The 72,089-nt window shown below is 41.9% G+C and overlaps 1 protein-coding gene across 1 annotated transcript; it reads right to left on the reverse strand.

Annotated features, from left to right (window-relative positions):
* Positions 1-22,393: 22,393 nt before the first annotated feature.
* TNFSF8 (TNF superfamily member 8) lies at positions 22,394-49,698 on the reverse strand. Its single transcript, XM_037492287.2, has 4 exons — positions 49,212-49,698; positions 39,389-39,431; positions 27,590-27,661; positions 22,394-26,210 (listed from the first exon to the last, which is right to left on the reverse strand). The coding sequence occupies exons 1-4, from the start codon at positions 49,404-49,406 to the stop codon at positions 25,816-25,818; spliced, it is 705 nt and encodes a 234-aa protein (XP_037348184.1). The 5' UTR covers positions 49,407-49,698; the 3' UTR covers positions 22,394-25,815.
* Between the last annotated feature and the right edge of the window lie 22,391 nt (positions 49,699-72,089).

Raw genomic sequence — 72,089 nt, forward strand, 5'->3', positions numbered from 1 at the left:
TAGAAGAACCACACGCAACCTAACAACGCCTCAGGAAAGAAGCACACCACAAAAAGAAAACCACCCTCCAGATTGCAACGACAGTAACATGGAAGAACTTCTGAGCCTTCCAGAAAGAGAATTTAAAATTGCCCTGATTAAAAAAGTGGCAGAAGTCATAAAGGAAAACAATGATCAGAAGAAGGAAATTGAGTCCCTAAAGAGGGAAAACAATGGTCAGAAGAATGAAATTGAGTCCCTAAAAAGGGAAAACAATGGTCAGAAGAATGAAATTGAGTCCCTAAAGAGGGAAGTAAAAGAAATGCAAGAGATCAAAGAATTAATGGAGGAACTAAAGAACTCTGGGAAAAGCAACGAAAGCAGAATAGATGAAATGGAAGAACGAATAAGTACTCTTGAAGACACAGAAATAAAAAGAACCAAAACAGAAAAGGAAAGAGAAGTACGAAGGAAAAAGAACGAAGAAAGACTTCGGGAACTATCTGACTCCATGAGGAAAGGAAATATAAGAGTTATAGGAATTCCAGAAGGAGAGGAGAGAGATGTAGGAACAGAGAAAATATTCCAGGAGATAATTGAAGAGAACTTCCCAAATGCGAAGAAGGAGCTGAAAATTGATATACAAGAAGCAAGAAGAACACCAAACTTCCACGACGAAAGGAAAAACACAGCAAGACACATAATAGTAAAGCTCCCAAGAATCCAGGACAAGGAAAAAATAATGAAGCTGACAAGAGGGAAGAGACAGATGACATTCAAAGGAAAACCAATCAGGCTGACATCAGACTTCTCTGAAGAAACACTACGGGCAAGGAGAGAGTGGAGGGACATAGTCAACAGACTCCAAGAAAACAGATGCCAACCAAGAATACTCTATCCCGCAAAGCTCTCCTTCCTCTTTGAAGAAAGAATATGGACCTTCCCAGACAAAGAGAAACTCCGGAATTTCATTACGAATAAACCCCCACTCCAAAAAATACTACAAGGAATCCTAAAGCCAGAACCTCAGAGGGATGAATAACAACGAAAGAAGACCAAAAAAAAAAAAGTTATTAAAAGAATAAATAAATAAAATCAAAGGAAAGACAAACACAATGGCAAATACAGATGCTAACATATCAATATTAACTCTAAATGTAAATGGACTAAACTCTTCAATAAAAAGACACAGAGTTGCAGCCTGGATTAAGAAACAAAACCCAACCTTTTGCTGTCTCCAGGAAACACATTTAGCTACAAAAGATAAAAATAGGCTTAAAGTTAAAGGATGGAAAACAATCCTACAAGCAAATGGACCAAAAAAGAAAGCAGGAACAGCTATACTTATATCAGATAAAACAGACTTCAAACTCAAAAAAATAAAAACAGACCCCAGTGGTCACTACATTATGATCAAGGGGACAATACTTCAAGAAGAAATAACACTCATTAACATATACTCACCAAACGAAGGAGCACCAAAATATATCAGACAACTGTTGTCCTCTCTGAAAACAGACATCAAAGAAAACACATACGTAGTGGGAGACTTCAACACACCACTATCAACAATGGATAGATCAACCAGACAAAAAATAAGTAAAGAAACTAAAGCTCTAAATAAGGACCTAGAGCATTTGGGCTTAACAGACATCTATAGAACACTAAATCCAAAAAAAACGGAGTACACATTTTTCTTAAGCGCACATGGATCATTCTCCAAGATCGATCACATACTGGGGCACAAGACAAACATCAACAGATACACCAAGATTGAAATCATACCAACCATTTTTTCTGACCATGAAGGCATCAAACTAGAAATAAACCATAAAAAGAAGGCAAGGAACTATCCTACCTCATGGAGATAAAAAACCACACTACTGGAAGACCACTGGACTAACGAGGAGATCAAAGAAGAAATTAAAAAATTCTTTGAATTGAATGACAAGGAGGACACTAATATCCTAAATGTATGGGATGCAGCAAAAGCAGTAATAAGAGGAAAATATATAGCAATAGAAGCTCACATCAAAAAACAAGAAAGAACTCAAAGAAACAACCTAATCTCGAAGCTCAGAGATCTAGAAAAAGAACAACAAAAAAACCCCAAAACCAGTAGAAGAAAAGAAATAATAAAAACCAAAGCAGAAATAAATGAAATTGAAACTAAAAAAACAATCCAAAAGATCAATGAAACCAAGAGCTTGTTCTTTGAAAAAATCAATAAAATAGACAAACCCCTAGCCAGGCTCACAAAGGAAAAAAGGGAGAAAGCACAAATAAACAGGATCATAAATGAAAGAGGAGAAATCACAACGGACACAGCAGAAATCAAAAGAATAATCAGTAACTACTATGAACAGTTATACGGAAACAAGTTCAACAATCTAGAGGAGATGGACAAATTACTACAACTCTACAATCACCCAAAGCTAGATAAAGAAGAAATAGAACACCTAAACAGACCAATTACAAGCAGCGAAATTGAAATGGTAATCAAAATCCTCCCCAAAAACAAAAGCCCAGGACCTGATGGATTTACAAATGAATTCTACCAAAGATTCAGAGACAAATTAGTGCCTATCCTTCACAAACTCTTCCAAAAAATTGAGAAGGAAGGGACAATACCAAACACGTTCTATGAAGCCAACATTACACTAATACCAAAACCGAACAAGGACAACACAAAAAAGGAAAACTACAGGCCAATCTCCCTGATGAACACTGATGCAAAAATCCTCAATAAAATTTTAGCTATCAGAATCCAACAATGTATCCATAAGATAATTCACCATGACCAAGTAGGATTCATTCCAGGGACACAAGGATGGTTTAACATCCGAAAATCAATCAACATTATCCAACACATCAACAAAAAGAAATATAAAAACCATATGATAATATCAATAGATGCTGAAAAAGCTTTTGACAAAGTGCAACACCCATTCATGATAAAAGCCCTTGAAATTCTTGGGATACAAGGAACATACCTCAACATCATAAAGGCCATCTATGACAAGCCAACAGCCAGTATCATCCTCAATGGTAAAAAGCTGAAAGCAATTCCATTAAGATCTGGAACAAGACAAGGATGTCCACTCTTACCACTGCTTTTCAATATAATACTGGAAGTCCTAGCCAGAGCAATAAGACAAGAGAAAGACATACAAGGAATCCAAATAGGAAAAGAAGAAGTCAAACTATCACTATTTGCAGATGATATGATAATATACATAGAGAACCCCAAAAACTCCACAGAAAAACTAATTCAACTTATCAATCAATTCAGTAAAGTGGCAGGATACAAAATCAACACGCAAAAGTCAGTAGCCTTCCTATACATAAACAATAAATCTGAAGAAGAAGAAATCAAAAAAACCATCCCTTTTATTATCGAAACAAAAAAAATCAAATATTTGGGAATAAATCTGACAAAAGAGGTAAAGGACCTATACAAAGAAAATTATAAAACACTGTTAAAAGAAATAGAAGAAGACACAAAGAAATGGAAAGACATCCCCTGCTCATGGATTGGAAGAATAAACATTATTAAAATGGCCATCCTACCAAAAGCAATATACCGATTCAATGCTATTCCAATCAAAATTTCAATGTCATTCTTCAAAGAAATAGAACAATTATTGATGAAATTCATATGGAATCACAAAAAACCCCGAATAGCCAAAGCTCTCCTGAAAAAAAAAGAAGGGAATGGAGGCATCACACTCCCAGACTTCAAACTATACTACAAAGCCATAATCATCAAAACTGCATGGTATTGGAACAAGAACAGACATACAGACCAATGGAATCGAATAGAAAATCCAGAAATAAACCCACAGATTTATGGTCAACTAATCTTTGACAAAGGAGCAAAGACTATGCATTGGAGCAAAGAAAGTTTGTTCAATAAATGGTGCTGGGAAAACTGGGTTGCTACATGCAAAAGAATGAAGCTTGACCACTACCTCACACCATACACAAAAATCAACTCAAAATGGATTAAAGAACTAGACATAAGACCTGAAACCATAAAATACATAGAAGGAAATATAGGTGAAACACTACGTGATTTGCATATCAAAGACATCTTTACAGACACATCACCCAAAGCAGTGATAGTGAAGGCAAAGATAAACAGATGGGACTACATCAAATTAAAGAGCTTCTGCACAGCAAAAGAGACAATAACAAAAACAAAGAGAAACCCCACCAACTGGGAGAACATTTTTGCACCCAACACTAATGATAAAGGACTGATCACAAAAATCTGCAAAGAGCTGATGAAACTCAACAACAACAAAGAAAATACTCCAGTCAAAAAATGGGCAGAAGAGCTGAAAAGAAACTTCTCTGAAGAGGAAATGCAAATGGCCAACAGACATATGAAAAAATGTTCAACATCACTTGTCATCAGGGAAATGCAAATCAAAACTACCATGAGATACCATCTTACACCAGTGAGAATGGCACATATTAAAAAAAACTAGCAACAACAAATGTTGGCGAGGTTGTGGAGAAAAAGGAACTCTTGTGCACTGTTGGTGGGAATGCAAACTGGTCCAACCACTATGGAGAGCTGTGTGGAGATTTCTTGACCTACTAAACATAGAGCTTCCATATGATCCAGCAATTCCACTCCTAGGTATTTACCCAAAGGACACAGAAACATCCATTCCAAAGAACACCTGCACCCCTATGTTTATAGCAGCACTGTTTACAATAGCTAAGCTTTGGAAACAGCCCAAATGCCCAAAAATAGATGACTGGATCAAGAAGATGTGGTACATATATACCATGGAATATTACTCAGCATTCAAAAAAGATAAACACATGCAATTTGCAGCAACATGGATGGCGCTGGAAGGGATCATGCTCAGCGAAATAAGTCAAAAAGAAAAAGAAAAATACCGGATGGTCTCACTCATAGCAGGAATCTAGAAAATTTAAATAAGGGATCAGGAAAAAGAATAACTATAAGAAAGTGAAAATCAAAATCAACAAAAAACTATGAACCAGAGACACTTTTTGGGGGGTGGGGGCCGGGAGGGGAGGGATTGGGGTCAGAATGGGGCATGTGCAGTTGTATGGGGGAATATAAAAATAAAATTTATTATTTAATAAAAAAAAAAGAAAAAAAAAAAGAAAAAAAAAAACAACTGGGAGACGGTAGTAGTAATCCAGTTGAGGGATAAAAGTAGCAGGAGGGAGGGAAGTGAAGAAAAAAAAAAAAAAAAGAAACAAGGACATTATTGATTGATGAGCTTAACAGGAGCCCTTGCTGTGGAATGGTGGCGTTGAAAGCCAGGAGAGAGTGTAGAGCATAAAAGGGTGAATCTAAAGTCTGCTTGGTCCCCTGCTTCTGGTTTGAGTCCACTATACCCACCATGATGGTAACTTCTATCTTGGATTTTTAATATACAAATGGACAAATATCAAATTTTTTCTTTTAAAATTTCCAGAAAAATAGAGCATAAAGAAGAAATAAGGGAAGTAAGAGCTTGCAAATACTGTGTTTGTGTATAACTTTTGGGAAGTTTGGCTATGAAAGGGGGATAAAAAAATGGTGCAGGCACTGGAGAGGTCAGGACTTGCCTTTTTTAAGGGCCAGTTCAGGAACATGTTTGTTGCACAGTGGGGATGATTTAGTGAAGAAGGAGGGAGACTGATTGAGTTCCAGGGAAGGAAACAATCAAGCAGGGAGTCTTCAGAAGGCAAGGATGGGTTCATGGGATAGGATTAGAACCCAAAAGGAGGGCTGTCCTTTATTAGGTCTGAGCCTCCTTCCTCCATTAGAACAGGTTAAAAGGAGAAAATGAGTATATATATATCAAGGGCTTGAGCCTGGGTGGTGAGAAGTTGAAGGCATTTGGTTCCAGTGACTTGTATTTTTCTCAGTTAGGTATGAGGCAAGGTCATCAGCTGAAACTGCATGGGGGAGGAGGTAGGGGTGATGTGGGGAGAAGGCTTATTCCTCCTGGTGAGTGGCGAAGGCAGCCTGCGAGAGGAAGCTGTCATTGCTGTGGACAGCAGTGAGAGCCCACCCTACTTGGGACTGTGCCATTAGTGTGAGCCTCCTCAGCTCAGTTATGTGATTCTTTTCTCTGGCAACATATAGGTGCTTGGGAACAGCCTCAGAGAGTAGAGATGGCTAGTGTATGCAGATGGTTCAATGGAGGGTACTATGGGTAAGTAATTGGGAGGATTTGCCAGAAAATCACTAAAATAAATGCTTAAGAAATCTAGGATGAGCAGGAAGGGATGTGGGGTTAGGAGAGACCAAGGGATGGAGAGGAAATGGTGGGGGGAGCTGTTGGGATAGTTCTGGAGCATATGACTTGGAAGGAGGGAGCAGTGGTCACAGTGTGTTGATGGAGGTTCTGTTGGTGTGAGATTCAGATGGAGTGGAGGAAAAGGCACAGGAGCTGAGAGACAGGGGTGATGGCTAGTTCATTGTGTTGACTTTGAGATCCATGAGAATGACAGAGGAATTAGGGTGAAAATGGAGCCAGGAGCTCAAGTCTTAAAGGATCAGGGAGTTGGCAGGAGAATAGATGCTAACAGCAACAAGCAAAGGTGTGAGTTCACAGGAGCCTGGATGTGTTTTATAAGAGTCAGAGGGAAAAAGAGAGAGGAAGCAGAAATGAGGACCCCCATCTCAAGACTGATAATGTGGGGTGTGAGCGAACAAAGAACTTGAGAGGGCTGTGGATGAAGTAAGTGGCCTCTAGGGAACAACCAGATTTCCACTTAGGCATGAAGGTCAAAGGGAGTTTCCAACAAAAGTAAATGACTTTTGTTGACCCCAGAGTAGGCAAAGTGGGATTCCTAGGGGGTGACATTGGAAACATTTGTTGGGGAGGGATGGGGTTTGACTGAGTGTACACAAAGCAGCGTGAGCTGTAGGCTCTCTTGCCCCTGCTGGTCCCTGTAGAGTTGAGTTTGCAAACAGGTAAATTCACAGGTAACTGACCTTTCTCTTGTTTTGCTCAGGGGTAACTTATCCCTTGTCAAATCTCCTAAAGGCACATAGTGTTGACTTGGTACAGAATGTGGCTTCCTTTGCTTAGCAGGCTACATAGAACCATTTTTTAGCGGAAACTGGGGACAGGGCACAGGTACTCTTAGGTCAATGGCTTCTTGTGCAGAACTGTGATCAAACCCAACCTCTCTTCAAAACAGAAGTCTCTTTGTAGTGTGGTGAGTAACTATGTTTAAACATGGTTAATTAAAGCTACCTTATATCTAGAGTTTACTTCATATCAGTGTTGGCAGTTTCTGGCCAAATAAAATGTTTTTAAAGGCCAAATAAAATGTTTGCACAGTGACATCTAATCACCCTTAGATTAGCAAAAGTAGTAAAGATTGGTAGTGCCCCTGGCTGGGGAAAGTATGGGGGAGGAGCTCCACTGTACACTACTGGATGGATAGTAAGTGGAGTCAGAATTTGTGGAGGTTAGTTTACGATATCTGTTGAAATCTTAATGTCCATATTCATAATATAGCCAATTCCACTTTCAGAAATCTAATCTATAAAAAATTCTTACTGTATTTTAGGTGCATAAAGACGTATTTTCAGGGATGTTGATTGCAGTAATTTTGAAATAGTGAAAAACTGCAATCTGTTCATCAATGGAGAAATGGTTTGAAAATTACCCCTTTGCAAAGAAACCCTAGACTGTCATTTTAGAGAAGGAAAACAACAGCAAAGATAGATTCTGAAGCGAAAAAAGTAAACTGTAGACTAATACATTTAGTGTGATTGCACTGCATTATTAGTAAAAGAAAGTATGTATGTATGTGCGATACCTCATTGCCGCTAGGACATACATCTTCAGTTCTGAAGTTAGGGTGCATATGTAACATGAGATTATGTATGTTACAGTTTAATTTAAAAGTTTTTTCCTTAATTTCTTGGTCCAGAAATAAATGGTGCATTTTATAATCAACAGAGCCTTAGATATGATAAAATATGATAGACAAGTAGGGTTGTGGAGGGAATGGTAAAAACGTAGGTGCATAGGAAAAAAGGTTCCCATCAAATAGTTACTAGGGGTTGTCTTTGGGGAGGGCTTGAAATGAATGGATTTTTTTTTTAATCTTTAAAGTATTTCTTAATTCTTTTATTAAGGTAAAAAATTTCAGATCTTAAGTGAACAATTCAGTGAGTTTTCATGGATGTCTACCACCTATGTAACTATCACTCAACACAGATTTAGGTGATTTCCATCACCCTGGTATCCATCATCCTCAGTCAATATTTCCCTTGCCCCAACTCTATTCTGACATCTATCATCACAGATTGTTTCCTACATCCTGAACATTGTATAAATGCAGTCACACTCGAGTGCACTCCATTCATCTAGTGAAACCAAGTGACAGAGACTCTGGTTTCTGCTGGTTAACAAAATGTCTTGGCGATTCATTCACATCAATGTGGCTGTGGCCTACTATTACAGTAGGGCATGAATGGACCATTATTTATCTACCCTGTTGATGGATATTTGAATTGTTTTGACTAGTTGGGACTATTGTGAATGAAGTTGCTATATTCTTTGCTTGTCTTTTGTCAACATATGACCCTGATTTTTTTAGGACTGTGCCCAGAAGTAGAGTGATTGCTTCATAAGTCAAGAGTATGTTTAGCTTGAGTAGATATTGTCAAGCAGTTTTCCAAAGTGATTGTGCTATTTTCACCTCCCCCAGCATTTTTTGAGATTTCTGGTTGTTTTGCACCTTCACTGACACTTGATATTGTCACTCATCTTAATTTTAGCCATCCTGGTGTATGTGTAGTGCTATCTGATTATGGTTTTAATTTTCATTTCCCTCACTACCAGTAATTCCAAACATCTTTTACTATCCTTGTTGATGATAGAGATAATCTCTTGCTCTCTCTTTTTTGAAGTCCTATTTAATTCATTTCCCCATATAAAATTAGATTGACTTGTCTTTTCTAGTGATTTATTGGTGTTTTTATATATTGCAGATATGAATTCTTTATATATTAGAGCAAATATCTCCCCATATAGCTGTGGCTTTTCTATTGACTTTCTTAATGGTGTATTTTGATGAACAGAGGTTCTTGATTTAAATGAATACAATGTATCATCCTTCATGTGTATGTCTTTCATTTCCTATAGATGATATTTTTGCCTACCTCAAGATCAGGAAGATAATCTCCTATATTTTATTGCAGGAGCTTTATTGCTTTATTATTTACATTTAGGTGGATGGCCCATCTCAAATGAATTTTTATGTATGGTGCAAGATAGGGAGTAAAAGTTCATTTTTCATACAGTTGTTTCATACAGAGCATCATTTTTGAAAAATAACATTGCTTTTCCACTGAGAGTTTTGTTGCTATTCAAATGCTCATGTATGTGTGGCTCTATTGTTGGATCACACTGCTTTGATGATCTTAACTTTATAGCAATTTGGAGTCTGATAGGGTAAGGCTTACAGCTTGTTCATTTTCTTCAAGGCTAGATTGTCTATTCTAGGTTATTTGCATTTCCAAATAACTGTCACAATCAGTTTGCCAATTTCCACACACAAAATACCTACAGGGATTTTAATTAGAACAGCATTTGTTTTATAGGTCGATTTGGGGGGAACTTACATCGTAATAGATTGAGTCTTCCAAGTTATGTACCTAAAACCTCTCTCTGTTTAGGTCTTTAACTTTAATAGCAATATTTTATAATTTTCAGTCTAGAAGTCCTTTATATGTTTTATTAGATTTATTCCCATGTACATAATATTTTGGGGGTACTACTTTACATAGTATAATTTTTTGAATTTTATTTTCTGTTTGGTGATAATATGTAGAAATATAATTGATTTCTATATAATGATTTTGTAGCCAGTAATCTTGAGAAATTTCATTTGTCTGTAGACTGTTTGCAATTTTTAAATTACATGTATTATCTATTAATAGGGTGTTTCCCTTCTTTTTTGATCTTTGTACCTTGTTGTTTTGGTGGGGGGCTCTTTCCCCACCACTGCCTTGGACTGGTTTCAGGAAAGTAGGAGTGGGGCTGAGTGGCAGGTAAAGCTAGCTGATATAGAAAAGGGAGCCCTGACTTCTGCAGTCCGACCTGCACCTGGCACTCTGGGGAAGGGGACGTGGAAGGAGACTTGTGGAGGAGAGATGTGTAGAGACACATGGGTGCGTGAGACCTGGAGAGGCTGACAATGGCAGCTATTTTCTTGATGTGGTATCTCCTTTTGTCCCAGTGCCTTAGAACTTGCTTCAGAATCTGTTTCCTATGGTTCCCTGCTGGAAGGTGCCTTAGACTGTGACAAACTTTCAGGCCTCACTGGCCCTAGTTGGGCTGACCTTGTTTGGCCGGGCATTTGCCCTTGAGAGAGGATGGGTAACTTTGGTGTTTTATTGGGATACTGTTATTCTTCCATCTCTTCTTTCTCTATGCACACTAATTCCGTTCCAGTTCTTTCACATTAAGAGTCTGCTTTGCCTTTGCATGCACAGATGGCCGGACCCCTTTAGAGCACACAAATCTGGGAGCCTTTGGGTATCCCTCGGATGCTTGCTAACATGTGTTTGCTCTGGCTGTCATTTGATGTGGTGATAATCCTTGACTTGTGACCAACAAACAAATGTTCAGTATTTCACCACTGAAGAGGATTTAAGTTATAAGCTTTTAGAAATATAATTCTTTTGCTTATTGGTATGAAATATTTAAAAAAATGATGGCTGTTAGTGAGGATGACTTCTTTTTTCCACATGTTTTCTTTCATATGATGGAAATTCCAAATACCTCCCTGCCTTTCTGCTCTCTCGTTCATAAGGATGGCAAAGTGAATGGTATATCTGGAAAGAATACAATGAGCATGTTCTTCTCAACTCCCCCTTTTGTCTCCCTCTTTGGGGGGGGGGAGCCCTGTTCTTGTCCAGGAAGCAGTGATGTTATGACAGCAACTGTCTCGATCTAGGATTTGGCTAGCAGGGTGGCCCATTTGGCTCTCAACCCATGCTCAATCTTCCAACTTGGCTTTTCACCATCACAAAGATGATATTTTAATTCTCCATCTGACTCTGTTTTTGTTTTAATTTTCAATTTTTCCAGAGAAAAATTGAATGCAGAAAGGAAGAGATTACTATTTACTGTCTCCTACCCCAAAACTACAATTATGGTATCAGTTTTGCTTTTACTGTTTTGTAACAGTATTTATAGTTTTTAGTTTATTTTTAATTGAGGTAATATTAGGAATTCCCCATCAGTGCCACCATACTGCACCCACCACCAGTTCACCCATAGTCCATCACCATTGTCCATTGTGCGTCCTTCTCTCTTTGTCCTTACTCTCCCCCACCCCCTCTGGATGCTTTAGTTCTGTAGTCATCTTTCAAGAGTGAGTTTGTAAGCTTGTCTTTGTCTAACTCTTAGTTTAATCACTCTATATTCAACATATATATTTTTAAATGTCCTTATTCCTTTTTTTTAAGGATTTATTTAGTTATGCATAAAAGAGCTGGGGTGTAGGCCATATGTATAGGAGGGTGAGAGGATTCACCAGAGACAGAGTGGGGAACAGAACAGGCAGACTGACTGAAATACATGGCTGAGGGGAGCAGCAGGTGAGACAGGAGATGTCTGCTATGCCATGTGGGTAGCTCTCTGGCCAGGGATCAGATTGCTTCATAGTGCTGGGACTTAACCCCTTGTGCCACCAAGGAGGCCCTATATTCCACATATTAATGATTTATTCATTCAGCATTTTCCCTACCAGCTCCATCCATGTTACCACAAATGGTGTGAGTTTATCTTTTTTGATTGCTGAGTGAAACAAACATGTCAGAAATAATTAAAAAAAAAATCTGTCAAGGCAAACATAATTTCAAAGAATGATCTTGAGGAGCCATTCAAGCATTCTTCCTTAGTCTGTTTGCGCTGGCCCTCTTTCCATTACCCTTTCTTCTGTGTTCTTCCTGCTGACTCTTAATCAGGCTTCAACACCCCAGTGGAAACTTCCCAATGCCCTTTTCTCCTTGAGCACCTGGATGCTGTCACCCTGTGTCTGCACAGCAAATTTCCTCTAGGGATCTCCCTCTTTCCCTGGTGGGTCCTCCAAAGCCAATCCTGTAGTTCTCACAAGAACTCATGTAGACATTTCCTGACAGACCCTAAGTAAGTTAACCTCTCTGGCTCTCCTTTCCATATCTTTAAGCTGCACAAAATAGTAGGACCAGCCTCATGGGAGACCTGGAATGTAAAAAAAAAAAATCATTTGAATAAAATCACTTAGACTAATGTCTGACTCATAGTCAGACAATAATAGATATTATTATTAGCTGATATTATTGCATGGTTCGGCTTTTAAACATATCACTAATCTTTTTGTTAGGATGCTTTGGGTCTGTATAATTTAGTTTACAAAATAGTTTTTAAGCTCTATAAAAACGTATCTGAATCTTATAATTTTCTTGCATTTCCTTTTGCATTGGTTTAAATTTACTACTTATAATAGCAAAATGATCACATTGGAATTGCAGTAGTTTTTTAAACCTGTATTTCTGAAATACCACCAATCAGATTCTTTTTAATGTGGTGATATTTTGAGGATACCAGATGTGTCTTTATTATGTGGGCATTTTACTTTAAGGATTCAAAGAGAGAGATAAGGAAAACTTCTCTTAAATAGAATAGAAACTAATTTGGTCCCTGAAAATTTGGGTTGGAGTCCTGATTATTTCATTTATTTATTAGCTGGTGATTTTCATTTCTAATTCTCAGTTTCTCTAAATCACTAAAATGAGGATAAAATGTCTCCTTTTTAATTTATCATTTAGTCTTCTCCTATATTTAAATATATTCATATTAAAAATACCAAATGACCATGTTTCATCAACAAAAACACTATTTACAAATAGCCAGGCCAACAGAATACTATAAATCTGTATGGTAGTCAAGTGTGTGTGTGTGTGTGTGTGTGTGTGTGTGTGTGTGTATGTGTGTGTGTGTGTGTGAGATAATGCCAGAATATTATAGTTATAGAGATATATATGTATATATGTGCTATAATAATATATGATATACAAATATATGGCATCATCGAGTTAATAGTTGCAGAGAAGAGTGTACAGCAGTGTTAACCAAGGAAGTTTTTTTGAAGATGCTAATATCATATGCTGGGTTGGGGGCGGGAGCTACAGTTAGATGAAAAACTTGCAGATAGAATTAAATCAATTGTATTGCATGGAGCACAGTTTGCATTTTCATGGATAAAAATTATTTGCATTATTATCAATTTTCTACAATTTCAGTAGTAAAAATCCTGAAGACAACAAAAAAGTGAAATAACTGAATTCATGAGGTAGACAGTGTTCTCACAGAATTTCAGTTTTACTGCTTTCCCCTAAAAATCATGTTTTCTCAAGTAAAATGCTATTTTAGCTCATACTTTACTTGAAAGGAACTTTAATTTTTATAAAGTATATGCCTCTATAACTTTATTTAGTGAGCATTTGAATAGAACATTTTTAATTAGAAAGACGATTGAATTAGGAGGAAAATATTCAGCAGGAAGTTTTTTTTTTTTTTTTTTAAAGGTGATTTCAGCCTCTATTCAAGCCAATAAATATATCAGAAGTACCTACCATGTAATTCAAATGAACTCTTTTCTTTATTGGACACCTACAATATTCTACCACCCAGTACTGGGTTTCACCCCCTGTTTGAGTAGGACTCCCATGTCTGATAATATATTTCTGGAAGTGTGGATAATTCAGTCTAGAAAATGGTTATATGTATAGTTTCACGATTCACATAGAGTTCATAAAGTTCACTAGTGTAAATGGAAAACACGTCTCGTATCCCTCCAGTCACTATCTGCGCTCTGCTTCTAACTCCCCTGATTGTTTAATGGATTGACAAAAGCCACACATATCTAAAGAGAAAATAATAATTTTCCTGGAGCAGTACATTGTGAAACCAGATTCTGAAAGAGACATTCCACTACACCCTTTTCATTATTATCAAAAAGTTCAGATTCTCACATCTCAAACTTATTTAGACTATCTTTGCTTTGATTTTGCATTATGAAAAGGCCTATTAATGTGGTTTTCCAAATACAAAAAAATCCTTTTTGTCCTTAAAAGTTAATTTAGACTTCTGATATTAGAAAGCTCCTGGCAACTTTTGCTCTTAACTCAAGTCATGAAAAGCAATTGATTAATTGTCGTTGATGATGATGATGATTATGATGATGCAAGAAATGTGTTTCTGTGTCAGCCACCATATTATGACTGAATTGAACTGTGTCATTTATAAGAGTATAGAGCGCTTTTCCCCATGAGTTCAAGGGGTCCAAGTGTTGATTTTATAATTAACCTATTTTTCATGGTCTTGTATCCTTGTATTGGAAGTTATCCCTTTTACTACTTTTGATGAACTTGCCTTTGAAGAATTTTCTTCTTTCAGTTTTTTAGGATAGATACTACCATGGTCAAAGCTCATGCATTTCTCCTTAGGCCTTCTTACTCAGCACTCATAGACATAGTCTGTACATGAATCCACATATAATACTCACCTCTCACAGCTGACAATATTGAGACTTTCAGATAGAAGCACTGTCTAAGGATTCTCTTTGTGGATGAATCTAAGGGGTGTGCGTGTGTGTGATATAATCATGTATATTTCAACATAGTTGGGGTCGCCAGTAAAATATAGCAGAGTTGGCAAGCATTTTCTATAAAGGACTATAGAGCAGCAATTTTAGACTTTGCATTCAGCTACATTTGTAGTCATTGGACCATAAAAATGATCATGGACTAATTGTAAGTGAATGAATGCAGCTGTGTTCTAATTAAACTTTAATCATAAAAATATGGCGATAGTTTGCTGCTCCCAGAATCTGGTATAGTCTGGACATGAAGTCAGTGTAGTAGCTCTCAATTCAGCTCCTTGCCAACAGAGTGCACAGTTTAGTTCATCTGCAACCTGAAAGAATGATTTGTAAAATCTGTAATGTACTATGCAAAAAACTCAGATGATATTATATGTTTTATATATTCAACAAATACATACTTCATGCCCATGAAGTGTCAAGAACTGTCGTAGATCAGCAAGGTTGGGGTGGTGAATGAATCACAGAAACTTTGAGAAGGGTACAGTAGCAGGCTGTCGGGTGATTGTCAGGTTGAGGTCATAGGGTAAGATGACAGTCTCACAGGTGGGGGTGGGGTTTTCCCCTGAAAAGAACTGATGTTCTCATAGTCACTCAATTTGGGAAGTGGTTAATTCTCAACAGGAAATGAGTGGGCAATTCAGGTTGGGGATGGTCACACTTTTTTCACTCCCTGGGACCAGGAAGAGTTGGACAAAAATCCTAAGTCATGGGAAGACCTAGTGAATTCTAGTTGTGGGACACGAGATGTCTCCTGGGTATGTGGAGTTAGGTCTTATGTGAACGGTATCATCAAATTCACGATTCCCACTTAGCAGTGACAGTGACCAAGAGGAGAAGCAGCCAGCTTGAAGTGTAGGGTGGTGGGGCCACTGCCCTAAGGTAGCAGTGTCCTCCCAGAGCCCAGAATAGGATGTGAATGTTGGGGGGGTCATGGCAACACAACGAGAAGCAGGAATCACTTAGTCACTGGTGGCATAGTACTGGAAGGAGAAGTGACTACATGTAAACATTGCTCATCCCAGAAAGTCCACAGTCCAGCAAGGGAAGCAAACATACCCTTTCAGTTGTGGCACAGAGCACGGGGTAACAAGTGTCTAGACAGAGGTAAGGATATAAAGGCACAGGTTGGATGCGTCATTTAGCCTGGAAATGATTCTTGAGAAGTAATGTCTGGGTTGGAATTTTATGAATTTCATCAACTGAACAATGACTTTGTAGACAAAGGAATCAGCATGTGTGAAGACAGAAGGTTTCTAGGAGAGCAGCGTAGTATCCGTGGGGTTGTGGCTCTGAAACCAAATTTTGAACATTTACATCCTGGTTCCTAAGCTGCTTGATCTTGGATGTGTATATGCCTTTCTTCAAGCCTCATCTGTTACACAGGTGTGGCAATATCTGACTCATAAGGTGTTATGGGAATGACGTAGAAAATCGTGTTCGAAGGCTTCTAGATGGTGCCTGGAACCTGGTGAACAAGCATCCAATAAGCATTAGCAGTGACATGTACTTTCATAAAGTAAAACTATTTGAATAAACAGCGTTGCTAATGAAAGAGGAACATGAAAAGATCAGGTCCAGTTGAGGACTGTGTATTTGAGTGAGGGGTAACTTGGGCAGTAGGAGTTAGTTAAGCCTCCTTAAGTGAGTCTTTGCTTTTCCTTGTCTTGATGTGTCAATTCCTTGATGGTTTGTGGCCTTTCTTCCCTTGACCCCTTCTGCACCCGATGCTGAGAGCATTGTGCAGCTGGTAAAATGAAACTGGTAGTGAGAGTAGAAGGCAACGCCGGAAGGTCATGGCAATTATGTCATCCATGCCTTGCCAGTGGAAATGAAGTAAGGCAACCCTCAGTGGTTTTCACTTGGAACCATACGGGGGTGAACGTGGATCAGACTGCAATTCAGCACATTCTTAGCCAGCGGTGTTTGCCGCCTCGTGGGGCATCAGTGTTGGAGGCTGCATGGGGAGAGGGAAAATTGACTCAAAGTCCATGTGGAACAGTGAGAAGCCTTGAGCGGCTCCACTGGAAGTCATGTGCAGCCCCATCCAAAGGCAGGATCGTATTTATTAGCACTGAGTACAAAGGTGGGGCAAGTAGATAGGGAGTGTCCATGCCAGTTAATGGGATGTAAGCCAGGGTGGAGTGAGCAGGGGCTGTTGCCTGGGGGGCTCCATTATCCCTGCCAGTCTAAGCATGTTATCTCTATTCTAATACCTGCTTGCTATTGTCAGAAGGCACTGATTTCCCAGTATGTTCCTCATGCCAGGACCTTTGCCCTCTGTGAGAGGCCGCGTGACCCTACACATAGCTGACAAGCAGGAACTCTAGGCACCAAGGCACTATTCCTGAGAATAAGAAGGGTTGAGGATTCTACATGTGCTGATATCCTCAGCTGGTCTTTCTCCATCTCCCTGCCAATGAAATCTACGCTTTTGCCCGGTGCTAACTTTGTGCAGATACTGACACAGGTGCTGGACTCAGAGGAGGCTCCATTCTAAGTGGTAAAAGTGGTAAAAATGATGCAGATGCCAAGACTTCCATGCGGTGGAGGGGAGCCCAGATACTCCAGCTCCCAAATACTCTGTTGGCTCATCCAAGGCAGCTATCCCCTAGGTTACAAAAGCATCCCCTGGAATCTGCCTCACAGACACATTTGCTGGTCTAGTGGCTGACTTTTCTGATGCAGATGGGCACTGGGTTCAGTGAATTTGAGGAATTCTATTCCTCTCAAACTTGCCGTGGATGTTCCCCACCTGCTTCTGTGTCCACAAATCCCTTCATGGCTACTGAATACAGCAAAAATAGCTCACATTTGTACACTTTTCAAGCTTACTCTGTTTGTCCTTTCCCGCAGCTTTTGGAAGGATTATGCATCTCATTTTATAGCTGAGGACATTTCAGTTTAGAGAGTAGCTGAGACTCATCAAGAGCCTGAAGTTAGTTGCCTGAGCTCTAGGATTCAAACAGGAATTTCCAAACTATCCTTTCCCAGACTTGCTTTTGCTCTCTGCTTGGCCATCGGGAAGCCACCCCTGCCCTCTGCCCCTCTCTGCACTCTATCCCAAACCTTCAACATATTGGCTAGACCTTTGTCCCAGTGCCTGCCCAGGGTACCAGAAGCAACATTTAAAAACTTAGCAATGCTAATTACAAATGATTAATATAATGGTGGTTTTAAAGATTCTTTTTCCTAATGTCTAGACCCTCACATTTCCGTAAGCAGTGCAAGGGGAGGGAGAATCCATTTCCAAAGTCAGCTTGTGGGAGGGGGGAAAAGAAGCAAATAGTTTCGGAGCAATCTCTTCCCCACTGCTAGGGAGTCCTGGAAACCAGAATCCCTCAATTTGTTAGTTGCCCATGAATTTCTTACAGATCTTACCAAAAAATAGATTCTGTTTCTGGGTGGGGGTGAACTTCGGTACCTAGTTCTGTACCTAAGTACAGTATAGAAAGGAGGGGCTTACACTATTGACTCTCAAACTTACCTGAAAGTGTGGGAGTTTAAAATAACCCTGGTGCCTGGGATCTAACCCTGGAGATTCTAATTTAATTAGTCTGGGATGTGAGCTGAGTATCAGGCCATGAAAAACTCTTTCTTGATTCTAAAGTTCTCTAAAATTTTACTTTATCTCCCTAGGGTGAGTCTAGTCTGCCCACCAAGAGTTGAATCGACTGAAATAGCACATAGGTCACTCACAGGGGCAGGAAGAGAGAGGATTATAGAGTGAGTATACTACTTCTAGCACACAGAATAAACTCAATAAATGAAGAGAAAGTTTGTCAGATTCTCAGCTGGCATAGGTACATTCTGTTTTCTGAACATTTCACTTTTCTTTAATCAGCGTTTTTACTTTCCTGAGTACTGAAAAACATTTCTAAGAAATAAGTCGCTTTCACTTTTCCATATTTTGTAAAGAGTTTTTATTCCTTTTTTTTTATTGCTTAATCAAATCTTTTCCATGGAGTGGGGCCCATGTTTAAAGAGTATTCTTTTGAATATTCATTGCAGAAGTAGTTATTAAATGACTGCCTATTATGTGCCAGGAACTGTGCTGCACTGTGGGAATTCAGGACTGAATAAGATTGATAGAGCTCGGGCGTGCAAGGAGTTTGGATGTTGGGTGATTTAAAGAGTCCAAGGGTGGCCAGTGAAGCGCCATCCTACCAAGAATGGGGCAAGTGTGCAAGAAGAGAGCAGGGCACTGGGTGCAGTCAGAAGATCCAGACTTCTTTGAGACAAGAACAGTGATAGGAAAAAGAGAGTGAAAGGAAACTTGCAGGCAGAAAGAGGAACATGTGCAAACATCTGGTGACGATGGTGAGGAATTGGGAGAAGTTCTGTGTAATTTGAGCACAGAGCACAGGCAGGTCAGAAGTGGACTGAATCAGAGGAAAAGTCAGGATTGGGATGGAGAGGGAGCTGGTTTAGAGAGCTTAGAATTTTTTTTTTAAAGATTTATTTTATTCATGCATACAGTAACTGGGGTGTAGGCCAGAGCTGCAGGGAGTGAGAGGATTCACTAGAGACAGAGTGGGGAGCAGAACAGGCAGATTGACTGAAATACACTACTGAAGGGAGCAGCACGCGAGTAAGGAGAGATCTGCTGTGCCATGTGGGTTGCTCCCTGGCTGGGGATCGAACTTGTGCTGCAGTGGCTGCTGACAGCTTCATAGCTTGCGTCTTAACCCCTTGCACCACCAGGGAGGCCTGAGAGCTTAGATTTTTGGAAGACTGTATTCAAGTGCTTGGAGCGTGACATTTTGGAAAGTGGATGCTCACAAACCAGGGCTGGCCCCCCAGTTTTGGGCTCCCAGGCTGCGTGCAAATGATCCTTCACTTAGTGTCTCAGTGCCTCACTGTCTTAGTCTGCAGTGTGAGCTGCTCCTCACAGGGTCGTTTTGAGTATTAAATGAGTGAATACATGAAACGCACGTAACAGTTAACACCTTGACCGATGACCATTATTACCCTTGACCCCAAGAACAATGAGAGCTGTTATTGCTGTGTGGAGATGGGATTCATAATGAGCAAGGCAGAAGCAAGGATGTGAATTAAACAGTAATGAGAGTCATGGCAGTGACAGAGTGGCTGGGCCTAGCGAATTAGAGGAACTGGACAGATGTTGGCTGGGTGGGAGATAGGAAAGAAAGTTCCTAAGGGATTTAGATAGTCCTTGAGATGTGGAATACAGGTCTAGTGACAGGTTTGGGGTATCAGTGTTACAGGGCAGGGAGAGGGGCACCCCAGAACCCCTAAACCTGCCTGTTCTAAATAGGTTCTGCCATCTGCTGCATCAAGACAAAACATATAAGACCTTTAATAGAAAGGAACATTAATACAATTAGTATGAAATACAGAAAAGACAATATAACTTCTGAATCAAGCACCTAAAGTCAACTACCCATCTCCTCGGTGGCAAATGTCCAGTCAAACAGGATTGGTCTAAAGCAAGGCCCAAGAGCCTGCCACAAGTCTATGGCACCTTTTGGCACGGACCCAAAGAAAAGGGTCAGAAACAGCCAGACAAGTCTGGGAGGAAAAGAGCAAAATCAAGATAAAAGCTGCCACTGTGAACCTCCCCATGGGTCTCTCACCTGCATCTTTTTCAACCAGTTCAGGACCAAGAAGCAAGTGCAGCTTCTTCACATATCTCTCTGCTCCATGTGCCTCCTCCAGGTCTCCTTTTGGCTCTCCATCTTGCTTCCTTCCTTCTCCAGTCTCCTCTCCAGCTGCTTCTCCTCCCTGCTCAGCTCTACCCTCCCTTGGTGGGAAGGAAACCTGGAACCTCTCTTTTTTCTAGGGACCACCCTGTTACATCAGGAAGCCCATTTTTTTGCATGTTGAGATGGTATTGTTCAAGGAGTAATTGCAGAGAACAGTCTTCACTCTACTTTGCTTGGCAGAAGACCATTTATCATAGGATATTAAATGGCTCCTATTGTCAAGAGGATGGAGGACACAGAATCTAGGTGGCATTCAGGAGCTTTCAGGAGCAACCTCCCAGGGCCACAATCAGGAGCTGGGTTGCACGGGAGCGGCTATCTCCACTGTCTCTGGCCATGAGGAAGCTGCCTTCTCCAGGGCCACAATACCTGTTTCGAGCAGGAAACCACTAATCAGGAAACCTCTACTGCTGCTGCTTCTTAGAACCTGGATGAATCTTTGACAGACCAACCCTGTCTGCAGAACGTGCCCTTTCTCCTATACTCACGTTATCCGCAACTTCTGAGCCAGCATCTGGACACAGGGACTTGGCACAAGCCCCTCCACAGCTGGACCTGCTGCAGAGTGGACAGATACACCAAGATTGTGTTAATCTCAGCCTAAACTCTTCTAGAGTTCATACTGCAAGGGAATAACCGGTCTATTTTTAGCTTTCTATCTTCCAGAGCGGGGGAAGGCTGTGACTCACAAGAACATCATAAAATCAATTTAGGAGGTCACAGCAAGATTTTCTTTTTTAGTCACAGTTAGTAAATGTACAGATGACATAATGAAACTTTTGGCTTAGGGTTGTGTGTATATGAGTGTGTACACATCCTTGTTTGTAAAATTAAAACATTTTTCTTCTGGGTCATGGTTAAAAAAAATAAAAAACCTCTGAAGTCAGTGTAGTATGGTTTGAGTGCCTGTTTTCCATGGTGAGATCTCAGAGGAGCCCGTGGGCAGTGTCCAGTGGCTACTGAATGTATGGGATAGGATTTGAGGAGAAATCACAACTGGGGACAGAGACTGTGCAGTCGTTGACAGCAGTGCCATTTGAAGCCATGGAGAATTGATCAAGCCCCTTCAGTGTGGGGTGCAAAGAAGAAGGGGTCTGGCATAGACCCCAGGGAATGCAGATTTTTGATCTGGCCGGAGAAATTGTCTTTTGTTGTTTTGCTTGTCCTCGCACCAGGGCACTGTCATTTACTTTCCCAGAGGGGTGCTTGGATCCATTGAAGCCTCAGAGTGCCCTGCAGAGATGTGTTGCCAGCCACACCCCTAGACCTGCTTGTGCAGCACCTGCAGCCACAGCTCACGTGCCACATCACTAACTGGCACCTGGCCTGGGATGGGCACCACCATGGCATTCAGGGCACGGGTGCAGAAGGGGTGTATGGAGCACAGATGTTCTCAGAAATGATGGAAAGTGTTCAGATTCCAGACCTCCAGCTGGAGACGTGACTGCTGTGGAGTCCCTCACTAGTGACTCAGGGGCTCTCAGACATCATTTATGATTTTTTATGGTTTTTGTGCTGGATAGACAAATGGCAACAAGGGGTATGGAGTGGGCAGGAAGGGGTGCAGCAAAATTGGGCGGTAAATGAAAATGTCCACCCATGGGAGAATGGACACATGGTGAAATGTTCAGTGAATTATTTTATCAGTGAAATGAATGAGCTATGATCTACACGTATCCTTCTGGAAACATTTCCAAACCTTAGTGTTAGGTGAAAAAAATTTCAAATCACAAAATGATATATAAAGTACAGTATCATTGGGCCTTCCCTGGTGGCACAGCAGTTGAGCACTGGGCTGCGAAGCTTCCCGCAGCCTCTGCAGTGCTGGTTCGATCCCCAGCTCCTGGCGAGGGTCCCACATGGCACGCAGACCTCTCCTGCCACCGCTGCTCCCTTCAGTAGTGCATTTCGTCGGTCTGCCTGTTCTGTTCCCTGCTCTGGTTCTGGTGAATTCTCTCACCCTCCCGCACTTCTGACTGTACCCAGTGCTTGTATAAATAAATAAATAAATCTTAAAAAAAATAAAGTACAGTATCATTTATTGAAAATTTTAAAACCACACAAAGTACACTACATATTCTTATTGGAAAACAAGTACAAAATCATGCAAGTGAAGGGGACACAGGTATCCAGGCATCGGTTCTCTCTGGGAGGTTGTAGGAAAATGCACTGAGGAGTGAGGCTGGAGTTTGACTTGCATACTTAATTTTTAAAAAGAAGCAGAAGCCAATATTGCAAAATATTAGTAATTATTAAATTAGCTAGTAAGGCATGAGAGAAATATTATCTGTTCTTTTCATAATTAAAAATAAATACAAGTGTATATTCATGTTGTAGTTTCCAGAGCAAGAATCAAGCTTCATCAGGATATAACTGAAATGCAATTACTAGGGGAAAGCATATATACACACACATGTACACACAGATGGACATATCTGTATACACATACACATTGGCACACACATACTTATACACATATCCACTCAGTCTACATATATACATACATTTATGTGTAACTTTAGATGAAAACAGCAAGCTTTTAATTTTTTCTATGGGAAAAAATATTGACCTTACCAAATATTCCTTCAGTTTTTAGAGAGAGAGCTTTGATATTGTGGTACCCTAGCCCTTTTCTGTCATTTGACCATGTACTACAACTACAAAAGGGGAGGGGCCATCTATATCTCATTTTAGAATGATGATCCTGGGGTGACTAGAGTGTGGCCAGGAAGAACAGATGCTATTCCTCAATGCTGGGGACTGCTCCAGTCCCCAGAAAGATGGGACCCTGGGAATGGTAAGGCTACAGGAATGGTAAGGCTAGTAAAGTCTGGCGGGAAATGATGGTGCTAGGAGCCAGGAGGCTGGGCTCTAACCACATGTGACAAGTCCTTGCCTTACATTGGGCTTCTGCTCCAACACTGGCTTAGCTATTGCTCAGCATCTTTCTGGAGGTAACACTGACTGACTTCTCTATCCACGTAAGGGTTTTGTCCTTTCATGTCAGAATAATCAATGTGGTATTCCAGGGATTCTGGAAGCTTCCCTTGCTTGGTAAATTCTGCCCAGCTTCTGTTAACACAGTATGTCTTCTCTTCATAGCCTGCTGTTATCAACCCTCCTGGGTGAGCTGGTCCCTTCTCTGAGTCAACCTTTGTCTAACTGGTGATTCCAAGAAGGAATTGCATAAGGGGGTTACAGGAGGCATCAGTCCCAAATGTGGTAAAAGAAGTCATATGAATTTTCCCAAGGACAGGAATATATTGAGTCTACATTTGCTTATTTTCCAACTCACCCATCATCCTCCTGTATGTTTTACAAGTTCTCTTTGTGTGAGTGTTTTAACGAAGGGGTGTGTGTGTGTGAGTGTGTGTGTGTGTGTGTATTGGAGGTGGCATAGGGAGGGCAGAGTGTGTGAGTTCCACTTGAATTATTAACAGAGGTATGTGTTTCAGGCATATAAATTTTATATTTTCAGCCTACAGTTTGCAGGTACAATATTTATTTATTTGCTTGCCTTGCGCAGATGGTGTTATATACTTGTAACATTCCCAGGGGGAGGTTAACACTCAGGGAGTAACAGAATTTAACTTCAAACTTCCCAAGTTGTTCACTCCCTGTGTGTTATCAGTTGAGCTATTAAATGATTATCCTCTTGTCCTTTCTTTGTCTCACTACCAGATTCCTTTGAAAGCTATGCTGCCTTGTGTCTTCTACCTTGACTTTGAGAGCACTGCTGAATAGAGACAGATTAGGAGCAATGTGAGGCAGGCACCTCACTCACAGAGGGTAGGGGAAAGTGAAAATAGCATCCTTCTCAAGTTAGAATATGAGATGGTAGACATTTGTTTAGTTTATCCATACTTAGATTCAGCTCTCTTCTCAAACAAATATTGAGCTGTTTCAAACATGGTTCATTTGTCCGAGGTTGGGTTATAACTAATGCCAGATGGCTCTGTTCACTCACTTTGGGTCCTCAAACCTGCTTTTAGCACATACCCCTTGGGTTGCTGAATTCAACACTTCTTCCAATGTCCCCATCCCCCTGCAAAGAATCTACTCACAGAAAGTATTAAACAGAAATGTAGAAAATGTAGACTTTACTGAGTACTCCAAAGAGGAGACCTAGCAGGAGGCTGGCACTGCACATTGCTCACCTAGTGACTTAATCTTTTCCCTTAACCGTTTTTACTCTCCCAAGTTCCTCTCATACACACCAGGGATTTTTCCCTTTAAAATTGTTTCTTGTCTTTCTCTAACAAACATTCCTGAATTCTTTCTCCTTTTTTTACTCTCCCTTTTCTTGAGAAAAAATGAAATTCTGCTCCAATTCTTTATTTGTTGGCATAGCAGTGAAGGGCCCTTTCTCGCCAAAGCATAATCTCAGGGGTTTACTCTTCAAGATAGAGCATCCTTTTTCCAAGGAAATGAGTTGCTCTTTTGGAGGTGATGGACAGAAGTAGAGGCTTCTGTGACTGGAGAATTCTCCTGGTGCCCGGATCAGGAGAGTAGGCGGCCATTGCTCAGAAGTCCTTCTTTGCATTGTCAGGGTAAGCATGTGGGTCAACAACTCTGTAGGGCCTTAAAAATGCTCCACAAAAATGGTTTCCTGAGAGTGTTTGAAGCAGGGAACAGGGATCATATGGGTGATGGCAGCAGCTGTTTCCTGGCCAAATGGCTGCACCACCTTCACCAGGGCATGCTGGTTGAATGTTTGCTGAATGTGCAGTCTTTTCCTGATAAAAAAACCAAAAGTCGTCGGTTGTTGATGTATTGTCACTCTTAACCGCACTGGACTCAGGCCTAGTCAGGTGGTTTTCCAAATACCCAGAAAGCCTCTAAGATTTGGGACGGTCAGCTTGGCAGTCCCATCTTTTACACATTTTTCGATCCTACAATTCACACTATTGCAAGGTACCTTGTCCCCAAATTCGGACTCTGCTGTGGTGACAGGCAGCCAGATGCCATCCTATCGTCTGTTTTATACTATCATGAGGGTTTCCAGAACACTACTTGGGATTGTGGCTCCCAGTTTTGTGAAGATAGCCTGGTTTTCTGAGATGGAAGAGACTTCGAAAAGATTCAAATCCAGTTTCTTTATTTTTTAGGTGTATGTCCAGAGTTCCAGGAAAAGCAAAGAAATAAGTCTAAGTCATTCAGTGACTTACTAGTTGGGCTGGGATCTAAACCCATCCCTTCTTATTCCCATGTGGAGCTCTGTGCACCACACCTTGATACTCCCTGCCTTTTATCTGAAAGATACTTCACTCAAAACGCTTTTAACCCTGGAACTGTATCTTCCTAAGAGACAGAGGAGACAGAGACATGCACTACTTAATACCCTTTGTGGTTTCAGTCTCTTTGTGGTCTAATGTGTTTTTTTACCCAAGCATTGGGATGGATGGAGTCCTATACAGTAGAGAGTGCTTTCTTCCTGAAGAGCAGGAGAAGTGATTCAGTCTGAGCTACTGTATAAGAAGATGGACAGCACATTCTCAAGAGGAAAGGTGTCTGTGTCCACATACTGGAATTTATCCACCCTGACTGATACAGTGGCATTGACCTGGAGCTGGACCAGCAGGAATTGAGAGAGATTCTTGTATATGGCTTTCGTTTGCATTCCAGACTCACACACAGTCACCAGTGTCTGCTTTTTGACCTCTGCGTTGATGAGAAGCTCCAGCTTCAGGTCAACAGAATGTTCTGGGCATTTCACAAGAAATTGCAGTTGGCAGATGATGAAGTACAATCCGGGGACCTGGATCACTAGATCCTCATCCTGATACCTGACTCCATGGATGATGCCATCTTTGTTCCAGGACAACTTGGTTTGGTTTATATACTTTGATACTGAGAATAGAAGGAGAAAAAAAATTGTGAGTAAGTTTCTGATGAAAATTAGAAAATTTAAAATCGTTATTCAAGGTTCTCCATTCAAGATCCTTGTTTTCTATAATATTATCTGCTCTTCCAACCATGTGGAACAGCTTCCATTTCCCTCCTTCTAGAGACAACTTATTATTCACAGCACAGGTAAAAGCTACCGCCTTTCCTTTTCTTTATTACTCCAAGCTGGAGGGTCAACACACACCAAAGCATTGTACCTCCACCTCCTATAGAATTGTTTTTCACTTAATTATTATATTATTCTGCTATTATTATAGCATTATCTGCCCCTTTGCAGACTGTAAGCTCCTGTGCCATATTGCCCACAAATTCATTTATTCAATCAGTGAGCATTTGGTCAATGAAGGAATACTTTTTGGTATGTCTTGTGCAAAATATCAGAGATGTGATATTTAATTTTGTTCAATTAGCAACCTATTGGGTATCAGGATTTTCACATTAAGGTGCATCCCTTTAACCAGTCATTGTCTGAAGTTTTGAATGTCTTCCTTTCTTAAAGAGCATGGTCACACAATCGTGCAGGGTCCTCACATACACTTTAAGGGCCTCTTCCCACCTGGGATTCATGGAAAAGCAGAGAATTAGCAGGACCTCTAAGCGCATATGCTCATGTCAGAAGCCAAGTCCCAACAAGTAGAAATCAATGCGACTGGTCAGAACTGGAAAGCTGGTACTTTAGTTTTAATTGTCCCTGTGCTTTCCCTTTTAGCCTCTTTGCAATTCAGTGTAGGAGTGAGAACTAATCTAATTGCAAAACTGAATTTTTAAAAGAAACAGAATGGCTATTCAAAGAATGTCGACCATGTCCCCAGTATCTTATTCTTTGTCAGTGTCAGCATTGCTTATTTCATTTATAAGGGACCTCTTACCTGAGGTTTGCTGCAATATGCAAATAGGCCCTGTGCCCACATGTTCATTAAGCTGTCAGTCTGGGGTCAAGGCAATTTTGTGGTTCCCTGGTGAATAAATAACTTGGTAGAGGCGAGATGAAGAGTTTCCCCTGTGTCAGGGTAAAGTACTGTGGACTTGGTTGCAACTGGTAGGTGGTTGAATGGGGAAGGCGGTTGGAATGGGAGACCAGTACATTCACAGGCCAGGCAGGCAATATAAAAGCATCTCCGGTGCTGAGACAGTGTAGCTGGAGAGTGACACTTTGCCCTGTTCCCCTTGAGGCACATAAACTCCAGTTATGAAGAGTAGCACGTGGGCCACGGAGAAGATATTCACAGGTTCTATTTGACCACGGACCTCTTCTGCCACCTCTGAGTCAGAGGTTTCAGAAGGACCACAGGAGGTTAGGATCCCAGGATTTGGTTACTGACCTTGGAGGTAGGCCCATGACTTATTCAGCGGAGCCCTTTTCAGGATACATAAGATGTCCTCTGAACAATTTCCTAAAAATAAGGAGATCATCATTAAATAACTTTATCTGCTCTGGAACCTGGAAAACACCAGCTCTTTTTTCCATGACCTTGTGTTGTGGATAGTGATTATTCTGTTTCCATTTGGGAGGCAAAAAGAAAATGTGTTTATTTCTCATTTGCCATCAAGTCCTTTCAGGATTTTTGGAAATTGGTTGCTTCCACTTGGACTTTTACAGAAGCCTGTGGAATTTGGGGGATGGAAAACATGATTGATTCCTATATGTGTGAGGAGCTAGTCTGTGCCTTTACATATTTCACCCCACTTCATCTTCACAGCAAGTCTGTGACAGCAGTGTTATTAAGTCCCCTTATGGATGGAAAAATCTTGGGAACCAGATAGATTAAGTGTGTGGCTCCATGACACTCAGCCAAGCAGCCATAGTCAGAAGGACAACATTAGTATATTGCGTTCTTTCTCGTCTAGGTATTTTGACAAATGTTTAGCTGATTAATTCTCAGAGTAACTCTGCAAGGATAGACCTTATGCTTGGAAATGGCCGATGATACAAGCTAGGGACTGGCTGGGAACACTCAGATTCACTCCCATGACTGTCTGATTCCAGAGACCAGGGTTCCTCCTTGAGTCCATTTTGCTAATCGATAGAAATGAACACATGTGTGTACTCAATTTTAAGAGGATAGAAGGTTAAAAAGATCTAAGCAGGGAGCCTGGTACCTGGACCTTCCTTAGCAGAGGAAACATAATATTTAGGAACAAAAATATTTTCAATATTATTTTCTAATGATGGTGGCTTAACTTTTTCTTAGAATGATAGATAGTTTAGATGCAAATAATCAGGTTATACATTTCTTGCGTGGCAATGCATCGTGAATTCCGAGTCTGCAGGGCAAATCCCTTCTCTTTGGACCTTGGTATCCCTATCTGTAAAACTGAGAAATCTATGACCTGACACATCTTTTTGATGATGTCACCTGGGATGATCATTCAGCCAGAAACTAGAAAGCTACAGACTCCTTCAGGTGAAGCAGCTACACCCTTGGTGTAGTGATCCAGTGATCCACCCTCACTGGATCTCTTAGTAGCATCTGTGAAGCTCTCAACCCTCTTTTCCCAGGTTGGAGAAAGTCAGGCCTCCTGGCCTTCCTGACTACTCCATGAGGCTGTGTAGTGCTTGAAAATTAAATGAAGAGTCCCCTCTACTGTCTGAACAAGTCCACTACTGGAGGTACCCCAAGCAGACACAGGGGGCAGTTTTCACTTGTATCTGCTTCCAGCCCATAAAGAAATTCCAGTGCAAAGATCTCTGGTGATGAAAGCTGATGAATTTAGGAACTGAAAGCTGTGGAACATGGGCTCAGAAGGAGTCACAATGGAAGCACATCTGGGTTCCCTTATCTCTGGGGATCCCTTTCTGACTTGACTGTACTTGCAGACCAGGGCCAAGCTCCTTTACCTGGAATTCATATTCCCTTGTGTTCTGGTCTTCACTGAACTCTCCAGTCTTACCCTCCACCTTCCTCTAGTCCTAGGAGTGGCAGTATTACTGGAGGTAATAATAGTGATAATAACTAATATTGAGGGATAGCTCCTTTCTAGGAACTCTGCTAACCATGTTACCTGCACTCTTTCACTTATCACAGCCACCCCAGGAGAAGGCTGCTATAACAATTTCCATCTGGTATGGAAGGAAACCAAGGCTTTAAACAGCTAGTCAGGGGAAGAGTGGAGATTCAAACTGAGGCTGCTTGACTCTGTTGCCCTAGTAGACTGCCGACCCCTCTACTGGAGTTTGTGACCCTGTGGTACCCTCAAACACACCAGGTTGATTTGCCATTTCACTTGGTGCCTGCTCTTCTCTCTGCTTGCAGTTGCCCCTTTCACCGAGCTGCTTATTCTTTGTTCAAAGCACAATTGGGCAATCATGTCTGCGAAACATCCTCTGACCTTTGCTTCTGTTTGCCTGTTTGTGAACCCTCAGGGCAGAGACACTGTTTATCCTTCTTCACTGCCCAGCCCAGAAGATGCCCTGTGAATGTTTGTTGAATTGAATCACCCCGTCCATCTCTCTTATTTCCCTCTGGATGTTGAGTAAGTTCTTAAGACTTGAGTGAGGTGAACGGGGATGCTGGGCGGGCCTTTCCACTTGGGGCTGGAATAACACCTGGCCTCCCTTTCCCATGCTTCTGTTGGTTAGGTTAGATTCGATGGGAGATAAGACTGATGCCTAGGCTGAGGCCAGTACATCATGCCAAGACAGGCACTGCTCATTGGCTGGGGACCCCTCATACGATCGATACAACTTGGGGTGGCATCTATCAGGTGAGCTTCTTTAAACAGGTAGCTGTACAAGGACAAGCCAGGGCTTGCCTCTCACACATGCACCTTCTTTTTCTCCTTTCCCTTTGGTCTTTGCATGTTTGGTGGGTTGACCTCAGTTGTAATTCTGAGAAACCCAAGGATGGAAAAAAAAAAAAAAAAAAACCAGCCTTGTTTTGAAGCATTTGCATTTCCTGAAGTCAAATGGCATGGTGTATTGTAGTTTTTCTTAAAGAATCTTTCAGATATTTCAAGTGAAAGGAGAAACACAGGTAATCAATCCCCTTTAGGAAGAGCTGGCTAAGAGAAAGGACCTGGGAGTCAGGACAGGGGAAGAGTTGATGGAACGGGGCTGTTGAACTTGAAGATGAAGCCAGAGGAGGGCACATTTCATTGGCTTTTAACATTGGACAAGGTCGAGAGCAGGAAGACAGAGCGGCCTGCTCTGTGAGGCCCAAACAATAAGGCTGTTCTGCTAAGTCTGTGTGAAGGCAGAGAAGCACTCAGCTATTGCCTAACACTGCTCGCATCCACAGTTGTCAGATGAGGCCATGGCAAGGCCTCCACTAAGGACACACAATTCACACAAAGTCAGTGCTGGCCACTCAAAATGTTGACCAGTCATTACTGTTCAGAGATGGGTTGGGTTGCTTTCAGGGGCAGGAAATGCTTGCCAAAAGCTAGATAAACATTCCATGGGACATGAGACCAATGACCTGAATCTCCCTATTACCCTATAAATCCATGGTAGGATTTTCTTGTTCAGTTGTGAAGACAGGAAGGAGTGAGTTATAAAAAAACATTGTTACGTGCAATCCATAATGTCCCTGGGCTCTTGAAGGCTGGGAACATAGGGCCAAAGCACACTCCTGTTTGATTCATTTCCCAACGGATTGTGATGCCTGGAGGGGTTTAGTTAGGTAAGCTGAACAGTTGGGGGGAGTAAGTAAGAACTATCTGCAAGTCATGGCTGAGTTGACAGCCTGGATTAGAATGTAGGAATTCCCCCTCTTTGAGCCCTGCTTGTCTAAAGAAGTGTGTGGATCTGATGATCTAGAAGTGGCCTTCTGGTTTATTTTAGCAGGCTGTCTAGACAGCTACATACATTGCTAGATCTGTTACAGTGGGGGAAAGTCAGCCCCAGCCCCAGTTGTCTTTTCCTGTGGACATGTTACTCTACCTCAGGTAGGAGACTGTCTCCACACATTCAGATTTTCAGATACCCAAAGTGGTCAAATAGAACATTTTAACTCCAGAGATCATCTAAGTTATGAACAGCTTATTTCCATAAGCATTTGCATGGTTTGCAGAAATAGAACTTTCCCGAGAGCTAACCTGATTTAGGCTTGTCAGCCACATAACACATGTATTCCCTGACATTATGCCCATGACAGACTTATCCTAAGTCAACCAGTGAGTTCCTGGCAGAGGCAGGACCAGATCATTGGATGCCTTACTCCTCATTGGGACACTCCGTCCTTCACACATCTCAAGTGTTTCATGAATTCTTCTGAGAACTAAGGCCTCCAGATGGGCAAGATTTTCAGCTATTTTCCCAAACTTCAGCCACCTCTACAAGGATTGTGGAGCATTTGTGGACTTTATTTTTGAAACTTGGGGAGAAATACGTGCTAATGAAACCCTCCTAGCTAGTTGGACAAGAGACAGGGGGAGTAGGGGAAGAGGTTGCTGAAGGTGACTAAAATAATGGCAACCTGAGACAAGACTCCACCTTGAGATCTTACAATGTTAGACCTGAAAAGGCTATTAGATGCTAAGTTAAACTAGCATCTTTACGGGTAGGGTCTTTGAGGGAGGGAGAGCTAACCCAGAGAGACTAAGTCTGGCCCAAGACCCCATAGTAGGTTAGTGGCAGATGGATTCAGACACAGGGCTCCTGACTCCTCATGCAGGACTCTCACCCCTGTCTTCTAGACTTTCCATGGAGTAGGGAAGATAAAGTTCAGGAAAATGTGGGTTTGTAACCTCCATAGATAGTGGGCTGAAAATGGATGAGAAAGCTGGAGGGGCTGGGAAATAGAGCACTAATGAGCTTCCTGGATGCCCTCTTGTTGGGGAGACTACTAGCAGGCCACTTCAGGCCTGTGTGCTGAGCCCTGCCAAGTCACCAGTCAGGGCAAGTGAGCTTCTGGAAAGATGCAGCACCACCCAAGGTGGCTCTATGGTGGTGATAGAAGCCACATCAGGCATTCTGGCCAGATGGTATGTGGTCTGAGTGCCAAGCACCTCCCAGCTCCAGAGCAACATTGATAACAGGACAAGACAGAGTGCACATCAATAACTGCACCTGGGCTTTAGTCAAGTCTTTTGGCTTTAAACCTGTCACTGCCCCTAACTGATGCTCAGTTCCCACATCTCTAAATGCATGGATATTGTGAGGTTGCAATGAGATTGCAGATGCCAAAGGGCCAGTGTACATGGGGCTTAGAGGGAGCCCCCTGCCTCTCTTTTCCTAGTTGTTCCAGCTTGGTAATGCCCATTAGCAGAGTGGTCTGACTGATGAAATGCTCATTAAAACAAGGCTCATGGCATTATCTGACAGATGGGAGTTTCTCAATCATGCACTTAAACATTTGAGGCCATCCAATGCTTCCAGGAAAGTGTGCAGGGTACTCTTTCCATCTGTTGAAGATATTTTAATTCTTCCTGTAAGGGAGGAATTTCCTAATCACTAATTTACCATGTGCTGGCTGCTTTGCTCCATCCTTCTGGCAGAATGTCCAGGAGATCCCAACAGTGACATCTAGGGGAGAGTCTTTCCACCAACCAGTAGCATTGGAATCAAAGTGAATCCTTAACCAAAGGGTCATTTCAGGTGACTTCAACTTGACTCTTTCCTTGCTGCCACTAGGCCAACTGGCGATGGAGAAATGAACTCCAGTGTGGGCCATTTGTTAGACAAGAGCAGCTAACAAGCACCATTTGGGAGCACCCATCCCAGTATGTTCAGTGTTAAGCACATAGAGAGGATCAATAAATAGAAATTGAGGTCAAGCTGGACTTCCTTTGACTCTCTGGAAGGCTCCTTGGGATTTGGGAGTCTTTTTAATCCTGACCTGTTGAGTATGCAAGTTATCCTATCTTGAGTATATAAGTTAACTCTATAGATATTTCCTTGGAATTCATTTACTAATGCAGGTTGAATTGTTATTATTGGGGAGTATTTAAGAAGCACCTTTAAGGTATACACTTTAAAAGGTAAAGCAAGTCTGGAGTTGTCTGGTCAAATTTACTAACATTTTTTATAACTTAAAAAAAAAACAAAAAAACAACCCAACACTTCCTAGCAATTTAGAGAGGCAAAAGTATGACAGCACACTTAGAAAGTTTGGCTTGAGATCTAACAGACATGGGTTCAAATTCCACCTCTGCTACTCATGAAGTGACTTTACAAAAGTCACTCAGCCTCTTTGAATTCTCGCCAAAGTGCAAATAATAGCCTCCCTTGTAGAGTGGCTGGGAGAATTAAATGAGCTAATGCACAAGAATGAGCTTGGTGCCCACCACCCAAAGGACACTAAACAAAGATGCACTTCCATTCCCTGGGCTGCGCTTCCACTGCTTGACTTCTAGAATTGATGCCAACACATGTGGCATCAGAGACCTCAGATGAAATGGAGAATGATGCCAGATGAAGACTAGACCTGCTTTCCCTCCCCTCCCCCTGTCCTTCCTTTACTTCCTCCCTCTCTTTCCTTCTTCCTTCCCCAAGTGAAAGACCGCATTGCTCCAGGGCAACAGGGATTTCCTCTGGATTCAGAGACTTGTGGTATTTATGTACAAATTTCCATCTGTATCTCAGTGACCTGGATTTTTTCCCTTTGCAGACTTTCCTCCTTGGCTGCCCTCTCTCCATCCAGCCCTCCCTCCTTCACATACCCTTTCTTCCCCCTCCCTCTCTCCTCCTGGTGACAGTTGGGGATGGGGTGGGTTAGATCTACATTGCTTTAGTACTCTGGTCCCCAGGACCTAGTCCACTTGATTCTGAACGGGCCATTTTCTAGTTCATATCTTGTGGAGCGAGTCCTGACTCCTATTAGGTCTGCCTTAAGTAAAGACAGCTTAAGAGGGGGTTTGAGTGAGTGTTTAAAGTAAATGGAGAAGCAAATAGACTCTTCGAGGTCTGTGAATACTTGAAAAGCAATTTATCTTCTGAGCAGAAGTACCCCTGGCTGTGAAAAAAATAAAAGGCTTTTGGTGGATTGGGCAATCAAGAGTCAGATCAGTTCCTCTGATAGAAGTGAGGTCTTGGTTTTTTCAGCCTACGGGAGGCTGTTCTGCTGCCAACTTGGCATCCGCGTGGTGCTGCACCATCTGGATCGCTGTCCTGGGACATCAGGGCTTAGTGAGTTGCCAGCCTCTTTGGCTTAATTTTAATTTGCCTTCAAATGGGTAGTTTTTATTGTTTCTTTGGGGTTCACTTTGCACAGGGAGATAGCTCTGCTTGATCTCTTTTAATGTAGGTGGCAGTGGGCGAGGGCAGGGAAGTGGAGAGGAAAGCAATCTTCTAAGTCATGCAAGAATTGTAAAATGCTAGATTGGTAAAATCATCAAAGACTCCGAAGATATCTGATTCCTGAAATGTCATACTAAGAGCAAGTGCCATCCCGAGGTTAGCTTCGGCTTGCCTCCACCCCTCCTGATGTGTTAGAAAGCAGGAGACTCAAGTCCCTTGAAGCAAGGTGAGTTGCTTCAAGTCCCAGGACTGGAATGTAGGTATTCCAAAGCTCCATCCAGTTCTCTGCCTTCTGTGCCTCATTTCTAGTTGGAGACTGACTTCAGGCAGGGGTGGGGGCAAGGGGCTGTGCTCAATGGGCTTCAGGACCCATACACGGTAGACCCACTGTTTGCACTTCCCCAGGGCTCCTGGAACCTCTGGATTTTAAGGACCACATGACATTCACAGGGAAGACAGGTGTGTTCTACCTGGCAGGCTAGGGGAGGGAAGGAATCATCTCAGGTCTCATGACCCTATAGCTGCAAAACTAGGGCTTAAATGTAGCCTCCAGTTCAGTGCTACAGGCTGCTGATGCTTCCTACCCTCCGCCACCAATGCAAACCCACATGTGTAGTCGCTCAATGGGCCTCTCTGTCCAGAACTTGACAGCAGGGAACATGCTGCAGAAATGAGAAAACAAGCAGCTGTGGGAGCAGGTACCAAAGGAGTGATAAAAAGCTTTGGAAGGATTCCCAGCCTTGGAGAACAGGTAGGGCTGGGAAAGACGTATGGTCCCGAGTTTCACTGCACATCTGACAGTGTAATACTGGTTAAGCAAAAGGGTCAGCCTGGATTTTGAGATCTTGCCCCACTCTTTACTGTTCAAACTTAGGCAAGTCCATAAACTTCTGTGTGTTCCAGTTTTTTGCCTCTAAGTAGGAATAGCTTATTGTGAGGATGGCATGAGTGCATCACAAAGCTCCATGCTCAGCACGGAGGGAACGGCCTGTTATGTTCCTTATTTCACTCTGCCGGATCTTTGTGCCTATGTAGTGAGAGAATAAATGAAGCATGGATGTAAACATTGTCTAGAGAATTCCTCCAATGCTGGTAAGAACTGTCATTTGGTTGTTGGGATGTTGGGAAGGCCTAAGGGTGAGACCAAGGCAAAAAATATCATTCTGCAAAGTAAAGTCAGTAGAATTTTAATTTCTGCAGGATTTGTGAGGGACTGTATGTATGGTGGGGGAAAGGACGCAGCCTTAGGTCAGTACGTATGGCTGAGGACTGAACCCTGCAGTAGAGAGCCATCCCTTGAGAAATCCCCAGAACTGGAGTGACAGAGAGGTCAGATTCTCAGTTCTGCATCACCTGCTGAGCTCACTCTGGAATGCTGCCTTACCAGCTTCTTTGTATACCCCACATCCCTCTGTCACTGTGCTACACATAGGTGGAGTGCTGTTGGCACTCGGGGAAATCAAGGCAAAGATGTCTATGATTTGGACAAATAAACCACAGAACATGAGCATATGTGAAATTCAGAAAGTGATAGAAGCAGAAGACTGGAACAAGCAAAGACAAGAAGAAATGTAGCCTCCTTTTCCATGCAACCATCCTTGGTTTCTCCAAGTATGTAGATGGAGCCCTTTTATTTGGATGGGAAAGAACAGAGTGACCTTGTAGCATAAGGCTCAGCTGAGTGAAAGACAAGGGTGGTATTTGCTGTCCTATTTCACCCTGTAGGACTCTATGTGAAAGCCTCATGATCTCCACTTTCTAGGTGGAAGGACATGTGGTGATTGGTTCTCCCCACTAGTCCCCAGTGCTCTTCCTGCTCACAGTCCTGGCTGAACCCCTGTGGAAGGGGATGCTGAGTTCTGAGTTCAGTGGGATAGATGTAAGGTAGCCATGTGCTGTGGACCAGGAAGAGGGGGCTTTTGTTGGGAATGAAAATCCTTTCATTGTGAAAAAGGTGTGGTTTGCCTGCAGCTAAGTGTCATCCTGCGTTGTTACTTTAGTGTAAGCATGTGTTCCTCTTCTCAGCTCGGGCTGCTGTTGGTTTCCAGCTGCTGGTGGAGGAAGTCCCTTAGCTGGTGGCAGAGCTGCTGTGTCTGCCTTTGTTGCCCCAGTGACAACCACGTGCTGCCCCTTCTCTAGCAGTTGCTGGAGGATGGCTGCCCTCTGCCTATGATGTCTTGCAGTGTTTTTCAGAAGGGATGATTTTCTGTCTGTGCCTATTTAATCAGGGCTTGTTGTGGGAAGTTGCTGTGGCTTCAGACTCAAGATCATTATTAGACTTTTCTACACTTATATGGAAGGAATTATGGTCTGGTAAAGTGTCAAAGGTTCCAGTTCATTTAACACCTTGCTGTTGGGTTCTAGATGAGGCCCATGGAGGAGGAAAGATTCTCCTGGAGACACATAGCCTGCTGGTGCAAGGGTTATTTCTGAAAGCCTAGTTCTTGTTCCAAGGCAATATTCTTTCTACTATGCTCTGCTACTGTGTCCAGTTTGCCAAGTTAAGAGAAGCGTAAATTAAAAATGACAACAGGCTTAACTGCTGGCTTTCTGCTCTTGGGTATAGTTGATCGCTTTGCTTTGTCATGGGGAAGAAACATTCTTACTGCAGCTACTTCCATGGGAGTAAATTCTTGGGTAAAGCAAGATTATCTTTCAATAAATAGTGTCACTTAGTGGGACCCCCCAAAAAGGGATGCAGATTTGCATTAAAAACTGGAGAAAGACAGGGATCAAAGCACATCAGGCTAAAGCACATTAGGCAGAGAGAAAGAAAAGAATCCTGCATTCTGACCCCTGCTCTGCTATCAACTCCTGGGGTGACCTTGGGCAAATCACCTTGCTTCTTAGGCCTCAGCTCCTCAGCTGTACCATGGGACCAGAGAGCCTCAGTTGCTGCTCACAGGATGGAGGCTAATATCAACCCAGTGGGGTGTGTGAAGGTCTTTATCAAGTTTCATAGTCTCTAGTGGGAATAATTCTTAGTAATTTTTTAAGTGGCTGCAGAAACATTGACTTGTGAACTAAGCTTGGGTTTGTATTTGCTTGTGTTCTGGTCTTCATATTGATGACTCAGATAAAAAAGGGATCTGACAAGGGATTTAGTCCTAGACCCCAAGATGTTGGATTTCGTGGACCAAAGAAACTTAGCCCATAAAGAAAATTCAGTGACTGATATATAGAGTGGGCACCTTTTTATTTTGCCTATTGTGACCATTTAAACAAAATAATTTAGCGAAAACCAAATTAACTTCCATCGATGTGAGTGTCATGTTGTAAAAGGAAGGATGCATTAACACCAAAAACGTAGGAAAGGGCTTACTCTCAGGAAAAGTGCTCTCAGATATGGAGCTTGAGTTCCAGAATGCCTGAGGTCACATTGCCTGGCACTGTCCTCATCTTTGAGATCATGTTCCTCTTAAAGATTGCCCCCCCACCCCGATATGAAAAGTTCTGGTCTCATTTTGAAAATCTGGAGGGAGGTGGTGGTGGCATGGTAGGAATGGGGAGAAAATATGACATTTACCAGCATATTTGATTATTTGCAAGACTCAGTAAGAATCTGTGTTACATGTCCTGACTCCACAGCTGTGTCATTGCCATGACAGAGGTCAGCAAGCTCTGGTCTGTGGGTCAGATCCAGCCACCACCTCATTCTTTTCATAAAGTTTTATAGACCCATGCCTATGCCCACTCTTTTCACAGAATCAGTGGCTGCTTCTGCACAACAACAGAGTTGGCTTGCAGCAGAGACCTCAAGCCTGCAAAATCTAAAATGTTTACTGTCTGGGTTTCACGGAAAAAAATTGCTGACTTCTGCATTATAACATGTTGCTTTTTATATTAATGCAACTGTCTACAGAGACATTATGGAAAATGCGGTCACATGGTAAGTAATTCTAGCCAGGTTAACATATTGTTGACAAAGCTGTGATTATTCACCCTCCTTGAAAGATCCAGAAGCCTTGTATGTTTGGGGCCTTTGGCCCTTATTTTCAAAGTCTCTGCAAGACAGCAGGAAAATAATGACTACAGGTGTCTGAGGACACTGCAAGGGTGATGCTGTTGGTCTGAGAAGGGTGCCCAGGTACCATACCTGGGTGCCTATGATGACCTGCCCTTTCTCTTTCACTTCCAGCTTGCAAGGTTTCCAGCTGTGCTTGCTATCTAGTTTCTAAATATTATAGGACTGGATGGGATTTATGTCCTTGGGCAGAAGGAACACAGGATTAGAGACAAGTACATCTGGATTCTAGGTCGGGCTTCATATGACCTTGGCCTTGACATTGGGTTTTGCTTTTCTTCCTTGGTGCAATGAAAACTTTCATCAAATGATCTCAAAGTGTTTCATCCTCAGTACTAACCTAACTCTGCATATGACCCCTCTGGGGCTAGTGAATTAACTAGTGACTTCAGTGATTGGCAAGGTGGGTGATGAGGTCTATTTTCACTATGCATTTTGGCTCTTACCAATTCTTTAATGACTACTGTGTGCTGGTAGCCATGCTAAGCAATGTATGGATGAGATTTGATTCACTTCTCCAATACCTTAATGAGGTAGATATTATTATTCCCTTTTCATCAATAAGGGACTGAGGCTCCCAGGTGGAATGTGGAGCTAAGCTTCATACCTACATTTGTCAGGCTCCAGATTTAAAGCTTTTAACACAAAGCTTTGTGTTCCTGTCTTTGCCCTTGCTACAGCCTGTGCCTGAGGTAGAGTTTTCATTCATGGGGTCGCTGAGGGCTGGTTGGAGACTTGTGGGCACCAGAGTGGTAGTCAGAAGCTGCTGAGATGAATCAAGATGCCTCTGCTCAGCCCCAATTGGTCCCACCTCCACCCACTCCTCTCTTGGGCACCGTCATGCTGTGTTGGTCATAATTAGTTATGACGTGCTAGGAATGATTCAATATGCACTTACTCCTCATGCTAAGGTCTTACCTCCTTTAAGGGGAAAGTTGTCCGGTGGGTTGGGAATGGAGCCCTAGAAGAAAAAAAAAAGGAAAAGAGCAGCGTGAGGATGACATCCAGTTGAAACCACTTTTCTTTCCCCCTTTGTCATCAACACACTGAAAAATTTAGAATTTGCTTTCCATTTGAGTCTCAAATCTTTTTTTTTTAAAGATTTGTTTATTTATACAAGAACTGGGGTACAGGCCAGAGGCGCCAGAGGGCAGAGAATTCCCCAGAGACAGAGCGGGGAACAGAATAGGCAGACGACCAAAAACACTGCTGAGGGGAGCAGTGGGCAAGACAGGAGAGTTCTGCCACGTCATGTGGGTATCTCCCTGGCCAGCCAGGAATTGAACCCGCACTGCAGAGGCTGTGGACAGCTTCACAGTGCTGCGCTCATCCTGCTGCGCCACCTGGGAGGCACTGATTCTTAAATCTTAATTAGTTAATTCGCTGACATAGTTCGCAGTGGACTTTCTGATCCATTTGCCTGACAGTCTGTTTATCAGAAACACAAGACAAAGATTATTATCCATTGTCGGGGGAGGAACCAGCGACTGAGAGAGGAAAATGAATTTAGGAGTAGCTTGAGAGTCCAAATGTGGAACTCTTGACTCCCAGTCCAGTGCTTTGTTTTTCACTTCTGCATGTATTATTTTTCTCCCTTTCCATCAACATAAGAACAGTCATGTGTAGTATATAAATATATGTTTTTTTTCCCCCTATTTGACTCATCAAATGTGAAGGTGTATGTTAAACATACCTGGGAACAGTATATTTATATCTCTTCTGTGGTTGGAAATTCTGAATTGATTGAATGTGTATTTGCCAAACATTGTGAAGATATGACAGGTAATTAAATTGGGTCCCGGTCCTTGTGAATTTTTTATAAGTTTATTTTTGAATTGATAGAGACATGTTTTTAAATATGTAACATAAGTATACTCAGTTATATTAGATATTTCTATATTCACACTGTTCATTTATCTATAGTAAACAGTGTATATATATATATAATGTAATAAATACAAATGTAATAAAAACAAATGTAATAAACATAGGCATATACATAAGTATGTATACAAATAAGTAAGAGGTTGATAGAATAGAAACATTATCTTCTGAAGGGGGCATCTCCAGACTGGGATATTAGAAGAGATGTAAAGGAAATCTTGACCTGTTCTGAGGAAGGAGGCAACAGAAGCAGATGGGCATGGTTGGTCACTCCTAATGACTCCCCTGATCCTGATATCCCTTCCCCCTTCTCCCCCACTCAGTCATGGAGACACCTTTCTGATGTCCTGCCAATAAGCATTGAAGTCTCTTACTCATATTTTGACCAGCTCAGGGTGGGATCTTCTATAATGCATTAGACTGAAGTATGAATAATGAAATATGAGTAGTTAGAAACCTTTGCCAGATCAAGAAGTTAGCCCTTTCCCACATCTTATTCTCTGAGTGTTCTATATGAATACCTAGCACCATCTGCCATCTTGTTCTACCATTTCCCAGGGCCTCTGTCCTTTGCCTTCCTCTGACATCTCCTTTTCTGATAAATGGATCGCCGTTGCAGGCCAAGGGAGTGGGAGTAAGTCAAGGAAGTCTCCTGAAGGCCAAGCCCTGGCAAAACACTGCTCTGGAGATGGGTGAAGTCATATAAACTTTTGGGCTTCAGCTTTTCAGAGAACAGTGAACTTGGCCTGGCAGGTCCTTTCCTCTCTGGTCTAATATTTTATAATTTTAGAGTTTTTGCTGAAAGCTCTTGACCTAACTATGCTGTGGTCTCTTAGTTACGCACGCAGTTCATTGGAAAACCTGACATCACAAAAATCCCCTCTGTATTGCCTTTGTAAGGCAACACACAGCATTTCAAAATTTGATACCTAATTTTCTTCCAAAGTACTACCAGACATTCCTGTGATGTGCAAATGCATAAGAAACATCGACATTTAAGTATGTTGTAAAGACAGTGGAAGTGTCAGATTTTCTGGAAAGTATTCGGGGAAAATGAGAGGAGGTAGACAGCTAAACCAGTGGAACTACCCCAGAGGCTGCTTAGCAGTGGGGAAATACAGAGAACCCTCCATTCTGCACTTGCTGAGTGAGTACCTGCAGTGGGGCAACCGCTGCCTTCATCACTGCAAGATGTGCTGTGGATATTATGGCTTAGTCATTTAAGCATTTGTATTTAAAATAGACAAATGAATATACAAGTTGAATGGCAAGGTGTGATAAGAGCTATGAAGGAAAAGAGAGTATTTTAAGAGAGTATTTGAACTTTAGGGTGGAGCCTGTGAATATTTCTGATAAGCTCCCAGATTATGTCAGTGCTCCTGGCCCAGGACACACTTTGAGTAGCAAAAATTGTAAGAGATAATATCTGGGTGGAGGACCTAAGTCTTACTGAGGGGTCAAGGGAGGCCTCTGTGTGTCATTGAAAGGCTTTCTGCTTTTCTAATTTAAGATAAGAGGATGTCAAAACAAAGCACCTTAGTATGAAATGAAACCTGTTGCCTAAAATTTTACCCAGGACCCAGGGCATCCAAGACTATTTCTATTTTGAAGAGTTCCTGGGATGAGTTCTCCATAGTGTCCCCTGGCTGCCTGTGAGACAAGATCAGAGAATCAGAGCCAGAGGTGAACTGAGACACCTTTTAGTCCATGAAACTAATTTTACATAAGAGGAAAAGGAGATACTCATGAGTCAGTGGCAGATCCTGGACTGAAATTCTCTAGTGCCCTTTTCACTGCTCTTGGACAGATGCTATCTGCAGAAGTCAAGAATAGAAAAGCTCATCTTTTCCTCCTCTGCACTCTCATTAGCAATCCTTGCATTTGGGAGAAGCAGGATATAAAGAGATGATGATTTTAAAATTTGTCTTAGGTACTATGCTAAGTGCTGCCCTTCAAATCCTTATTGAATTCTCTTCTAGCTCTAGATTTCTCTTCCAGATCTTACCCAGGCATCTGGGACATGGCCGGGGAAATGTGAACCCTCTTGCTCAGCAACTTGGCTTTCCTGTACATAGTACATAGGCAGGCTAGACACAGACCCTAGCTATGGACCCTCCCAGGTTGTCATTCTCAGCTCCATTGACTGGTTCAGGAAACTTCATCTCCATGGTAACCAACCAGCTACACTTTCTTAAGTATACTGCTTTTGTTTCAGACTCCAGATATCAGATGGCTATCCCCCAATAATTTTTCTTTAATAAAGGAAGGAATTCTCATGTTTAACTGGCTTATCCCCAGTGAAATGAACAACCCAATCCCAATCGTTAACCTTGCCTAGGACTTTGTTTATTCATCTTCTTTAATCATTGTGATTAGAAATGTAATAATCCTTCCCTTCACTGGGATATTGCAGACATAATAAAATATTGCATTTAAATTGTTAGCAAGTGCTTGAAAATGGTAGCATTTTGGTTTCTCTCTTGATTCTAATAATGTGCTTAATTTTCCCCAATATCTTGAAAGACTTGTTTCTTTTTACAGAGCACTGATGTGCAGGGGTAATCAGGTTCCAAGTTTGGTTTTAACAAAAGATGTCCTCTCTGACTCTAAATGACCAAAGGCAACCAAAGTTTGGAATATGCCCAGGGCATTTCCTAGCCCCTTCATTGTGGACCTTCATTGTCTTGGAAGGTGGATGCTCTGAATATCTAGGAATACCTTTCTTATTTTCAACTTAACATGACTAAACACTTAATGAGGGTGCTTAATCCTCTGAGGTTAAAAATTTAGCCGTGTTGGGCCTCCCCTGGTGGCGCAGCTGTTGAGCGCTGGGCTGTGAAGCTGCCTGCAGCCTCTGCAGTGCCAGTTTGATCCCTGGCTGCTGGCGAGGGTCCCACATGACTTGACAGACCTCTCCTGTGTTGCCCGCTGCTCCCCTCAGCAGTGTATTTCATCGGTCTGCCTGTTCTGTTCCCCACTCTGTCTCTGGTGAATTCTCTCACCCTCCCATGCTTCTGACTGTACCCAGTGCTTGTATAAATAAATAAATAAATCTTAAAAAAAATTTTTAGCTGTATTGTGTTATTTCATCTTTACTCAAGTTAGTGATTGACTGAGTAAGACATTCTGTAATGACTACAGAAGGTCCTACAGATGGTGAATAGCAGGGGAAGAATTCGAGCTCAGTTTTGTTGACTTGGAAGGCAAGGCTCTTCAACTCATGCTCCTCTGCCTCTTTAGGGGGAGCAGGGTGAAGTTGGGTCTGAAAATTGTCTCCTGAGACTTGACAGCAAAGTGAATGGCAGTAATACAAAGTCACCAGGAAAAGATTATTTTTACTGGCAGCCTTTGGTTGATATGGTTAGCAAAAATGGAATTGGATCAGAGTGGCTCAAAGCAGAGCTTCTCCTACTGGGGATCTTGTTAAAATGCTGATTCTCATTCAGCAATTCTAAGATGAACCTATAGGCTTTGCATTTCTCTCGAACTTCCTAATGATGCCAGTGCACTGGGCCCTGGACCACACTTTGAAGGGGCTTAAAAACTTCAGTTAACAGGCAGTCAGATCACTGGAGGTCTTCCTGCCATAAGAAATGGCTACAGAAGGCTGAATGTGAAGCTGAGCTCAGATAAAATGTTTAGGAGCTAGTCTGAAGATGGGGGTGCATCCTGGCTTCTTCCTTTTCTTTTGTAAGCTTGTCTTGCCCCAGCTCTAATTCCTGCTACTCACATATGCGGTCTGGACTGACCTCTGTTCTGCCCCACCACCCCTGGCCTCCCATGGACTTGCCTTAATCTGGACTGTCTCTTTTGCCTCACCTGGAATGCCCCTCTCCATCTGCTTGCCACCAGCCTTCCCATGGAGAGTTCCCTACAGAATAACGCCAGACCATGAACATGGGAGGGATGATAGAAACAGGCAATCCTTATTCTTCCACCCTGTCTGCATGAGCTGAAGCAGACAAGGATTGTCAAGAAATGCCAAAGTTGCTGAGCAGAGAGTATTGCCCCAATAGATTACTTATTACTAAGGAAAAAAAGTTTGTTGTTTTCATTTGGAGAAGAGAGAGCCAACTTAACCAAGTGACTAAACATCATCGTTCACAGCATTAACTATGTACTATAAGTGCCAAAAATGTTTCCTCTAAACAGAATCACATGGAAACACTAACACAAGCCCAAAATGTGACTGTCCCATAGGAGAGTTGGCCCAAGAAAGTCATGAAAAACAAACAAAAATGGCAGGGGAGATTATAGGTCATGGCTTCTCAAACTTTAACTCACATACAGGTCACCTGGGGAACTCATTAAAGTGCAGATTTTGATTCAGTAGGTCTGGAATGGGGCCTGAGATTCTGCATTTCTAAGGTGTTCCACCCTTTAAGTAGCAACATTCTAGACTAAAATAGAGATTAAAAAAAATTGTGTTTGACCTTAAATTGGATTCTGGATCCCCAAATAATAACATGGCACAACTATAAGAGATATCTTTGGACAAATAGGGAAATTAAAAAAAAACAGGTGTGTGTGTATGTGTATACACACATGCATATATATTGTTATTAGATGATATTAGGGAATTTACGTGAACTTCCTTGGCTCTGCTCATGGCACTGGGGTAAGTGGAAGATAGATACTGAAATATATATTGGAAAAGGTCATGCTGACTGTAACTATTTTATATGTAGAAAGCCCTCAACTATGACAAGATATTAACACAATTTATGTTAAATATTATATGAGTGTTTACAATTTTATTTTTCTCTAGGTTTGAAATTTTTCAAAGAAAGATTTGGACTTAAGGTGTGACCCTCCTCCAGATTCTTGGAGGAGGCAGGTTTCTGTTCTAGCTCTTCTGTTAAACCCTGCCGACATCCTAAGTGGAGATTGTCCCCTCCCCTCTGGCCTGTTAGAATTTTGTGCTATTCTGCCCCAAACTCAAGCTCTTGGGTGTTTAAGCCTTATCTTCCCAGTGTAAAGAATTCCCAGCAAACAGAGATACTTCCCTGTCCACTTGGGTCCTCCCCTGATAGTCCAGCACAGGAATTGCCCCTGAGGTTTTCTCTGATTAATTGAATGCTTTGGACATCAGGTAGAAAGAAATATCTTAGGCCATTTCAACTCACCCTTAGATCTTATCTGAGCCTTAGAGATTTATTTATTTTTATTATGTATACAAGAGCTGGGGTGTGGGCCAGAGGTGTGAGGGGTGAGAGGATTCACCAGAGACAGAATGGGGAGCAGAACAGGCAGAGCTACTGAAATACACTGCTGAGGGGAGCAGCGGGCGAGACAGGAGAGGTCTGCTGCACCATGAGGGTAGCTCCCTGGCTGGGATAGAACTCCTGCTGCAATGGCTGCTGATAGCTTCATAGTGCTGAGACTTAACCCCTTGCACCACCAGCGATGCCCCTTTCCTGAGCTTTAAAACAGACTGGAAAACCTCACTGACAACAAAAATCACCACCCCTAATGAGATACCCTGCCTAAACTGCTGAGGAAGTATAGAGTTGTGCTGTAAAGATAAAGAAAAAGGAAATTTTTCTTTGTGTATGAAGGGAAAGGAGGCAACTTCTTTCTCTTCTTTCTAGAAAGGGTGCTTCTTGAACACCTAATGATTTGGAACCCTTGCTCCAAACTTTTGGGACATAAATGGATTTTTCCAGTTGCTGGATAAACCCAATGTCTGGATTTATAACTGAGATTGAAGACCTCAGGACCTCTTACAATGTAAACACTTCTGGTGTTAACCTACTAGCCTATTTCCTTATATAAATCTTTGTCTCTGGAGGAGATGAGAGAAATTTTATTACTTTTCTTTTTGCTCTGCTACATAAATTATGTGAAATTTCCTTCTGACTTATATGCATGTAGTATGTTGTATTTACCCAATATAAGTCAGATTTCTTTCTATAATGTCATGATGGAGCATCTTTTTGTTTATAGGACTTTTAATGTCTCAAGAATATAAGGGAGGCAGATGGACAATATATACTGAAATGAAAACTACATATTCTCTCGCTGTCACTAGGAATTTATCCCACTGATACTTGCAGAGATGCACAGAGGGCAATGTAGAAAAACTTTTGCGTGTCCACTAGGCATGGATAAGAGGAATTATAACGCATTCACATATAAGAATACTTGGAGACACTTCAAAAGAATGAGCTGGACTTCCACATATTGGCACAGAAGAGTCTCTAAGATATACTATCAAGTCAATAACATAAGGTTTAAGATTAAGCAGTTAATGTGGTGTGTTTATATTTGTGGATGCACAGATTTTCTAATGACAGGGAAGGATCTGATGTTCATGCTGTCTCACTGGTCAGGAGTGGCTGGTCCTCTGATTTCCCTTCTTTATCTGTTTGAAATATACATATTTATCAATTCAACTGGAAGCTCCTATTTCCAGTGAAATTTTTCTTAAATCTGTCTGGGGAAAAAACTCTTGTCTCTTTAATTTGTAGCCCCATAGTAACCCTACTCATCTGTCTTCCATAATTTACCATATTTTATATCATCTTGTTTTAAATGTTCTCTACACATATGCTTTTTCACTTAGAACTGTGACTTCTTAGACCAGTAAAACAACTTCCATAGCTCACCACTCTTGCCCTTATTTAGCCTCACACACAGTGCTGTGTGCTCATCAATCCATTTCATTTTTAATGACTGTGGTATGAGTTTAAGTCTTTTGGGTCTTTTCCTCTGATTTCTTTACCAGAACTTCTGTTTGAGTCCATAGTTTCTTCATCTATCTGAGTTCTACCTGTCCAGAATCTTTCCTTCTTCCTCAGGAAGCCTTCACTGATAACTCAAGCTCCAGGGAACTATTTCAATTTAGCTTTTGGAACTACTTAATATCTGAACAAATTATTTGAAATGACCTGCGTAGAACACTTAACACTTAACGTCACAATGCTTTTGAGCAAGTAAGTGATATTTCTCAGGTTAAGAAATCACAGCACACTCAACCATACACTCAGATTACAAAGTAAATCTTTTCATACCCAATCTGAAGGGTAAGTCAAGGAAATGGATGCATAAAAAGTTACAGACCCCAGAAAAGAGTAGGAACAAAGTTTCTTATTGCTTCTGTGACTGTATTGGCAAAGAGAACTCTATTCTAATTAAACAATCAGTCTTGATGACACTGTTTTCTCATGAGGACAACTCAAACATGGTCCCCTTTCTGTTTCATGTTCTCCATATTTACAATAACAAGGAAGAAAGATCCATACTTTTTGGTTCCATCATGGAACTAAAATGGAGATTTAAATAAGGACCATTCTGGACTTCTCTCTAGGTTTACATACCGCCGGTGCCTCCCTCCCCCATAGTCTCTTTTCTTTCCTTTTATTTTCCCTCCTCCATGTCTTCTCTTCCCTACTCCATCCTTCCTTCCCTCTCTCCCGCCCTCCTCTGTTCTCTCCTGCCCTTCTTAGTTGTTCTAATTATAACTTTTAAAGGTCACTTGAATTTATTTTCAGTGACCTTCACTATAATATGAGACCCCTCTTGTTTATTTCTAACTAGAATTTCCAAAACTGTAGAGCCTCTACTGAAAAAAAAGTACCCCTAAAATGTTTGCAAGAGTAGTATTCTCAGTAGATGTAGATGAGCCCTTTTATAAATTCTGTCTAAATCGAATTGTTAGCAATTCTGAGCAGTTTTCTTTCACTTTTGTGTTGATAAGAATCTCTGAGCTTCATTTAAATTTCAAAGCTTGATGACACTTGAGAAAGAGAATCCAAAGCCTTTGAAAACCTGGTTCTTTTTAACAGTCTATAAGTAACAGAGTATTTGGCCTAAGACAACTGAAAGAAAACCAGAGCAAGTCCTGCAAGATTGCAATACCCTGAAAAAGGGAACTATGAAGGAATAAACAGAAGTGTTCTGACTTTGGCAGGATATGGAGGTTACAGTTTTAAAAGATCAAAATTGACAAAAGCTTGACTTCATTAAAAAATTCATGAGCAAGATCTATCTGTACAGTATTTTCTATAAAATAAGTCCCCGTAGACTCTCTGTAAACACCCATTTTCTAAGGTATGAAGAAGCTTCCTCCTTGTTGCTATTTTCATAATAAATCTTACCCTTTACTTCAAACAAAATATATCTTAGACAGTTTGATTACACAGTGTGTGCCCATAATTGCTCATAGTTTTACTTTTCTGAGCAGTCTTTGAGGGATCAGGTGTTACAAACATGTCTACTTTCTGCCTCTGTGTTGTTTGTTGTGATACCCGAAGTTCTTCAAAGTGGTGTCTTGGGAGGAAACTTTCAGTTTGTCTTCTGGGCAGTAACGCCAAAATGCTCAAAGTGCTAAGCAGCCTAGGTCTTCTCTTTCTCCTCCTTGCCTTACAGACCTTGGCCTCTGAAGCAGACTAGTTAAAAATGCTCTTGGCAGTGGATGAGGCCTCAGAAATCTCAGGAACATTTGGAGTGAGAATATAGAACCTCAGAATCGGGTCTGAAGGCCTTGAAGACCTGACAACAAGTTGTGCAAATACGTTATCAGGTTTCCTTATTTCTTCCTTCCTTAACACCAGTGAGAAGCTCAGCACAATTTAAATCTTAATTTCTCAAGGCTAACAGCCTGGCTTCATTCTCTTGGCTCATGGGAGTCTGGAAAGTTTTAAGATAATGGCCCAAGAAATTTTTTCTCTCAAAAAGTCAAATTGTTTGAAAGCAGTAAGTTCCTGTTTCTTTTCTCCCTTTCTCTACATGATGCATAGCCTCCCTCCCTCTCTCTTTCTCTCCACAAATTTATTAGTTTATTCCCAAAGATGTCTGTCTGGGGGAAAACTGAACACAAATCAGAAAGGAAAGTGAGCGCGAGGAATCCACTTACCGTCCTCTGAACTACCAACACCATAATGGTTGCCACAGCAAAGATGAGACACACAGCCAGTGAGACTGTGGTTAAATAGAAATAACTGCGGCCAGTGGTCCCCAAGTGGCTGGTGACGGAGCCTGCCGGCACATGCATGGCTGTGTCTTGAGAGGGGGCCACTCCGTTGAGTGCCTGCTGCAGACTTGAGTCCATTCTTATATAGTCTTCCCCACATCACACCTTATCTCTCCTCATCTGACTCGGTTCTGGGCCCATCTCGGTTCCAAGAAGGATTCTTCCCCCTGCATCCTGAATCATGTGACTTGGAAAAAAACCTTCACCCGCTGCCTTGCGAAGAAGTTCTTCTCTGGGGGCGTGAGGCAAAAGGCGGCAGCAGGGGTGGGGGAGAGGTTCATTTTTCATCGCCAGGGATTAATTTGACTGCAGAGAAACCAGCTACAGAGAAGGTGGCTGATGTCAGAGGGCGAGTAGGAAAATGACGGTTTCCCTAATCTGTGAGTGTGTGTGTGTGTGTGTGTGTGTGTGTGTGTGCGCGCACAAAGCAACTTCTGTTTCGTTTAGACGCAGCCACAAAACTCCTTCCTGCTCTGAAGCTGCACAATCTCTTTAGCGAGGCCTGTGGCTCAGAAGATCCCGTTGGGTAACGTTTCTTTCCCGGGCCTCAGAGAGGCTGGATTCCGTGCACTGCAGGAGAGTAACCCCAACATTTAATAATATCGGCTCCTGCTGAAAAACTGGAAGGACTTCCAGATATATGAGAAGAAAGAGCCCATAAATATGGAGATTATCGAAAGGGGGACCAGCTCACAGCAGTGTGAAATTTGGAGTCAGGTTCAAAGACACTGGTGAGAGCAGGAATCTGGAAACACTGATCTTTTGAGTTAGGAATTCCTGCACATATATTGGGATCTGTTAAAATCATAGATAGCCTTGGGTTTGCCATAACAGAGAAAAAGGGGAAGTGTCTGCAGGGATGTGGGCGTGGAGAAATAGTGTGGTGCAGAATGTATGCTGGTGCGTGTGTGTGGTGGTGTGCATTTGTGGTGTGAGGTGTGGTGTACATGTTGTATCTGCTGGGTATTCTGTGCTGTGATGTGTGTATGTGACAGTTGAGCCTCTGTGGTCTCAGGAGTAGTGCTAGGTGCTTTCTTTATAGTTGGCCTCACTCTGCTTTCACCTCCATCCCCTGAGGCAGGTATTTGATTTTTACAGATGGGAAAACTGAGGCCCAGAGGGAATAGAACTGGGCTTAGACTGAATTTTCTTCATCTTCATTGACAGCCACGGAGAAGAGCAAATGAGACAGTGATGTAAGAGCACTTCATGAGTGGGAATAGACTTGGCCATGGCCTGGGATCATTCCGGTTAAATGTTGCAAATAGTCCCAGGGGGCTGAGTGTGGGATTTAGATAAATGTGATAGATAGATTATCGGGGGACAGATTTGGTCACATCTGTGGTTGCTAATAATCTCCTTTTCAACACACCACTTGAAATGTGAATCACTGCCTAGCTGCTGCCTCCGGATGTAGCTCTTAGAGAACTTCATCTGCAAGTAGCCAGATCTTTATAGCCTCCTCCCTTTTCTGCTCACTTTCTGACTGCGGCAAATGTCTGGGAGCTGGCAGAAGTCTCAAAGCTCCTCAGAAAATGTGCAATGTCCAAAACTAAGTTTGGATTGTTACCACTCCTCCTTGGTTAGCTCCCAGACTGCTGAGCTCCATCCCAGGTGGGACACACTGAGTCTTGACTGGGATAGACCTTCCCGGTGAATCTATAAAATCACAGATCTTGGGGGTGGAAGAAACATCGAGAGATAAATTGTCTTCTTGGGCAGCCTACCCATTTCATAGTCAAAGAAGCCGAGTCACCTTAATCCCAAATTGGGCTTGGTTTTAGGAGAAACGGCTGCACACATTCATTTGGTCCGGTAATTGATGTGGGAATGAAGCAAGCCAGTGTTTTGGGGGTATGTGCCCCGACTGATGTGGGGAGAAAGCTGTGTCCTGTGGTGGGCCTGGGCAGGGAGTGGGTGGCAGGGGACTCTGTCATCTGCCCAGGGCTGCTGAGAACAGGCTGCTCCCTCGGCTGCTCTCTTTGGTCTCTTTGATGAAAATGGAAAACTTGTGATTGTTGAATGGAAGCTGTGGGTGTCGAAAAATAAAAAGACTTTGCTTGAAGTGCAGGTCTTCCTGAAGGCCCGTGGGGCTGTGAAGGGAGGTGGAAAGAAATGTTTGTCTCACAATTACCAGTTTTGCATACAGTACAGTGTCCTGGGTGGGGGTTGGGGAGGCTGACAAGGGGGAAAATCACCCTTTGTTCTTCCTCACAACCCTCTGAGTGGTTGAGATTTTCAGATCAATTTGTTTCTCCAGCAGTTTGTAGCACAATTTTGCTCTTCTCGTGTTGTCCCTCCCTCACAAACCTTCAAGGCTTCTCTGGTTCTCATCCCCCATCAGACTAAACTCTCTGTGGTCAGGCTGTTCCAGAAGCTGCCTGGCCAACCTAGTGATTCCATCCTCTGTGCTAACTGGCTTCTTTCTCTTTTTTATGCAATCACCAATATACTGGTGAAAAAAGCCTCACAGACTTTTTGTTGAGTGCTTTTGGGACCCTTTCTGGAAGTGAAACTGTCCAGGGAGGGAAAGTGTAAGAAAGTGGAGTTTCTCTGGCTGAAGCAGAGGCAGGAGACCTGAGCCCAGCCTGGTCATTGTCCTATGCCTGGCCTGGGTTCTCTCCAAGATGGAACAGAATCTGAAAACTTGGAGTGCAGCCCAACACCCTCATTCCTCAAGTGAGGGAACTGAGACCAAAAAATGAGGGCATGCACATGGAAAGGTGGAGAAAGACTAAGAAGTCCTCCATGCTCACTCTCATCCCCTCTCTGCTAACATAGCAGATCCACCTGGCCGCTTTCCATGCCTCCCCCATCCTTCCATGACTTCAGGCCCTGCCTGTTCCTCCAGACCCCTGCCAGCCTGCCTTGCCACCTCCAGAAAAGCCTGACCCCCCTTGCCTCCTGTCTAGAACCCTCTATCTCCATGCCACAGAACACTGCATCTGATTATCTCCTTGTTTTGACGTACTATGTGGGGTGTGTACACATGTATGGAATTTGCCTTCCTCATAAGATTGTGAGTTCCTTGGGCAGTTTGCACTTTCCCAGTCTCCTTCTGATTCTTTCCATCTACCCTGCACTATTTGGTGGCGGGCCTATGTATGATCTACCTTTTTTTTTTAAAAAAAAAAAAAAGATTATTTATTTGTTTGTTTGTTTGTTTATGCAAGCACTGGGTACAGTCAGAAGCACGGGAGGGTGAGAGAATTCACCAGAGCCAGAGCGGGGAGCAGAACAGGCAGACAGACGAAATACACTGCTGAGGGGAGCAGCGGGAGGCAGGAGAGGTCTGTCGTGCCATGTGGACCCTCTCCGGTGGCTGGGGATCCAAGCGGTGCTGCGGAGGCTGCGGGCAGCTTCACAGCCCAGCGCTTAACCGCTACGCCACCAAGGGAGGTACTTTTTTATTTTTCAAATTTAAATTTTTTTTTTTTTTGATCTACCCTTAATCAAGGCTTTTACTGACTCTTGTTATGGCCAGAGAAAATTCTAGGCTGGTCTGTTGAAGTAAATTGTATGAAGCATGTTTGTCTCTCCCCTGCTTCCCGCGTGTTCTCCTGGTGGTTCACCTGATTCACTTTTGTGTTTCATGGCCCCCATGAGAGTGGCCACCAGCCACTCTCAGTGTGTGATTAGTTGCTGAGCTGTAGCTGCAGCATCTGAGACTTGGTGGGCAGCAGAACTAGTCTCTCATCACTTTGAAAGGGATCTTCATTTATAATAATTGAAGAACCAGTTATAACACACACACACACACCTCCCCATGCTGCCATTGCTTCCCTATATAAGGCATATGAGATTGCTGTCCTGTAGACAGTGGTTCTCAAAATATGGGCTATGGACCAGTGGCAGCAGAACTAGGTGCAAATTCTTGGGCTTCACCTTAGATCTACTGCATCAGAAACTCAGGCAGGGGTCCAATAGGCTGTGACTTAATAAGCACCCCAGGAAGACTGATTCCTGAAGCCATTTGGAAATCACTGGCTTAAGAAAATAGCCGAGCTTTCAGAAAGAAACTTCCGGGGATCATGTGGTCCAACCTCTGGCCTTAGGGCAGGTGAACTTCTGCCCCCATTGTGAAGATGAGGCACAGAGAGGTTATTGTCCAGGGTCAGATAGTTGGAGAAGGTTGGCATGAAGCCTGGCCTTTCTGTCCCTTGATTAACCCCTTAAATCTGGCTTTTAGCTACATAAATACTATTTCAGGTATATGCAGGTAAAGATACATTTATAATATTTACCTGAAATTATTACTCATCATATTTGAAGTTAGAATGAGGAATCAATCAAGGGGCAGAAATACCAGGCTCTATGCCAACATTTCCCAACTACCTGACCTTGAACAATAACTTCTCTGTGTCTCAGTTTTCTCATCTGCACATGCAGGGAGGAGTTCACTGCCCAAAGACCAGAGACTGGACCAGATGATCCCTAGGAGGTACTTTTATATCTTGGCTCCTACCTTCTGTCTTCTTCTACTGGCTTTTGTTCTTACAGACACACACACACACACACACACTCACACACATAGAGACTAAAGTGAATGGATTAAGAAACCCTGACTGATGACATTTTCAGCAGTTGAGCACATGTGTATCTCTGAGCTTCCTGGTGGCCAGAGCAAGAATTGTCCTTGATTGTAAAAAGCTGTTGGGTCAAGAGGATAAAAGGATCATTTGCTGGCTATATAGGTGCTTTGAAATATATAGCATTCTGAAATCATAGATGATAATAATGTATGAATTTAGAATAAGAGCCAATGAATTAGAATAAGAGCCAGTCTTAACAAGTAAACCCAGGAATATTTTCAAAGAAATGTAATATCTTGATTTTCAGTGGTGCAGAAGTAATAATAAACAAGTAATACAAAAGTGGCAGATTTAAGAACTAAAAGAGCATCCCTTTCCTGCCCTCTGGGGACCTCCAGTATAGCTCTTAAGTTGGATGGTCCTTGAGAAGCTCTGTTGTCACTCAAAGAAGAGAGGTAAGTCTGCACTTTTTGATATGTCCTTCTATATCAATAAAATAAATAGATATGGGAAGGAAAGGGTGACCTGTTCTAAGATGGATCATCCGTTGGGTCTTTGAGAGCTTCCTTGTGCTAGACACTGCCAATATGGCTGTGTACATGGTCAGCTTCCTCCTGCTTCATGAAACCTATAATCAGGTGAGTGAGATGGGCAATTCAGTAGGCAGTGTCAATACAACATGACTGAGATTCAGGTGTGATATGTATACAGTGGGAAAACTGAGGCTGATCTGTCATTCCCTAGGGGGCTTCTCTGATGTGAACTCTTTACACCAGTGAATGAGCAAAAATCCATCCCCTTTACTGCGTCATTTTACATCCTTTCTCTTTGAGTTTAAAATCTGTTGGATTTTTTCATTGCCTGTGGAATGGTTGTCAGGTCTCTTTAAAAGGTCTCTTCCTAAGCTTTGTTTTCAGCTTCTGATGACACTAAAACCCACCTCCACTCCAGGTGCGCTTCTGTTCTGAGCCGCCTAGCCTGCTAAGCCTGTCCCCAGCCCTGTTTATGTGCGGGTAACATCCTCACCAAATATCAAATGCCTTTTTTTAAATCTCTTGCTTTGGCAATTCAGCACATTTTTTTTAAAGTTGCTATTCAAATATTGTCTCTTTTCTGAGCTACCACCCCCTAATTTCCAGTAAGAAATCTAGTCTTTTCTCAGGTTCCATAGCACACTTCTACCTCCAGTAAATAGTGAAAAGAATAATAATAATTATTTTATGATTACAACAGCCATCAAGTTTGTGTGCCACACCCAGTGCATTTGTAATTCACTTGCTTTTTATAATGATTCTGTGAGTGCTAATATTCCTGTTTGGTAGGGAAGGAAATTGAATATTAGAATTGCCAGATGGCTTTTCCAAGGTCCTACTGTTTGTTATTCAGTGACAGAGAGCCGCCTAACTACAGAGCAAGTTGGTGGGGTTGCTATGCGATATTTTATGTTTTCTTGGTATTGGCTAGTGTTCTGTGTCCCAACAGCTCCCTGAGCACCTTGAGAATACAGCATGTCCCTGGAGAAAGTGACTTGGCATGAGTCTCCACTGAGCAATAAGTGCTTATATATTTTAATTCCATGATAAATCCATTTTAAATCCAAAATATTGGGGAAAGCACCATTTGTTTTATACTTCTTAAAAACATTTTTATTAATGAGGCTTAAACATAAGCCTGTCCCAGAAAAGAGGTCCAGGCCTGGTCTGCTTACTCAACCTTTCCTCTTGCTGCCTTCCAGCCTCCTAATTCCTATCTCTCCCTACTCCAGTCTTTGTCTTAAAATATTAGAGCATACACCTTGAAATAAAAGTGGAGACTGTGTCACATAGATGTGTAAGGAAATTGGTATCTTGGGATGGTGCCTGGGACATATTGGTTGGATGAAAATTAGATGAACATATGTTATTGGGGGAGGGGAGAGAGAAACAGAGAGAGAGAGAGAGAGAGAGAGAGAGAGAGAGAGAGAGACAGAGAGAGAATTAAAATAACACAAAGTTTAGGATCTCTTGTGTTTTAAAAAAAGAATGGCTCATTTTTGAGTTTCTTGAACTTTTTTCATGTGGAATCCAGCCTTTGTCCTCTGGTTTGCTGGATTCTGAGACTTACTGGGTATGAGGTGAACCCAAAAAGATGTCCTAAATTTAGCAAAATCAGGAAATCATCTTTTCTCTTTAAATTGGACTAAATTTATTTTTTAATTTCTATAAAATATGATGCTTAATGTGTCTTGATTTTGAGGCAAAAATTGTCTTATGTCTGGAATAAACTATTTGAAAGTGAACAGGTACTTAGCTGTGCAATGCGACATTTTCCACCGTGAAGGGACAAACAGGAGAAAACATAGAACCACATCAGAATGCACCAATTCATTTTTTGGGGCACTTGTTATTTTTACTGGGAAAGAGAACCAAAAAGTCCCAACCTAACTTTTCTTTCCTAACATCAGACTTTCAGCTGTGCAGAGGCAAGAAGGGGGGATTGGCAGATTGAGAATGCTGAAAAGTGTGTGCCTGCAGAGGGGTGACTGATGAGGGCGAACACGAAAAGTGTTAATGGAAAACTTTCAGAAGAGCAGCCCTCTGGAAATTCATCCTCAGTGAAACTTAGAAGAGTGTGGGTGTTTGGAGAAGCATTTAGAGAAATGTCCTGGATGTAGAGACATGACTTCAAATCCCTCTTTTTAGTCAGAACAAATATGTGTTCATCACTTGCAGTAAGGTTGCTGCTCATAACCTTGGGGAAAGGGTTCGCTTAGTTGCCCCAAGTCTCAGTTGTTTTCATTAGTAACTTGACAACTGTTTTCACTTTTAGGGTGGCTACAGAGTTCATAATTGTGCTTTTTAACCCCTAAGAGCACCTCCTGGTCCAGAGTGGGCATGTGGGGGGACACTTGTTGACAGAACCCATCTTTCTTTGTTGACTAGGAGTGTTAGACATGAACCTACTTAAATAAACAACTGGGTCCACTGTCTGTGGTCAGATCACTAAGGATGTCCATTCTTTTCCTTTTTCCCTGTTTTTCTCCTCTTTTCAAGCTCTTTCCCTTTCTCTTTTGTCTTTTTTCCTTCCTTTGCCCTTCTAGTCCTTTCTGCTGACTTTGAGCTAAAATTTTACCAACTGTATTTATCTCTTTTATTTTTGTGTTACATGTATTTTTTATTTTTCCAATTTTTTTTGTGATGATCATGTATTGCTTTTTATAAAGAAGATACTGGAATCAACCTGTAATTATATCTAGTTATATCTAGGAATCATGCTGAATATAGATTGTACTGTTTTTTTCTTTGAGTTTTTCTTTGAATTAACATTGCATTATAGCAATATATGTTTCATAAGAACAAGCCATGTTTTCTTCAGCAACATGTTGTTTCCTATAGATCATAGGAAAATCTATTATTTCTTTGCCTGAAAACGACGTATACCTTTCACTACCTCTTTCCAAAGAATGTGGAATATGCAAGAAATAAAATTCAGTTTCTGCCCAGCCCACAGAGTGGTTGACCCAGCCCTGTGTGCCCTTTTTTTCTTGCTGTGAAACTTTGATTTCTGGGGTATCCCACTTTGTCCTTAGTGCTACAAAATGTTATTGTCAGTGATGGGTTGAGCAGGCTGAAAACTCACCATGGCAATGGAGAGAGGAAAAAGGTATCAGTTCAAGGAGATTGTTTGTCAGTTTGCAAAGCCTTGGAAGATGATTCCTCTGTCCTTGGAGGACTGGAACCCACAGCTTGGCAAGGCTCTCTTGGTGCCCAGTCGTGCCCAGAAAGTCCTTTTCATTTCCCAGGGAAGCCTTCTGGAAGAGTCCATACTGAACAAAACTGTGCCAGCTCTCCTGAAATTCATGGGGCCAGGGAACCCCCATCCCTGAGGCTCATGACCTTGCCTTTGAGAAAAGAAAGCCTAAAAGTAAATACATATAAGGCTTTGTGGAAGTTATTGCTCATAATGCTTTGGGATGGAAGGATACTTGATTAATTAATTGTAGGTTAAAATGAAAGGACCTAGTCTTTCTTACAGAGTCCTCTGGAGAGTGTCAGTCATGTTGGGATTAATGAGTTACAGGCAAGAGCTAGAAGCAACAGGAGGAAAAGATACGTGATTTACTGTGGAATGAGAGAGAGTTTGTTAAGAGTGACAGGAATTGGCTAGTGTCCACTGCTGCACCTTCTCTGTAAACACAGGTTCTGGTCCTGAGCTTGCCTATGCCACTGCCTCAAACTCTACCTGTGCATAGGAATTGCCTAAGGATCTTTTTAAAATGTTCATCTTTTGGGGCAGCTCAGCTTTGTCCCCTTCCCCAGAAGAACTCAGTTATTGTCCTTAATGATACTACACAGTTGGGTAGAGGGGACACTGAATTGAAAGCCCTGAGGTCTCTAGGAAGCATTATCTGTTTTCACAGCTCACAGGCCCCACACAGGGAGAAGCCCCAATCTATGACTTTCTACCATGTCCTCCTATTTCATTCTCAGTTGTCCAGTCTTGAAGCAGTTTTAGCAGTTAGTTGCTGGAAACCCGCTCCAGCGGATTATCATGTCAGGAGTCCCCGAAAGTAGAGGATGGTGTCAGCAAAACTTGGGGGACTGAGGGGAAATGGAGTGAAGTAGATGAGGTAGTGAGGAGACACTGACACTCTCTCTGGTGCAAGTATCTCCTCCTGAGGGTTTCAGGGGGTCTTTATACCTTAAGGCGAGCGGTGAGATTACATCAACATAAGCATCAAAGCTTATTACATCAACATAAGCATCAAAGCTTACATATTTTCTCATGAACATACAGAGACCCTCTAGATTTCATACTACATAAGGGCACTTCTTTAATCTAATTAAGAATAACAACAGGGGCAATTACTCTCCTTGGTACAACTCATTTTCTAGCATAATCAATTGTCTAAGACAGTACAATGTTCAGTAACAATCAATCATCCTGTCAAGCTTTCCTAATTTCGGTGTGGACATGAAAGTCCACTGTTATGCTTTATTACTAAAATCAACCCATTCCCTGGCACTCAATTCATCTAGCCTATTTATCAATTACTTCAAAGTGGTCTAAAGTAACTCATCAATACTGTTTTAATTCTACAGAAGTCTAACTTTTAACTAGAAATACCTAACCTCCACACAACCTGCAAACTGTTGACCTTTCGCACATACCAGGAGATGTACTATTGCCACAAACACGTACCCCCCCAGGTTAGGCTATGGTTTCCAAGCGCAGTTGGTTCAGGCAGCTTGTTCTCCCTAGTTCTCTGGGCCAGGACATTTCTATCCTGACTATGTCTTTAACAAGTTTTACTTCTTTTGTGATAGTTCATGTGTAAGAACAATAAGCCAATTGTCACCTGGGTCCGAATTAGGTTTTCACAAGCCAATTTATAACTAACTTACTTATGTATTAACCAAGAACAAACAGGAGAGCAATAGCAGGCATTGCCATGGAGACTCCCTAGTTCAGATCTTCTGGGAAGTGCAGGAACTCCCCTCTTCTTGGAAGTCTCCCCCAATGCCCGGACCTTGTCAAGTGACAGCATGGGTAGCACCGCCTGCAGCAGTTAGTGGTCATTTTCCCATTATCACTGTTATGCCACCTTTATCAGGGAATAGTTTCTGGGGGTCATGTTGTTCACATTAACCCTATAGTCCTATAGGAAGGGAAGGCATTTAGTTAAATCTGTTCTCATACTCCCCCGTTTGCTTGTTTCTGGGTACTCAAGACCACCAGGAAGGTAACAGTAATCTCTCTCCCTTGCTGTTAGGGGGGAGCCTCTTGGCTCGCTGGAAGCAATGCGAAGATGAGGCCCTGTGACTTGGCATATTTCTCTGAGCTCCACAGCCTGGGTGTGGGGGATCCAGTAAAGGACTCCATGGAAGACCCATGGGGGCTGGTAGAGCCTCAAGGTGGAGAAAGAACAACATATGGACAGAAATGTCTGGTAAGAGTTTTTCCATGTTGCGTGTGACTTACTAGCTTGTCCTGGAATGTATTATTTAAGCCAGGGCACACAGGAGGCAAAGGGAACTTTGATATTAATAATTATACTGAATCACTTGGGACAATCGGTATAGAAGGGGACTGTCTTAGACAAATCATAAAACTTTTGTTTGCTCTACATGTAATTCATTTTGTTACCAGCCAACAAATTCGTAAATGAAAGCAATGTGGTTTATTATTACTTTAAGAGCTGTGTATGTGTGTGGAGGAAGGATATAATGAAGCAGAGTACAGTTTCCAGGTACTGAATAGGGCAAAAAATAAGAAACCATCATGATGATCTATTCATATTTGACTAACATGGATGAGAAAATTCAGAGACAGAGAAATGACTTTCTGACATCACATCACAAGTTGATGACAGAGCTGAGTCCACATTCTTGGTCTCTTGATTTCTTTTTTTGATGTTTGACTCTGCCTTTTTTTATTAGTCAGAATACCACTAGGTTATGCAGTAGTAACAAGCTAGCCCTTTATATCAGGGACTTAATACATTAAATTGTATTTCCCATCTTGTTTGAAGTCTAATGGGTAATGGGTAGCTCTGGTGGCCTTAAGGTTACCATGGAGAAAGGTAGGCAGTGTGGAATATTGTGCTCAAGCCTGAGAGTGGCACCTATTGCTGCTGCCTGTATTCTGTTAGCCAAAACTCAGTCACATGACCCAACTGTAATACAGGGGGAGCTGGGAAATGTAGTCTTTTTTGTGTGTCCAAAAAGAAGAAGTAGTAAGGAGAACATAGAGCATTTTCTTCATATGCTCTCTCAGAATTACACTTTTCCAGTTGGCATTTCCAGTTGTCTAGGTAACCATGTAAATAAGATGGAGGGCCTCATGCGTACAGTAGAGTATCACTTTCTCCACTCCTTTCTTCATAGGACATTGTTAGTCTCCTTGAGCCTCTACAAAAAACATAACTTAGGAGGCATCAATAGCAGACATTTATTTCTTAAGCTCTGGGGTTTAGTTCCACCTTGATTGGGTGATGGTGAGAGCTCTCCTCCTGGGCTGCAGACGGCTGCCTTCTTGCTGTGCTTTCCATATTGGAGAGAAAAGAGAGCAAGTTCTCTGATCTCTTCTAAGAATACTGATCTCAGTGGGCAGAATCTACTTCAGATAGATACCAGAAGTGGGATTTCTGGATCATACAAAAATTTTATTTTTAATTTTTTGAGGACTTTATACTTTTTCTATGATGACTATGCCACTTTGTATTCCTGCAAATAATGCACAAAACTTCTTTTTCCTCAATTTCCTCAAATATGTACCTTTTGAACCCTTGAAATAGCAAACATGAAGCAAATGTATGGAAATGTGTGAATATTGTACCTCAGTGGAGGTGAGGGGGGCTCTCTGTTCATCTTTTCATCTATGTGTATTAGCTCTAAGTATGAAATATTTTCCTAGAAACTACAGCTATGGTGATGGCCAATTACAAATTTACTTGCTCCACCAATCCTCAAGGATTTTTTTTTTTCGTTGTTGAGTCAAGAGCACATATATTATTTTTATGATGATTTGAAATATACCTAAGTATGGATTGTAATTCATGTTGTGATGAAAAGCATCCAGTCATATGAAAAGCTCTGACTGGGGCCTCCAGTCTAACCTGGGAAACATAAATCTGGTGGAGCAAGTATAATATTTGATTAGAGACCTAAAGGATACTTTGGAAGTAAAATAATCATCAGTGAGGTAACACTGAAAGTTCTTATGTGCCAGGCGCTGTTTTATGTGCCTTATATGTACAACCTCAATGACATTCTCTCGATTCTTCCTCAGAACCACTCTATGATTGAAGTTTTTCACACTAGTTCATTTCCACAGAACTAGGTGGAGCTTAGAGGGTGCTACTTACAGCAAAAGTGAGCAGCAGGTGCAAAATCCCTATGGTTAGAGACAAATGCATATGATGCATTTGAGGACTGAAAAAAGATGAAATATTGGGAATCATACCATGTAAAATGCTAAAAGTGCATGTCAAAGTGTGTGTGCTGGGGGACAGGGGAGAGAAACAGATATGGGAGTTTGTGGTTGGTTGTCAAATACAGCTGTATATAGAATGCACGTACCTTGTTATATGAACTTTTGGAGAACTAAATAACAAGTTTTATGTCTGAATTCCTCATGTTAACATAAGAGCTCAGAGAGATATACTCTCTAAGAAGATACAAAAAATCTCAAGACCAGGAGGCAGAGATTTAAGGTGGGCTGGCACTTTCGTTATTTTGAAGCAATAAATACAGGGAGAGGAACTTCTAAGGTTTTGTAGGGAATGAAGACTTCAAGGAGGAATACTTCCACTTGACCATACTGAAGTCTGCACTGTGGGTTGGGGAAGGTGACCACTTTGTGTGATGTAGAGCTTGCTTATCTAGCCAAGCTCAGCGTGTTTGCACAGTAGGTTAAGAGGAAAGTCTTTTTTTTTTTTCTTTCTCTTCTTAGAAAATGATCATCTCTTCTTGAAGTTAGAGTTTGATTTCTATGCTAGGCAGCAGTTTGTTTTCATTGCATTTCTTTGATGTGAGATTTCCTGGCATTTCTTAATTTTGTAGAGGAGGTGTCTCCCTTTGAAACTGAGGTGTGCACATGTGTGTACTTATATCTGCTATGATGTCTCTGATCCATGTGCTCACATATTCCCCAGTGTGTGCACATCAAACAGGACTTGTATCTTCGTGGCTACAGAATCTATAACTTAAAGATGCTTAGAGGCATTCAGCTAAAAGATCCAAAAGTTAAAACTGTGTTGAATACCAAGAAGAGAATATGCAGGCTGCGATGAGGCAGGGAACCGAGAGTCTGCTTAAGAGTGGACAGTGTGCTGGATGGCTTCTGTTGGCCCTGTCATTCATCCTTCTTCCTACTTTGCTTCACCCCTCCTGGGGGCTGGCCTCAGGAACTGCCTTTCCGGGCCCCACTGGTGCTAGTTGGAGATTGTCCATTGGAAAAGTGGAGGAGAAGGACCCTGGCTCTGTATTTCCCTAGTTCCTACCCTATCAGACCTCCCTGTTTAGTTGTAACTCTCCAAAACAGGATGTTTTCTTTTAAAGTAGTCTTTTTTTCTCATACCTGTTGTCTCTAGGTTCTGGTACATGGTCCACTGTTTCTTGCTTTTCAGGCCTGTTATAGCTGGCCGTGGGGCACTAGAACTGTCATAGGCCCTGTGTGAGCATTTTACCCCACTTGGCATGCAACACCTGTTTCCTGCCAGAACCTTGAATGATAGATATCCAAGAGGGTCTTTTTTAGGATATGGATTTTAAGTTCTGAAGTGTCAGAAATTGTGGACTAGGAAATTAATGGGAGGAAGTAGGTTTGAGAAAGAAGAGCATGTGTGAAGACCCCAAGGCCAGAAATAATTTTATGTATTCAAGTGACATAAATGCACATAGAGGGGAGACATAAACATATAGTGGGGAGAGACATACACATAGGGGAGTGACATGTGTATGGGGGGAGACATAGCTGTAGAGTCAAAGGTCAAAGGACAGGTGGTGCCACAGGAGGCTAGGAAGATGAACAGGGGCAATCACACCTGGCCAACAGGGAGTCAGAGTTGAATTTCAGTGCAGTGGAAGCCACTGAAGGAGTTTTAAGCAGGAGAGTCTCGTGGTGAGATTTGATTGATTCACCTGTGTGTTTGTTTGGGGTCATGAATGGATACTGTGTGCCATGTCCTTTATAGAGTATGGGGGAGAGGGAGGCAGATATAGAGGTATAGCCCTTCCAGAATCCTGGCAAATCAGCATGCTTGACCACCCTACTTGGGAGCCAAAACCTAATCAAAGCCAAGACTGTCCAACAGATTTATGACATGAGCCACCAATGTGACCTATTATGTAATTTCAAATTTTTTGGGAGGTTATAAAAGCAAAAAGAAACAAATGTAAATACTTAATAGTAGTCCATAGTGTTTAAGTAGTATATCAAAATATTATTTTAGCATGAACACAAGATACACAATGATTGAGATATTTTTCATTCTCCTTATTTGTACTCGGTCTTTGAAATCTGCTGTGTGTACTGTTCTACCAGCACATTTTAGTTTGGACTAGTTGTTTTCAGTGCTCAGTGCCACCTATAAGGAGTGGTTGCCATCTGGGTTGTGTGACTCCATTTCATTAGGGTTGGCTGTCTTTGCCAGGCTCTGTTCTCAGCTCTGCATGTACCAGGTGAGGCAGGAGCTCAGGTCTGATTGTGCTACAGGGTCAGGAATCAGATGAATGCACAGTGGCCGCGTGGAAGAATGAGAATAAAAATGTGCAAAGGACTGTTGAGTCAGATATGCCTCTAAGAAGCTGCTTGAGGCTGGTAGTGCTTGCAGCGAAACCTTTTCTCTGGATTCTTGGGACTGGAAACACTTGATAACAGAGCAGGAAGTCTAAGAGGTCGAAGTTGTAAAGACCAGATGAAGGTGAGAAAAGAGCAATCCAGGGCTCAGAACTGGGTGTAGACAGACACAGAGGCATGGCACTGTCCACATCCCAGCAGGGACTGTGAAGAAAGGGGGGATTGAAATGAGATATGAACAGTGAGGGGAAAGAACTTTGCCTTTGGCAATGACCATGCCAGAGGAAGAGGAGTAGTGTTTCATCTATAAGTATAAGCCAAAGACTGTCTTATATAAAAACAGACATTAAAGTAATTGCTAGCTGTGTGTGCTTTGAATTTTTTTTTTAAGCATCCAAAGAGTCAGTTTCCCCATCTATAAAATGGAGTTTTAAACACTAACCAACTTACAACATTTTTGTTGGGATTAAATGAGGGAATCCACACACAGCCCCTAGCATAATAAACAGGATAAATAATGAAATGATATTATAGAAGGTCAGAAATAGGAAGTATCTGGGTAGTGATTCTTGACAGAATGGAAGGAAAACAGATTTTGGAGTCCACTTGACCTGATTTGAATTTTGGCTCTATTCTTTGCTGACCTTGACTTTAGGGGAGTTTCTTCACCTCTGAAACTGTTACACCACCTGCAAATTAGGGTTCCAGGGAAAACTAAACATCATGTGTATGTGGTGCTTGACACAGAGGGACATCTCAATACACAGAAGCCATCATCATCATTAGTATCCCTGAAAGATACCTGGCTACCAGTTCTTTTAAAACTTTACACCTGGAGATTTTTATACCTATGGGTTCAGCAAATCCAAAAGAGAAAGTTATTCTATGTGGCAGGAAGTAGAGGGAACAGCCTCAGGTGCTATGACCACATCTTTTTCCTTTGTAACTCGAGAGAAGGTAGAGAGAAATGAGCAGACATTAAACAAATGATTATACAATTGCTTCATGAATTGATAATATTATGATGATATGCTGGCTTCTCTAAACCTGTCGAGAGTGAGGGGGTGTGACTAGTCTGAGTGGTCTAGGAAGGCTTCCCAGAGGTGGTAGCTTTTTTTTTTTTTTAAAGATTTGTTTATTTATGGACCTCCCCGGTGGCACAGTGGGTTGAGCGCCATACTGTAGAGGCTGTCTGCACCCTCTACAGTAAGGGTTCGATTCTCAGCCAGCCAGGGGGAAACCCACATGGCATGGCAGACCTCTCCTGCCTCGCCCGCTGCTCCCGTCAGCAGTGTCTTCGGCCTGTCTGCCTGTTCTGCTTCTGCTCTGTCTCTGGTGAATTCTCTCACCCTCCTGCGCCCTCTGACTATACCCAAGTTCTTGTATAAATAAATAAATCTTTAATAAGGGATCTATTTATGCATACAGTAACTGGGGTACAGGCCAGAGGTGTTGGGGGTGAGAGGATTCACCAGAAGCAGAGTGGGGAACAGAACAGGCAGGCCGACTGGAATACACTGCTGAGGTGAGCAGCAGATGAGTCAGGAGAGGCCTGCTGTGCCACATGGGTATCTCCCTGGCCGGGGATCGAACTCGTGCTGCAGTAGCTGTGGACAGCTTCATAGGCTGCTTCTTAACCCCTTGCACCACCAGGGAGGCCCCAGAGGTGGTGACTTTTTGTGAGCTCAGAAGGATAAATAGCTAGGAGACTGAGTATGGAGGGATTCAGTGTGTTTCCAGGTGGAGAGCAGCACTTAGGAAAGCCCTGAAGTTGGGAGGAACCTGACATAATGGGGGATCTGAAAGATGACTCTTGTGGCTGGAGTGCAGTCATGAGCTGTGTAAGGACATTTTGGTTAGCAGTGTCTGTAATGAGGTTCCCTTACCAAGACCCTTGATAGCATCATTTTCCCTTGTTCTTGCTTTAATCTTGTCATGTTCTATTCATCATGGCCCTGGAGTGTACAAAATCCATGGCTAATATTATTGCAGGAAGAAGCCATGTTTTATGGACCTGGAAAGGAACTTGAAAGTGATTAAGGACGACAGAAGTGGAAGATCAGCGATCACCACTGCTGTGCCATATGGGTAGCTCGCTGGCTGGGGATTGAACTTGTGCTGCAGTGGCTGCGGACAGCTTCATAGGCTGCTTCATAGGCAGGTGCATCCCATGCCACCATAGCTGCGAACTTAAGAACAAAGTAAAGTGATGGAAGCTCTTAAAGGATCTGCTTCAGTGAAAGCAACAAACATTCAAACAGGGCCTCTATCAGCTAAGGGGCAACTTCTAACACCCTGGATTGAAAACCAAACACAGAAGTATGTTCCTCTCAGCACCACCTCAGATAATCGTGACCAGAATGAAAAAAATCTGTGTGCTCTGTGATGACCACACAATGACAAAATGGCCCAGCTACACAATTCTCAGAGTGCATCCCCACCGCTAAGTGATGTAATTCTGCCAGAGAGGGGAAGGGAGACTCAAGGTTCTGGGTCAAACTCCTCTGTGGGTGCTTGAGTGCATTGGCCTTGCCAGTATCTGGGATGTGGCTGCATCATCGTCACCTTGGTCCACACCATTACAGCACCATTTATGGAGCGCTCACCATATACCAGCTTCAGAGGAAGGCACTTACCCTACATTTTTCTATAGGAACTTCCAGCAACCCTGGCTTACTGGCATTGCTACCTCTGTTTTACCAATGAATACACTGAGGTTCACAGAATCCCATAGGATGGCCTTAAGGCTAACCTATGGAATGTACCCATGACATACAGTTAGTAAGTGGCAGAAAGGATTTAGAAACTTTTCCATCTTACTGCATTGCCTCAGTTCTTATACCTTGCACACTGCTTCTTACCACAGCCCTCTTCTTCTTCCTCAACTCTGGCAAAGTACACATCGGTATTTGCTCGACTGATTACTGTTACTGTTTTGCTCCGCAGAGGACAGGTTTAGGGCACTGCCTTCCCTCCTCTAACCCTAAAGTGGTACAAATTAGAAAACAGGAGGCACCCAAAATTAGATACCATGCTTCCTGAAATGGCAATCTAGACAAATGAGATAGCTGAGATAAGCTATTGAAGGTAGAACCCAAATGAATCACCCACAATGAATATTCAGGGACAGAGCAAACTACTTTTAAGTTCACCACCTTTGAGTGACTTCACTTTGATCATGGGTGTCCACCCAGAGGTCCACAGGCCCTGAGTCATGGCTTTTGCATCCTACTGTTCAAAGACAAATTCTCCAGTGTCCTCATGAACACGTTCTTACCTGCAATTGGATGTAAACATATCTCCTCCCTGATTGGTTGGGAAGATTAAATTAAACTGCTCACGAAAACACTAATGTTTCAACAAATCAATGAATTTTGCTTTCTTATTTTATATTAAGCCCACAGTGGTCAAAATATGGCTCAAGGGCCCATGAGGATCCTAGGAACCCTTTTCAGATACGCAAGGTCAAAGCTATTTTCTAGATAATACAAATTGTTCTTGGACTTTGTTAGTCTCATTGTTTTATGAGTGTTAGTGGAGTTTTCCAGAAAGCAGCATGATATGCATTTGCCAGTCTGGATAAAGAAGCAGATGTAAAAAACCAGCTCTTGTTAAGTCCAGCATACAGGACACCTACAAAAATGCAAAACCAGTGCCACTCAGTATTCCAAAAAACGTCATAATAAAAATGTTAACATGAAATAGGTGAATTAATTAGTAAAGACTGTAAAGGTTTTCAGTTTTAATTTTAATAATATTTATTGAAAAACCATATAAGCACAAGTTTTGTTTTCTTTTGTCTTTAGGTCTTTGATGTTTAAATGACTGAGAACCATTGTTTTTAATGTTTAGGTCACATTATCAATTCAATGCTGCCCAGTCTCAGTAAAATGAAAATAATTTATAATTAATCCTTGGTAATTCCTCCAAGAAAATGCCAGCAGCAGTAATGTGGTGGTTTCCTACTACTTCCAAAGAAAACAGGAGTTAGTATGCAGAGACTTATGTACTGTTTCGCCAAAATAATTACATCTGAGTAGGCTTAACCCAAGGGCATGAATTATGAAATATAACAAGAACACGTTTTCTAAAATATTAATCACAGTTTCTTTAATAGAGGAAAAATATTCTATTAGTAGAGTGAAACAATAAGGAGAAAACCCACCTCTTGATATTTCATAATCTCAGGTTCCTGCACACAGATGTGTAGTAATTTTTTTCTTCTCTGAGTTTTGAAGAGTGCTTTACAAACCAAAGGTGATACAATTATGACCCTGTTTCTGCCATCAACCTGCTGCCTGAAGTTGGAGGAAGAAGCTACTTCTTTCTCCAGTGTCCATTTGCTTCACGGGGTAGGGAGAGAACAATAAGAGAATAAATAATGGAATAGCTAGGAAATCATTCAAGTGATGACAGAGATCAAGAACAGATGTGGTTAAAGAGAGGCAAGTGCAAGCTCAGGAAGAGAAGGGAGGGAATCCTGAATGCGAAATTCCAAGAGGGATTAAGTGGGTGGAACAGAGACACGTGGGAGCAAGAGTTTGAGAAAGCTTCAGCAACTGCCAGGGATGTTGGAAAGTGTCCTTGCCAACATGGATGAGTTTGGCACAGTATCTTGAAGGAAGCAGATCTGGCTCATCTTCCTAAATACAGTAATTTCTTTAGTTAGATTTAGTAACTTCTTTAGTTAGATCTGTTTTTATGCCAAAATCACAAAAGGAGTAACATGCTCCAAGTGTTAGTCACAGCTTGCAACACGTTCTTGTGAATCCATTCATGATATCATCCAGTGATTCAGCAGTGCCTTTGGGGGAGGGTAGGAATATTTCATAGTGGCATCTGGCCCCTTTCTTCCTTTGCTTCTAAACCCCTTTTGTATCAGACGCTTCCCTTCAGCCAGTCCCATCACTTCAAGTCTTTCTAGTCCTCATACTTGATCTCAATCCACACCTTTGTACTTGCTAGCCCTTTTGTCCAGAGGCCCCTTCCCTCAAATGGCTGGCTGACAAGATTTCAGGTTCTGCATTTATATGACAACTCTTTAGAGGCCTCCCTGGAGGCCTAGGGGTTAAGTCTCAGTGCTATCACCACTATGGCCTGAGTTCGATTCCTGGACAGGGAGCTAACCCATATGGTACAGCAGACCTGTCCTATCTCTCCTGCTGCTCTCCTCAGCAGTGTATTTCAGTGGATCCTCCTGTTCTGCTCCCACTCTGTCTCTGGTGAATCCTCTCACCCCCCCACATCTCTGGCCTGCACCTCAGTTCTGCTACTCAATAATAAATAAATATATCTTTAAAAAAAGAAGTCAACTCTTTAGAGCCCTCTTCTTCTGAAGACAAAGATATAGTTTATCCACCTCCATTCTTCTTTCTGAAGGCATCTTGTTTTGGGGCTTTATAATATCTATTTGATCATTTTTGAGATTGTGTATTTTTCTAAATTAATTGCCATGATCAAATAATGTGTATAAACAGTTTTAAAAACATCACCGAAAGGTTTATAATGAAAGCAGTTGCATCCCATCTCTACATCATTTCGTCCTGCTACTAGGCAAATTACTTTAAAACTCTTTTTAGTTGTTTTTTTTTTTTTTAACGGCATGTGTCTCTACATATTGAGCAAATATGCTTATATCATTATCTATTGATTTATCAATAGTAGGCTTCTGACTTTTTGCTTTAGGAGATGAAAAGTAGACCTTCTATACATTACATTTCTTCTCTCCTCCTCCCTTAATATTTATATCACACATTTTTATTAAGTAGATTTAGCTTTTATGTTTTTATGATCATGTATATATTGCTCACTGAGAAGTCCAAGGAATATCCTATGCTCATTTCTTGTACCACATTGTATTTCCTGATTTAGCAGTTGTCTCTTTACTGTGAGTTGGAGTGCTTTCTCAAACCCTCGCTTATTCTGATCTTTTTTCATCCATTTCATTAGATCAGTAATTTTTCTCCCTTTTAAATCAAAGGTTGACAAACTTTCTACAAAGGATCATATAATAAACATTTACACTTTTCAGTTGTGACAGTCTGTCATACTCAGCTTGGCTGTTGGAGGGGGAGGGCAGACATGAGCCATATAAGGGATGAGAGACAGACAATGTGTAAATAATGGGTGTGCCTGTGTTCTAATAAAACTTTATTAACAAAACAAGTGGCAGGCAGGATTTGGTTTATGGACACAAGTTAGCCAACCCCTGTTCTAAATGATATTAATGGGCATTACTTTTTGTTTTCCTGTGTGTCCTTGTTCTTGAGCCCTGTGCCCTGCGGCTGCCTGCACTGCTTGTCCCCTTTGAGTCCTGCCTAGCTGGCATCCTGGAATTTCCCTTGATGGCTTTCCTTTTTTGGATCCTTTGTATTTTTGGTCTCTTTATCTTCCTTTTTCTGGTTTTACTCCTTTGTTTAACTAGAGGACATTCTCAAGTAACCTCCTAAGAAAGGGTGTGTGCATGGGAAGTAAATTTCCTGAGTCTCCATATGTCTGAGAATGTCTAAATGTTCCTCTGTGTTTGCTAAGCATGTAGCTAAATAATAATAATAATAATAATAATAATAATAGTAACATGTACATGCTAAGCATGTAGCTAAATAAAAAAAAATAACATGAATAATTTCCTCAAAACTTTGAAAGCTTTCTCCAGTTACGTTCTAAATTTTGGCATTTCTAGAAGAGGACTGTTTGCGATTCTGATTCCTGTTGTTTGTATATCATCTTCTTCCTCCACACCCTTCCATCCCCAACATCTAAGAGGTCTGGGGATATTCTCTGTATCCCTAAAGTTCTGACATGTCGTGGTGATGTGTCCTGGTATGTCCATTGTCAGTTCCATGTTTCATCTCTTTCTTGCTCAGTTCCTATTTGTTCATGAATTTGGAGTTACCCCCAATTTCTCCAGATGCCAAGTCTCCTCAGGGTGACTCTGTGGGGCCAAGGTGAAGCTAAGGGTTGAAGTCTTCCTGCGTCCAGCTGTGCAGTGTCATGCCTTCCCCTTGCTTCTGTGGGATCCTTGGTCTCCCACAGTCTTGCCTGCAGGTGTTCCTCAGGGTATAATATTGATCATGTTCTGCCCTTTAAATTGAAGCTTTCTCCACTCTACTGAGTATATTTCTTTGTCTACATATATACCCATCTTGTGAAACTTCACAATAATTTTTGCCCAATTAAACCTTGGAAATTTTCATTTCTTTGAGAGAGAAAAGGATATGAACACTATAGCCAATCAGGCACATTTAACCAGGACCTCACAATCTGTCGTTATACATACGTTACTTGTCTAAAGCCTGTCTGCTCCTCTCAGGGGAGACTGTTTATTCAACCACTGTGTCCCTTATTTATGACTCAAGGTGAGTATTTCACAAATATTTAGTGAATGGAATGAATATGTGTTGAGTGAATGGTTTGATGGGAGCAGAGGCCTTGGGTGGGCGCTTTGGAAGAGGGCTCTGCGAGCAGCTGAGCCCAGGTTATGATGTGCCTCCAGGCCTAGGGCAAAGGGAGTATTTAAAGAATTGATGGCTTTTCCGTGCCAGTGAAGGGTGGTGGTAGAAGAGTGTTTTGGTCAAGGTTATTTCAGTAGGACTTTTTCTGACTTTTCTATAAAGTCATAAAGTGACAAGAAGCTGTGAGAAAGAGGAGGTGGACTGCAGAGAGCTTGTGGAGAAATAAGCCATAGAATTTATGTTCTTATTCAATATGTGGAATAAAGAGTGAATCTCAATGACTGGTGGTTCCCTTAGCAGAATGCAAGAACAGTACAGAAAATTTGGGGAGAACCAGAAGACTAGATAATGGATTTTTGTTTGCCATATTTTAGGCAATAAAGGAACATTCGAGCAGAAATATTTAGCAAGCAGTTGGCTGTATGAGAGGTAGGGGACGAAGACACAGATTAAGGAGTTGTTCTCACAGAAGTCAAAAGAGAGAATGACATGAA

This window comes from Talpa occidentalis, unplaced genomic scaffold, assembly GCF_014898055.3.
Source record: "Talpa occidentalis isolate TD23 unplaced genomic scaffold, MPIMG_talOcc4v2.1 talOcc4.7, whole genome shotgun sequence".
Lineage (NCBI taxonomy): Eukaryota > Metazoa > Chordata > Mammalia > Eulipotyphla > Talpidae > Talpa > Talpa occidentalis.

Coding starts and splice junctions, on each gene's coding strand:
- TNFSF8 (XM_037492287.2), bottom strand. CDS start 49,406: ATGGACTCAAGTCTGCAGCAGGCACTCAACGGAGTGGCCCCCTCTCAA. Junction 39,432..49,211: donor TGTTGGTAGTTCAGAGGACG/GTAAGTGGATTC, acceptor TTTTTCTTCTAG/GGCTCCATTCCCAACCCACC. Junction 27,662..39,388: donor CAACTTTCCCCTTAAAGGAG/GTAAGACCTTAG, acceptor CCTTATTTTTAG/GAAATTGTTCAGAGGACATC.